The 72,089-nt window shown below is 36.9% G+C and overlaps 3 protein-coding genes and 1 long non-coding RNA gene across 4 annotated transcripts; 1 reads left to right on the top strand and 3 right to left on the bottom strand.

Moving 5' to 3' along the window:
* Positions 1 to 13,587: 13,587 nt before the first annotated feature.
* On the bottom strand, positions 13,588 to 16,292 carry LOC141638165 (protein FAR1-RELATED SEQUENCE 5-like). The gene is made up of 3 exons (XM_074447576.1): positions 16,066 to 16,292; positions 15,376 to 15,629; positions 13,588 to 14,492 (listed from the first exon to the last, which is right to left on the bottom strand). Exons 1-3 carry the CDS (start codon positions 16,290 to 16,292, stop codon positions 13,588 to 13,590), a joined length of 1,386 nt encoding a protein of 461 aa, XP_074303677.1.
* A 26,949-nt stretch (positions 16,293 to 43,241) lies between these two features.
* LOC141638172 (uncharacterized) lies at positions 43,242 to 46,511 on the top strand. The gene is made up of 5 exons (XM_074447586.1): positions 43,242 to 43,712; positions 45,269 to 45,346; positions 45,482 to 45,581; positions 45,704 to 45,834; positions 46,082 to 46,511. The coding sequence occupies exons 1-5, from the start codon at positions 43,377 to 43,379 to the stop codon at positions 46,289 to 46,291; spliced, it is 855 nt and encodes a 284-aa protein (XP_074303687.1). The 5' UTR covers positions 43,242 to 43,376; the 3' UTR covers positions 46,292 to 46,511.
* A 349-nt stretch (positions 46,512 to 46,860) lies between these two features.
* Positions 46,861 to 47,631, bottom strand: LOC141638164 (uncharacterized). The gene has a single exon (XM_074447575.1). The coding sequence runs from the start codon at positions 47,629 to 47,631 to the stop codon at positions 46,861 to 46,863; it is 771 nt and encodes a 256-aa protein (XP_074303676.1).
* Positions 47,632 to 48,297: 666 nt separating this feature from the next.
* Positions 48,298 to 52,711, bottom strand: LOC141638171 (uncharacterized). Its single transcript, XR_012542030.1, has 3 exons — positions 52,418 to 52,711; positions 51,646 to 51,761; positions 48,298 to 50,571 (listed from the first exon to the last, which is right to left on the bottom strand). It is a non-coding gene; the product is annotated as an uncharacterized LOC141638171 (long non-coding RNA).
* Between the last annotated feature and the right edge of the window lie 19,378 nt (positions 52,712 to 72,089).

Genomic DNA, 72,089 nt, shown 5'->3' with positions numbered 1-72,089 from the left:
TGTATAATTACGTACGTCTTAGTTTAACATTTTGGATAACATAAATTATCATGTAATGTTGTACTTTTGTTTTAAATATTTGCATGGATCACTTTTCTATGTATTATGCAATGTTCTTTACTTCCGACTTTCTATTTAATTTTGTATTTGTTTTCTTACATATTCTTACATGCACTTATAATGACCAACTTATTTTGTGACCTTATTTTGTGAATTGTGGATTTTCTTTTGTGAATCTTGCAACTTATTATGTGAATCCTGGAAATTATTTTGTGAATCCTGGAACTTATTTTGTGAACTTATTTTGTGAAGGCCTGAATAAGGACGTAGATTCACTGAATAAGGTCTGAGATTCACAAAACAAGGTCTGTGAATTCACCAAATAAAGTTATGAGCAAAATAGATGACTTTAACTACTAATAATGACCAAGTTTCACAAAACAAGCCCTTAGATTCACTGAACAAGGTCTGAGATTCACAAAACAAGGTATGTGAATTCACCAATTAAAGGTATGAGCAATATAGATGATTTTAACCACTTATAATGACCAAGTTTCACAAAACAAGCCCTTAGATTCACTGAACAATGTCTGAGATTCACAAAAACAAGGTCCGAGAATCTAAACCTTATCGACCAAGTTTCTTTATTTTGTGAACTTATTTCCTTTTGCTTTGTGAATAATAGGTTTTACCGAGTTGTAGGAATCAAGCCAAGCCAGGATGAAGCGACGTTACGAGGACGTCTCAAGCTACTTTGCACCACTCTATTGAAGCACCTCACAAGCTACCGAACCAGTCCCTAAGCCACCTAAAAAAAAGACAAAAATTTACAAAGAGAGACTGCCTGTGTTGAGGACTCGGATGTCTCCTTCTGGGCACTACCACTTTCTCAACAATAAGGAGAATCCACCATCAGATAAGCAGATTAAAGCTATACAAGAAATGGGATTTGGTTCTCTATTGCAGCTTAAAACAGATGTTGTTCCGGGTCAGTTGGCGTACTAGCTAGTTTCTAATTATGACCACTGTACAGGATCGTTGTGTGATGGGAAACTCCTTGTTTTAGAGGAAGATATCCATCTGTGCATGGGATTGCCAATGGGTCCAAACATTGTCGAAGAAGCAAAAATTGGAGATAAGTCCCCTTCTTATGTGTCTCTTTTGGAAGATTTCAAAAGTCAATACAATTGTAGTTCCATTGAGCTCAAACACATTATGGAAAAGCTCTCTACACAAAAAGATGGTGGAGATGATTTCAAACGCACTTTCATCATTTATATCTTCAATGCTTTTCTAGGCGGTGTTGTAGGCAATCGGGCTAGTTTGAGACTTCTTAAAAGTTTGGCAAACACTGAGTTGATCTCCAGATTCAACTGGTGCAATTTCATCAAACGCAAATTGGCTGGCCAAGTTGAGTCTTGGCAAAAGAAGGAGTGGCAGACCAAAAATCTGAAAGAAAATTGGTTTGGTGGACCTATTATGGTCTTGGTTTTCATTTATGTTGACCGATTTGTCTTCAAAGCACGCCTTGTTTCTCGGCGTTTCAACGCTCTCAACTTGGACTAAAGAAGCTATAACCAAGAGAGTTAAGCAGGAACTGAATGACAAAAATTCGGACAAGAAAATTTTTGGCAGGGGTTCTATTGAGCCTCCAATATTATTCAACCACCATATTCCACAGTTGTGTCCTCCTCCTCCAAAGATTGAGCTTGGTCAGTCTTCCAAGTCAACAATTCAAGATAAAGCATCCGAAGCGATTTGAAAAATTACCGCTACCTGGGAATGAAGGCATTGGTGAGTTTGTCCATAAACTTGCGTTTTCCGCAAAGGCAGTGGCTCAAGCTTTTTCGGATTTCAAATCACTTGTTAGTCAAGCTCCTCCAAACCGCCTTCAACAACAACGAAAGAAACTAGTTGCACGTTTAGAGACGGCATAGCGAAGGTTTTAAGTTATCTCAACAAGAGGATGATGCTGAAAATGTCAACGATGTGAAGAATGAGGAAAAGGTGTCGGACATTGTGGATGAGAACATCGTTGAGAAAGTGGTTGACGATATTCATGAGAATGTGGAGAAAGGTGGGGAGAATGTGGAGAAAGCTGGGGAGAATGTGGATAATTTGTATGGGTTGTCTGAGGCTGATTTGTTGGCGGGATTGGATGCTTTGGGTGAAGCTTTGCAACCAATTGTGCGACATCATTCACCACCACCAAATGCAGAATTCCCATCCTTTAGGCTTCTAGCAGATGATGACCATTTGTTGTCTCAACCTGAGCCTGAGCCTGACACATATGCTGCTGTGTCATCCCTCCTTGTGGATGTCATCCCTCCTTTCACTGAGCCCACTCCTTTGGTAGGGAACACATCTTCTCACGCTGCTCTGGATGATGTTCTTCCTGATAAGGACGTCACCGAGCCTACAATTATTGAGATAACAGCTACTCCTCCTACTACTGTGGTACTGAAGACAACTCGTGATGTTATTTGCCTACCAGATACTCCACTTGTTTCAACAATTGATAAAACATCTGTCAGTAAACGATCTGTCAGTAATGTCTATATTCGTCGATCGCCACGTCATTTGGCAAAGTCGATTGCCCGTGTTCCTTGCAAAACCCCAGCTACTGCTGCAATCCCATATCCCTTATCTCCCTTACCAATTGAAGAGGATGTTCCGGGTCGTGGTAAGAGGAGGGTTGTAGTTCCAGCTGAAGTTATCCGATCGCCCTATTTGCAAAGGAATCTTAATGTTTTTAAGGAATTGAATCAAGCTGAGAAACAAGTATTAGATTTTATACTTGGCGAATCATATGATGAAACGGAGCTTCTTTTCCAAAGTGAATGTCAGACTTTGACTAGGAGCCAGTTGAAGAGTGTGCCTGAAGTCGATCGGATATCATCTCATGTCATAGATGTGTATTGTGAGATCTTAAATAGTAATGAGATGTTCAAATCCCGGACTTCCCCTTCTCGTTTATTTGTGCCGTATAGAAATGAAAGTGTTAGTCTTATTACCCTGTACTTTATCCAATTCTCTGAGTGTATTTTACATGATGTTCACTTCTAATCGTTACTCATACTGATCTTATTTTTTTGTTCCCAGTGTCTCTCCAATGTTGATGTTTCTGCAGTTCAACTAGTAAGTCTTTTATTTTGGTCTGCTTATATTTCAACTTAAGTTCATTTTTGACTTTTTTATTCATTGCATTTTTGTCTTTTTTAATTCAGATTAACTTTTTGTCCCTTTTCGGTTTTTCGCTCCAATAGTCTCCGCCTCCTGCCCACCTTTCTTGATTTGTATCGACCTCAGAACTAAAAGTAGCAAAGTGCAAATCATCCATCCTATGAAAGGCAGATATGTTGATTATTCCTGTTTTATCCAAGCTTTGGTACGTCTATTGTTTCCATTTTGGTTAGGGAAATGTGTGTTATTGTGATTCTACTAGGAAATGACTTTGTGAATGTATGACTTTATTTTGTGAAGCCTACACTTATGTTTCACAAAAACAAGCCCTAAGATTCACTGAACAAGGTATGAGATTCACAAGATAAGGTGTGAGATTCACAAAATTAAGCCCAAAATAGATGTTTTTAAACTACGCCCAAGTTTCACATAACAAGCCCTAAGATTCACTGAACAAGGCCTGAGATTCACAAGATAAGGCCTGAGATTCACAAAATTATGAGCAAAGTAGATGATTTTATTTTAAACCACGACCAAATTTTCACAGAACAAGCCCTAAGATTCACTGAACAAGGCCTAAGATTCACAAGATAAGGTCTGAGATTCATAAAATTAAGAGCAAAATAGATGATTTTAAACCACGACCAAATTTTCACAGAACAAGCCCTAAGATTCACTGTACAAGGTTTGAGATTCACAAGATAAGGTGTGAGATTCATAAAATTAAGAGCAAAATAGAAGATTTTAAACCACGACCAAGTTTCACAGAACAAGCCCTAAGATTCACAGCAAGCCCTAAGATTCACCGAACAAGGTCTCGAGTAGCTAAGAAAGACCGATTTCTCTTTTGTACATACGAAAAGAAAAGCTCATCCGTCTTCTTAAACCAAAGGTGCCAAAGACGAGAAGTATTCTGTGGACGCCCAAGTGTTTATCCCAAAATCAAACTTACGTTACAAGAAATAGATAATGGCATCTATTTATTGAACATATTGGAGAATTACAAAGGAAACAAAAGTGATTGTCCAATAACCATATATACTGTAAGATTACTTTTTCAACTCTATTTGTACATTGATAAATATAAATTTTTATAAGTAGGCAACACATTATTATTCCCCTTTTTGCATTTATAGGAAGTTCAGGTGAAGCGTTTTGCACTTTGAGGGTGTGCTATCGATTATTACATGTGATAAGAACGTATTAAGAGATAGAGTGAAAAAAGATGCACTAGAATGGAGTCGTGTACCGCTGTAAGAACTTTCTTCTTTTAATATTATCATATTTTCTTGCAAAACCTTTAGTACTTTAGTTGATTAAATGATGTTTATATGCTCATATTGTGGCGGTGGCTCTCGACCACTTCCTTACAAAGACCAAAGAATTGTTGGATTATGTATGCAGATCAAAATCGGCACAAACTAAATTGTAATGATTTTGCTTTGATTTGATTTTACGATATAAAAGTTATATGATTTTTATTTGATTTTACAATATAAAAGTTATATTGTGAGAGATATTGACTAATTGCATTTCCTCATTATTTAAGTGACGCTATGGTGTCCACTCCATGGATGGAAGTCACAAGGGAGGCTTTACAGACCCTTGGACCACGTGGCTTTGTTATGGATCAGGTAAGAATCATTTTCCTTTCCTTTTTCTTTTCATGTTTCATTTTACTTTTTTTGTGAATCCTAGAACTTGTTTTGTTAATCCTAGACCTTATTTTGTGAATGATGGACCTTGTTTTGTGAATATTGGAGCTTATTTTGTGAACTTATTTTTGTGAATCCTGGAACTTGTTTTGTGAATCTTGGACCTTATTTTGTGAATCCTGGACCTTATTTTGTGAATGCTGGACGTTATTTTGTGAATCCTTTGCATATGTTTTGTTAAATTTGTTTTGTAGGTGATTGATATGTTTGGAGTGAAGTCCACACTCGGTAAATTAGATCTCCTCTACTTGCCAACCACAGTATATGTGAGCTTCAAATCCTTTAGATGTTGATATTTCAAGTATTGGCTCCTCCTTGGTTTATTAAAATGGTCCTACTTTTGTCACATGCAGACCGTTCATGAAGAACGCAACCCAGCTATTTGGGGTCAATACATGAAGTCTGATTACATTCCATTTGATGGGAGCAATATCCAAAAGGTGAAAGATCCCTCTTCTACTATTTATGTTCTTTTTTATTTATTTTCGTTCATGTGTATTGTTAATTGGTTTGTCTATTGCAGGTTTTTATCCCTATGTTTAACAAAAAGTGTCGTCATTGGTGGGCTTGCGTTTGCGATTTAAAGCAAAAAAAAATTTCATCCTCGACTCGAGCACCGATATACATGCGGATCCTGATAACGAGACAGCCCACGAGATTGTATGATTTTTTCCCAAAAAATTTTGGAGTATTTATCTTTAGTTTTTTTCCCAAAAATATATCCTGTCATATTTTTTATGTTCTATTGGCTTTTTCATGTTCCATTTGTACCAAGTTTCATCTGTTCTTTGTGGTGGTTCATCTCCATTTGAACCTTTGCGGTTGATGTACATGAACCCAATTGAAAACCTTAAAGTCCCTCAACAAAAAACATGGTATGTAACCATGTATCTTCGTTTTTTATGCTATATTATGAGATATATTGTACAAGTTTTAATGGTCCCTCTCTGACCAAAATCATGTACCCAATCCCATATTTGCTGAAATGAATGGTTGAATAGTTGATGTTCACTTGAGATGTTTTTTTTACTCATAAATGTTTATTTATTTGTAGTTTTGATTGTGGAGTGTTTGTGCTGAAATGGTTGGATGCGTTGGACAATCAAAGTTTATGGACCAACAGTGAATATTTTGAGGTATAGATTTACGGGTTTTGCCTCCTACCTTGCCATTGCTACATATTAAATATATACTATACCGTATGAAAATCTCTTTTGCAGAAATTGCCTGACTATCGAAAGAAGATAATATTGGAACTTCTTAAATGGGATAAAAATACAAAAACGGTACACTTGCTTGACTTAAAATTAATGCAAAGTCCATTTCGTCATAACTTTGGTGAACATTTGTTAATTGTTACTTGTTTTTCATGGTATAGGTGTTTCATTGATGACATGGACAGTCTTTTGCAAGCAAATGATCATTCTTCGATGGATATGTGTTCAGTGGCGGCCATCCCTTGCTTCAGCAGGCCTGCTATATCTAAAATTAATTCGGCCATATGACCTTGTTTGTTTGTAATGGTACCATGAATTGTTTAGTCTGTAATCTTGTATTTAGTAGTCGAGAATGTATTTAGTAGTCGAGAATGTAATGCTACAAGAAATTGTGAAACTTGGATTGACCATAAGATGAGACGGGTGTACTTCGTATGACAGTCTTTTATTGAGAGACAAAGATGTTTAATGCAAGCCGCCTTCTCATTTGATTCGCATCCTTTTCTGTATTATGTACAATTACATGTTTCATATCATCAACTAAATTTTGATCAAAATCACAAAAATACTTAATGCTGGATTCACAAAATAAGTTTCAGGATTCACAAAACAAGGTCAAGGATTCACAAAACAAGGTCCAGGATTCACAAAACAAGATCAAGGATTCACAAAACAAGGTCACAAACTAAGTTCAAGTAGTTAACAAAATAAGGTCCAGGATTCACAAAACAAGATTCAGGATTCACGAATTATGTTCCAGGATTCACAACATTGAGTGAAACAAACATCTTAAGTGAAGATCCACGTGGTTTCAATTTCGCAATTTCGCATTTTCACAATTTCGCAATTTTCAAATTTCAACATCCATATTCACTCTCTTCAACTTCCATATTCACCATATTCACTAACTGCTCTCTCTTCAACTTCCATATTCACTAACTGCTCGTCTTCGCCATTATCCGCCATTAGCTTTTCTTCGCTATTATCCGCAAATTAGGTATTTTTCTATCTACTTTCTCAAATTTCGATTCATCCTCCTTTTGTTTCGTATTTTTCACCGTAATTTTCAATCAACTTCTTTAATTCGTCAAATTATTGTTTAGGGTTTTTGCCTGTTTTTGTTATTGAGGGTTTAGGGTTTTTGCCAGTTTTTGTTAGTGAGGTTTTAGGTTTTTTTTAGTATATTTCGATTCTTTTGCGTATGGTTTTGTGATTAATTTATCGTTCTTTGGATGCATGTTCTTTGCCAATTTTTAAATGTTTTTGTTCTTTGTGGGTTTATGGCGCTCGTTTTTGCCAGTTTTTGTTAGCTACATCTCATTTGCATTTCATGAATCTAGGATCTAGTTTTGTGAATCTAGGACCTAATTGTGTGAATCTGACCCTGTTTTGTGAAATTGGAAGATAATATTGTTATACTTGTTAATAAGTGCATGAAATCACCTTATCTGTTTTCATTATCTTATCCTTATTTATTGCCGTTTTTCAGAGCTACATCTCATTTGCATTTCGTGAATCTAGGACCTAGTTGTGTGAATCTGGACTTAATTGTGTGAATCTTAGACCTGTTTTGTGAAACTGGAAGATAATATTGTTATACTTGTTAACAAGTGCATGAAATCACCTTCTCTGTTGTCAAACTTACTTAAAATGTTTACATTTCGGATTTTAGTTCTGATGTTATTTTGCCTTACTTGGTGCATAATAGGAAGCCATCAAAAATGAAGCGACCTGTTCAACCAGGTGATTATACTCAAGCTACCGAACCAGTCTCTGAGCCACCTAAAAAAAGACAAGAGTTTACAAAGAGAGACTGCACGTGTTAAGGACTCGGATGTCTCCTTCTGGGCTTTACCACTTTCTCAACAATAAGGAGAATCCACCATCGAGATAAGCGATTGAAGCTATAAAAGAAATGGGATTTGGTTCTCTATTGCAACTTAAAACAGGATGTTGTTCCGGGTCAGTTGGCGTACTGGCTAGTTTCTAATTATGACCACTGTACAGGATCGTTGTGTGATGGGAAACTCCTTGTTTTAGAGGAAGATATCCATCTGTGCATGGGATTGCCAATGGGTCCAAACATTGTCGAAGAAGCAAAAATTGGAGATAAGTCCCCTTCTTATGTGTCTCTTTTGGAGGATTTCAAAAGTCAATACAAAGGTAGTTCCATTGAGCTCAAACACATTATGGAAAAGCTCTTTACACAAAAAGATGGTGGAGATGATTTCAAACGCACTTTCATCATTTATATCTTCAATGCTCTTTTAGGCGGTGTTGTAGGCAATAGGGCAAGTTTGAGACTTCTTAAAAGTTTGGTAAACACTGAGTTGATCTCCAAATTCAACTTGTGCAATTTTATCAAACATAAATTGGCTGACCAAGTTGAGTCTTGGCAAAGGGAGGAGTGGAAGACCCAAAAGTCTAAGAAAATTGGTTTGGTGGACCTATTATGGTCTTGGTTTTTATTTATCTAGACCGATTTGTCTACAAAGCACGCCTTGTTACCCGGCAGTTTCCAACGCTCTCAACTTGGACTAAAGAAGCTATATCCAAGAGACTTAAGCAGGAAGTGAATGACAAAAATTCGGACAATAGAACTTTCGGCAAGGGTTCTATTGAGCCTCCACTGGTCATCACTCAAAGATAAGGCACATGCACTTTTGCCTACTATTGAGTTTTGGGAGTCTTCAAAGCCACCGAGCGCACCTTTGCCTGCTATTGAGTTTAGGCAGTCTTCAAAGCGATCAAGTGAACAACAACATTCTGAAGATGAAGAACCTTCTGATCCTCCTACTGAGTTTATTAATAAACTTGCTCTTTCCGCAAAGGTCATGGTTCAAGCTTTCATGGAGTACAAATCTCTTGCTAGCCAAGCTCTGAGCAAACTACCTTCCTCAGCAACAGTTTCTAAACTAGTTGCAGCTGTAGATGGTATTGCAGATGGTTTTAGGGCATCTCAAGAAGACAATAATGAGGAGGGTAATGTACAGGAGAGTGTGGAGGGTAATAGTGGGGATAATCTAGCTGAATTGTTGGAGGCATTGGACGTGATGGGTGAAGCTTTGCAACCAATACAGTCACGTCGTTCATCACCAAAACCAGACTGCCAAATCATACGATTTCGTGAACCTTCAACATCTTGTATTCAAGCTGATGAACAACCTGATCATCTTTTATCTTCCTGTCATACTACTGCTACTGATGATTTCCCTCCCGTTAGTGATGATTCCTCCCCCGTCAATGATGAACAACCTGACCATTCTGAGCCCACAGTGGTAGCGGATGATCATCATAATCAAGAACGGTGCGTTGAGTACAATAGGAGGAGAACAACTGAAAGAGATATGCAAACAACTCCTGCAACTTCTACTCCTCCTCCTGTGGTAGGGAACAATGATCCTCCTTCTACACCAATTGTTTCCGGCCTCGATAAACCATCTTCCAGTAAGGAGTTGAGGGCGTGCAATCAAGAGAACCTATCCAGAGAAATAGTACAAAATGATGCACTTGAATGGCCTCAATACACTGACAGTGAATTGATGCATTTTGTTCGAAAGAAAGGACAGAAAAATATACAGTAATGTCATATTTTTGCTTTCATTTTCTGATTTTTTTTTTATTGTAATAAATATACCTACTAATTGAATTTTATCAATAATGAAGTGACGTTATGGTGTCCACTCCGTGGATGGTTGTCACAAGAGAAGCTTTGCGTAGTCTTGGACCGAAAGGTCTTGTTATGGATGAGGTAAGTAACCCCTGAGTATTATTTTCCTTTTCCTTCCCATGTTTTCATTTTGTTCACGTCACTCGATGTGTATGTTTCCTAACAAATTTAATTTTGTAGGTCATTGATATATTTGGAATTAAGTGCACATTCAGTAGAAGAAATTTAATCTACTTGCCAACAACAATATTTGTCAGTCTCAAATCCTTTATATGTTGATATTCAAGTATTTTGCGTTCTTTAAGTTGCTTTGTTTCTAAAATTGCCTTCTTGTGACTTGTAGAGTCTTGATCCAGAAAATAACCCTGAAATTTGGGGTACACACATAAAGGACAGTTATACTCCACCTGCTGGTAGCCATATCGACAAGGTCAGATATTTGTGAATCCTGGACCTTATTTCGTGAATCCTGGAACTTGTTTTGTGAATCCTGGACTTTGTTTTGTGAATCCTGGACCTTGTTTTGTGAATCCTGGAGTTTATTTTGTGAATCCTTGACCTTGTTTTGTGAGTCCTGGATCTTATTTTGTGAACTCCTTGACCTTAGTTTTGTGACATTGTTTTGTGAATCCTTGACCTTATTTTGTGAATCCTGGACCTTATTTTGTGAACTTATTTTTGAATCCTGGACCTTATTTTGTGAACTTATTTGTGAATCCTGGACCTTATTTTGTGAACTTATTTGTGAATCCTGGAACATAATTCGTGAATCCTGGATCTTGTTTTGTGAATCCTGGACCTTATTTTGTTAACTACTTGAACTTAGTTTGTGACCCTGTTTTGTGAATCCTTGACCTTTGTTTTGTGAATCCTGGACCTTATTTTGTGAATCCTGGACCTTATTTTGTGAATCTTATTTGTGAATCCTGGAACATAATTCGTGAATCCTTGACCTTGTTTTGTGAATCCTCGACCTTGTTTTGTGAATCCTGGACCTTATTTTGTGAATCCTGGAGTTTATTTTGTGAACCCCTTGAACTTAGTTTGTGACTTTGTTTTGTGAATCCTCGACCTTGTTTTGTGAATCGTTGGACATTTACTATCTCAGGTTTTTATCCCTTTGCATAGTAACACGAGGAGGAGCATTGGTGGGCTTGTGTCTGTGATATAAAGCATGGAAAAAATTTCATCCTTGACTCATGCGTGGTCATTAATGTGGATCCTGACAACAAGCATGCCAAAGAGATTGTATGATTTTTTTTTTCCCAAATTATTGTTATTGCCTTTTCTTTTAAAAGTATATTCCAAAATATATTTTGATTTTGTTATTGCCTTTTCCTTTTCAGGTACATCATGTTTCAGCTATATTGCCAGGGTTATATAACTCTTTGGAGTTCATGCACACGAACGAATATGTCAATCTCAAAGTCCCTCAACAAACAACAAGGTATGTAAGCATGTATATTTTTCCTTTTGTTAACGATCAATAGTTATTATTTTGAGCCATTTACTGTTTTTTTTTTTGTCTAGTTATGATTGTGGAATTTTTCTGCTGAAGTGGTTGAGTGCCTTGGATGATGATAGTTTATGGACCAAAAGGGAATATTTTCAGGTAAGTTCATTAGTATACGTAAATAAGGCTTATCTTGTGAACGCCAGACATTGTGCAGTGAATCTCGAGCTTTTTTGGTGAAACATGGTCATTATCAGCAAGGTCTGAGATTCACTGAACAAGCTCTGAGAATCACAAAACAAGGTTTGATATTCTCCAAATAAAGATAGGTTCGTTGTCTATATACTTCATTAATATATGTTTCTCTTGGCAGAATTTGTCACAATATCGAAAATCGATCGTATTGGAACTACTTAGATGGGATAAAAATACTACAAAGGTACACTTCATCGTCTTAAAAATGATGTGAAGTTCATTTCTTCATAACTTTGGCAAATTTTTCGTAAATAAGTCGATTGTACTTGTTTTTGGTTGTATAGGTGTTTAATTAAGGAAGACAATTGTCCGTGAAGTCATAATATGCAAAAGTGGGTCGAGGCTCCTGTAAAGATTGTTGCCTACATCAACTCTTGTAAAGATATTTTGATAGTTAATTTGACATTGACATTGAGTTGAGCAAAAATGGTTCGAGGCAAGATATTTCAACTCTTGTAAAGATATTTGATAGTTGTAAAGATTGTTGCCTTCATCAACTCTTGTAAAGATATTTTGATAGTTGTAAAGTAGATGATTTTAAACCACGATTTAAGTTTGACATTGACATTGTCAATGAGTTGAGCAAAAGGTATGAGATTCACAAGATAAGGTCTGAGATTCACAAAATTAAGAGCAAAATAGATTATTTTAAACCACGAACAAGTTTCACAGAACAAGCCCTAAGATTCACTGAACTTGGTCTGAGATTCACAATATAAGGTCTGAGATTCACAATATAAGGTCTGAGATTCACGAATTTAACAAAAATAGATGATTTTAAACCACGACCAAGTTTCACGCAGAACAAGCCGTAAGATTCACCGAACAAGGTCTCGAGATTCACAATATAAGGTCTGAGATCAAGAGTCACAGAACAAGCCCTCAGATTCACTGAACAAGGTCTGAGATTCACAATATAAGCTCTGAGACCAAGTGTCACAGAACAAGCCCTAAGATTCACTGAACAAGGTCTGAGATTCACAATATAAGGTTTGAGATTCACAAAATAAGGTCCAAGATTCACAAATTTAAGAGCAAAATAGATGGTTTTAAACCACGACCAAGTTTCACAGAATAAGCCCTAAGATTCACTGAACTTGGTCTGAGATTCACTGAACTTGGTCTGAGATTCACAATATAAGGTCTGAGATTCACAAATTTAACAGCAAAATAGTTGATTTTAAACCACGACCAAGTTTCACAGAACAAGCCCTAAGATTCACTGAACAAGGTCTGAGATTCACAATATAAGGTCTGAGACCAAGTGTCACAGAACAAGGCCTCAGATTCACTGAACAAGGTCTGAGATTCACAATATAAGGTCTGAGATTCACAATATAAGGTCCAAGATTCACAATATAAGGTCCAAGATTCACAAATTTAAGAGCAAAATAGATGGTTTTAAACCACGACCAAGTTTCACAGAATAAGCCCTAAGATTAACTGAACAAGGTGAACAAGGTCTGAAATGATAAAAACGCTTGATGCTAGATTCAGAACCAAGTTTCACAATTTTACGTTCCAGTTTCATAAAATAAGGATTCACAACGTTGACAAAAATAAAACAAGCTTAAAACTTGTCTTCTTCAATCATCTTCCTCTTCTTCCTCATTACATCATTCTTCATTCTCAACCTCTTCCTCTTCTTCCTCTTCTTCCGATGTGTCTCCCTATGTGAAGAATCAAAGCTTTATTAGATACTTTTTTTTGAGAAACGTTGCGTTTTCAAGCAACACTAAAATGGAAAGACAAGAGTAGAATTATACATACTTGATTCTCAGGAGGATGCTCTGCAAACTCATTTGGACAATTTCTTTTATCATGGTGTGACATGCGTTTACACTTAGCACACAACCTTTTTGGTTTTTTTGCCTTCATAATTGCCTTATTTTTGCTGCTCACCATCCTTTTACCACTACCTTTGTTTCTAGAGACTTTAGGTGGTAAGATCTTGATTTCTTTTGGAGCCTTGCGATTGAGAAGGGCCTCCAATTCTTGTTCTTTGGTCAAAGGCTTTGGGTTTGGCTCCAACTTCTCTCGGAATTCTTTTATTAGCTTGGCAAAGTCTCTCATATCGACTCTTCTTCTTTTCTTTTAAGCATACCAACATTGCGTAAATCTCGGACCACACACGAGACATCTCAAACTTACTATTACCGTAAGATCATTGTTTTCCAAGAGATTTCCATTCAAATCATAAACCGGGTTTCTAAGTGCATTCTTACTCCACCTACGCAAAATGTATTTCTCAGGAATTTCCTTAAACTTTCCCGAGCAAATCCAAATGATGTGGTTGCATAAGATACCTTTCCTTTCAAACAATTTACATGCACAACGAACATCCATTGTTCTCCGATTGTACTCAACTGCATATCTCTTTCGCTTGTTCGCGTCCTCAACAATTGAAACTTCAAAGTTAGTTACTGGATCTGGTGGGGTGTATCCACAAACACTACACGCATTTACCGAAAATTTAACCTCCTTTTGGAAATCAAAGAACACTTCATGTGTATAGACCTTCACTGCATGGGCCTCCCAGTTTGACCCGAATAGGGTTTCAGGCATTGAGTTGTGGCTCTGTGCTTCGAGAAGCTTTAGATTGTGCCTTTGTTGGTCCATGGCACTCTCAAATCTCATCCAAAATTCTACAAGAGTCCCATATTTATTTTCAAATCTCTTGAAGAAGCTATTCGAACTCTCTGATCTTTGTGTGGTTTTTAAAATGTTGCCCATCGGGACATTCCTGAAATAAGCGGGTATCCATTGATCTCGTTCCGCGAACTTGTCAGTCAACCATTTATTCTCTTCTAACGAAAACTCGCTAATGACTTTAGCCCAATTCTCTTCAAATTCCTCAGGCTCCAAGTCCTCGCTCCAGACAACATTGTTCAGACGACTTAAGAAATCAGTCTCTTTGCAAATTGTGCTCCCAACCTTGTCTGTTACTTTCTTCATAATGTGCCACATGCAAAAGCGATGTCTTGCTTTTTTGAACACGGCTGCAAGTCACAAAATCCACATTATCTATTGTCAGAGATCTTTTGTCACAAATCAAGCTCTAACATTCACAAAACAAGGTCTCAGATTCACAAGATAAGAGAAATAACAATATAGGCAATTTCAAAACAAGGTCTCACAAAACAAGTTTAAGAATATTAGCTTTGTGTGTCATATAACAAGCCCAAAGATTCAGTGAACAAAGTCTGAGATTCACAAGATAAGGTCTGAGATTCAGAAAATTAAGAGCAAAATAGATTATTTTAAACCAAGACCCAAGTTTCACATAACAAGCACTGAGATTCACTGAACAAGGTCTGAGATTCACAACATAACGTCTGAGATTCACAAAATTAAGAGGAAAATAGATGATTTTAAACCACGACCAAGTTTCACAAAACAAGACCTAAGATTCACTGAACAAGGTCTGACATTTCACAAGATAAGGTATGAGATTCACAAAATTATGAGACTGATAGATGATTTTAAACCACGACCAAGTTTCACATAACAAGCCCAAAGATTCACTGAACAAGGTCTGAGATTCACAAAATTAAGAGTAAAATAGATGATTTAAAACCACAACCAAGTTTCACATAACAAGCCCAAAGATTCACTGAACAAGGTCGGAGATTCACAACACAAGGACTGAGATTCACAAGTTAAGGTCTGAGATTCACAAAACAAGGTCTCAGATTCACAAGATAAGAGAAATAACAAAATAGGCAATTTCAACAAGTTATGACCATGTTTAAGAATATTAGCTTTGTGTTTTACAAATCAAGATCTAACTTTCACAAAACACGCTCTATGATTCACAAATTAAACTTCAAGATTCACCAAATAAATAACCAGATTCACAAAAGTAAGATATTCCAAACACACCTGGAACTGCATTTATTATTCCGGCATCTTGGTCACTGATGATGTAATTGGGTTCTTTGCCACCCATTGCTTTCAGGAACTGCTGAAATGCCCAAATAAACGAGTCATCGTCTTCATGATCTAAAAGCACGCATCCAAATGTTATTGATTTTTTGTGATTGTCAATGCCAGTGAAAGGTGCAAATTTCATGTTATATTTGTTTGTTCCATAGGTTGGATCGAATGAAATAGCATCACCAAACAATGTGTAACATCTGATGGAATCCGCATTTGTCCAAAAAATTCTTGTCAAGGCCTTTGTCAAAGATCTGTTTCATATGAAAATACCAACCCTTTTGTTTCTCGGAGGGTTTCTAAACGAGAGATGAACATATGTCCATCCTTGCCACTAAGTAGACACTTTACTTCCCTTTGGAAATTCTTGAACTGCGTAAGGGTAGCTCCAACATTTTCGAAACCCTCTGCTTGTTCCTTGCATAATTTGTATGTTAAACTAGCCCCGACATTCAATCTCGAATTTTGTATAATCAATTGCTTATGATATTCGTTCAGTTGATTTATATTAAGAGCAAGTTTCTCAAATTCCTTATTTTTGACAAAGGCCATTGGTGATTGTGACCCTCACGGAATTGTTCAATTTTGTACATCTTTTCATGGTACATGAATTTTATCATTGCTTCACAACCCCACCTTTTAATTTTAGTTATTCTTGTACCACTTTGCTTATTGGAACTCTCAGCTTCACCTGCACTTGCAACTCCACCCTTTTTCGTACTGGTTTTAGCAGTTTTTGTTTTTCTATTTGCACTTATTGCACCAGCTTTTGTTTTGTCGCCGATTTCAACGATTGTTGTTTTTGCATCAGCTTTTGGAGGACGATTTTTCCTGTTATTAAAACCTTGACGATGACAAACCATGCATTTTGTTCGAATAGTCCCATCTTTAAACCTCTTAGTTGAAGACTTCCTTGCTTCAAACCCACAAGCAATAGCATAAATTTTATAAAACAACATTGCTGACTCTAAGTCCACAAATGTTTTGCCAAGCACGGGTGTAAACTTCTCTTCAATCCTAGTTATCCATTGCTCAGTGCCACCCGGTGTATAAGTTACCAAAGTAGTAGGTGTGGAAATAGTTGGCATTGTAGGGGTTGTTAACACAGCAAGAGAACCCTCACCATCCTGACAAGAACCAACATTAGAGCAAGGAACCTCACCACAACCGACACGAGGCGTCACACTACACTGTGAGTTGTTGTTGACATTTGAATCAATACCTAAGAAGATAAAAGGTTCACAAAGTCACATCTCACATTCACAAAACAAGGTTTAAGATTCACTAAATAAGGTCTGTGATTCACAAATAAAGTCTGAGGATATTATCTAAGCAAGGAAGAGAGCAGAATAGGTCATTCCTCTAAAGGGTTCACAAAAGGAGCTCTAGGATTCACAAATACAATGACTGAGATTCACAAGTTCACTTTTTGGTTCAGATTATTAGTTCAGTTTTTAACTTTCACAAAATAACCTTCTAGTTTCACAAACTAGGGTCTCTGATTCACACAATAAGAAATAAATAAATTGCATTAGTAACGTTTAACAACAGAGATTCACAAAGTAAGGCCCAAGATTCACTAAATAAAGGCTGAGATTCACCAAATAAAGTCCGAGATTCACTAAATAAAGTATCAGATTATTAGTTCAAATAATTTAAAATTTTCTGGTGAAGATTATGAATTCACTTTTAAGATAAGGTCAGGTTGTATGTATGAGGATATTTTGTTGATTTGTTAATAACACTTCCATTCCCAAGAAAAGGAAATTGAACAATCAAAAAATTTAATATATGGGTAATGTGAATGCACATTGTTGACATTGTGCCAAATACCAGGCCTATAAATATCTAATTTCTGAAACATAATAGTATATACCAATAACCTCTCCTCTCTTCTGTAAAAACATTTCAAAAATCCCTATTGCACACAATGTCTCATTTATTTGTATTTCCCTATACTTGTGTTTTGGCGAATGTTCCAGGTTATATGGATAAAAAAGGGAAGTATGTTTGTCCTGACCTCTCTAAATTGGCAGATTGTTTAATGAGCCAAGGTTATGAGATAGAGTCTTTGGTCCCTGTTATGTGCAGGCAGACTTGTCATTTTATGGGATTAGTACTAATTCAATTTGGCACAAATGACAATGGCTGCAAACAGGCTTTTAAGTTGCAGGAGAAGTTTGAGCAATTTGGGCGTACTAGATCTGAATGGCTGGCTACTTATTCTCGAGTTCAGGGGCCCTTTCTATGGGTAACATCAAGGCTTGATTCAAAATATTTTAACTACACTCCAGTATGTAGAAGAGTCCCATATTCATCTAAACATGCAGGAAGATCACTCGCTGATGCAGATGAATGCTGCACCTATAGCTATATCAATATTGCTCTATGTGCATTGCCTCGAACAAATAGGGGTGATTGATAAACTAAAAAAATATCATATCTTGCTTAATTTTCCAGCTTTTCATTTTATTTTATTTTTGAATGTTGTTGTTTAGTTAATTCGAAAGCCATGAGCCTGCGAATTTTTATGTGATGACAAATTACAAGATTTTTAAGTTTTCTGAATATTATGTTTTAATTAATTTTTCTAAGATTCACTGAGTAAGGTCTGAGATTCACAAAATAAGGTCTAAGATTCACTAAACTAGGTCTGAGATTCACAAAATAAGTAAAAGAGTAGAAAAGGTGATTGTAACCACTTATGATAAGTTTCACAAAACAAGCTCTAAGTTTCACTAAACTAGGTCTGAGATTCACAAAATAAGGTCTGAGATTCACCAAACAACAAAATCCACTCAATTGATAACTGTTACACTAACAATTCAACCAACTCTTAAAGTCACACAATTAGGTTCTAAGATTCACAGAGATACAATATCAATCCATATATTGCATAATAATCGAGCAGAAATTTTGACAAATGCAAATTGAATGATAGAACATGAGATTTTTACCAAATTACATAAAAATCGATATACCTGATTCAATAACACTATTATCATCAGTCATTGTGATATCTACAATCTCCATAGCAATTAGAGCTGCAAAATCGTCAAAAACAATTTAGTAAGTAATACGAAATCCAGGAACAATCTCCATAGCATAGCAATTGAGAAAAAGGAAATCGCTCAAAATATTGGTCAAATTCGAACGTTTTATTTACAAAAATCGTTCAATTTGATCAAATTCAACCCGATATCATCAATTTATGAGTGAATTGACAGAATTGTATGAATATACTCAATTTTGATGAAAATTATGAAATTACCTGTAAATTATTCGATTTTTCTTCTGAAATTAATTGAATCAACGTTGTTGAATGTTGTTTTGATGAAATTCACGAACAATCGATGAACAAATTGATGAGCTCGCTTGCTGAAGAATTTCCGTTGAAGACGAGTTTGCTTGATGAAGAAAATTTTCAGAAAAAAATTTTGTTTGTTATATTTTTAGAGAGATATTTCGTGATTGGGCTATTATATGATATAATATTTTAGTGAGAGAAAGTATTTTGGGCTAAATGAAAAGATTTGGAGTGACCCCTAAATTTTCAAAAATTTTGAATGAATAATAGGAAGTTAGTCCATATAATGAAGGATTAATGAAGGAATTTGGTGAGGCCGGCCGCCTCGCCATAATTAACGGCCTCACCGGATTCGGCCTCTATATATATATATATATATATATATATATATATATATATATATATGGCTTGTATACAATTATCATTATACCTCTTTAAAAAAAAGTGTTCAAGAAACCAGAAAACCGTTAGACAGTAGCACCCTAAACCACAAATATTGATTGTCAACTTAATCCAAGGCATACCACATTAGCTCTGTCGTTTGGTGTTAAAGTATAATAGCAAATCAGCACGACGCGTTTATAGCGTCGTATAACAAAATAATAGTGTATTCACAATCCACCAACAACATACTTTGTATACCTGTATCATAAGAGCAACATAACTAACATAGAATTATATAATTTTAACCACGTTTTCGACATTTGATTGTCACTTTATTTTAACAACTAATTTCCCTGATTGTTTGACAAACACTATCTAATCTATGCAGCTCACCATGAGACCTAGGCGAAAGCACATCAGAGAAATTTCAGGACCCACCGGTCCGTACACCATTAGAGCAAGAGTCATCGAAAAAATGGATGTCCATTCTGAACCAGATGGCCAAGGCTTGGAGCTCCAAATAATCACGTTCCAAGATGAAGAGATAACTCTAACAATTTTAGGCTTAGACTTCAATATTATACATTGTCTTAAGAACATAAAATGTCAGAATTGAAAATTTACAACATTCCTTAATGACTATGCATGCTAACCTTTAACTTATAACTATGCATAAACTATATATAGAACACTCTTGCCAGATTCTTAAATTTAAAATTCCGCACGAGTATTGTGTAGCCAATGTTCATCACCACAAAAATAACAGCTTAAACAGACTGTCGAAAAAAAAAGGCCTCATATTTCATAATTTATTTTGCTGGGCAAAATTTCTACCTGTGTTACAATTTTAATAGTACATTTGTTCCTTTTCTGCAGGGCACTAAGATGCAGACATTCCTACACAATGATGAGCTTGAAATATTTGAGGACATGATCCAAGACGACATGGAATACGACATATCCAATGAAAAAATACAGTTAGTCGTTGACACGGCTTCAGAAGGTCCTGCTGGACAGATGTACGACCTATATTTCAACATAAATACCATTGTCCAACCTGTATCTGATGCAGAAGTTCCTGCGACATCTAATTACGTATTAATTGGATCAATCCCCAGAAAGGTTACACTGGAAGATCGCCATGGTAAGGCACACTGGACTAAAGTTGACAATTTGCTTCAAATCCTATAACATACAACCTCTTCCCCCCCCGAACCCTTTAAAAAAACAAAAACAAAAAATAGTCATTTCGTAATTAACTACATCTTCAAATTTTAGATGTGTTAGGCGTTGTTATATATGTGGACCGATGCAGCCATACTACTGCCAACACAGGGCAGACATCAGATGTTTGCGAAGTAATGATTGTTGATCACAGGTCAGAACAATCCCAAATTGATGATAACCTCCAAACTTTTAGGGAAAAGACCTATATCAAAACATTCATTTTCACTTGTCGTTTGCATGTGCAAACATGAACAGTTATGATAGTAACACCTGGTCGGATATGCCTTTGAAAGAGTGTTAGGCCTTACATTCCATAGCATCAAGTTTTCCTATTGTTGCCTTTACAGCTTTAATGCCGAGCTACAAAAAAGGTAGTTTTAATATCAAATTAGATCACTTTAAGATCAGTTACAGGTGCTATACATGACCAAAATAACAATGCTATGAACTTTAGGTTTCTCCCTCTCAACAACGCATTCAACGTTCGTGGTCTTAGATCCACCAGGAAAAGAGGCCGACTCGCTCAGGAGTTGGTAAGAGCTTTTCAATAACAAGTCATTACCCTAACCCTATTGCACACACTACTAAATAAAGGAAAATTACAGGGCCACGGAAATCAAGACCCTACTTCATGCAAAAAGACAACATGTCTTCGAAGTCCGTCTTCCAGAAATCACATGTGCAATCACAACAATTGAAAGTCTCCTCGAAAAGGGGGTAAGTTTAATATACGTCTCACTTATATAGAAAAAAAAACATAAATAAGAACAAAAAAAAATTATAATATCGTTCTGCATTATCCAATCGAAATTACTAAGTACACTTTAATACCTTCAAAATACAGACAAACAACATCTTACAAGAGGAACACCACTGGCTACATGTGACACTACATCAATTTGACCCGAAAGATGTCCACTTATACCTTGGTTGTAGTAATTGCGGCACTGGAAATGCTGAAGAAATAGGTGTTCCATATATGTGTGCTGTTTGCCTACAAGAAGACGTCATCTCCACTCCAAGGTATTAATGTAACAAACCAAAGGCCAAAATCCAGCACTTAAAGCCTTCTCCCAATAATGTTTTGTGTATACAGGATGGCGGCAACGTTTGAAGTAGCAGACGAGACTGGCGTGTATACTCTATCTGCATACAATGAAAATATGGAAAGCCTTTTGGAATTGAAGGCTGCTATCTTATACTCTATGACTCCACAGGTTTTCTCCGTCTCTATAGGCCTTTGGGAATTGTCAACTCTGCTATATTCATTGAAACCCCTGTATATTTCCCACTTACAAAGACATCTGCAGAACCGTAATAGTCATTTTACAAGACCTAGAACAATTTTAAGCTCTGCCCTTGTCTTATACCACCTCAGGAATATGACTAGCAATAACACATACTTTTAAGCTTCAACTAAACATTCGTACACGTTCCTTAAATGCAGGAAAAACAGGCCTACCTCGAATACACTGCAAGCAGATTCAGGGTAAATAAATTGTACGTTCAGGTCGTACCTACTGCAGCTCTCTCTAGAATTCAAGAGTTGAAGTGGGTGCTCAAGAAGATATCTCTAATCTAGACAACAAATAGATCATAAATATTTTGAAGGATTTTGAAGCAGATTTGTTGCAAGTGCAAACTGCCACGTGTAAGCAGGAAACGTTTCAGATTAGGTAACCTTGAAACAGTTCTCCGAAAACCTGCAGTAGCGAGAATGACAAACTGATCCGAACAGATCTTAGCAACAGATTAGAAATATATAACTACTGGAAACCCCTACCTTTTGGTGTATAATTATTAAGCTTTTTAGCAAACCTACGTTGTACTAAATGTATATATTCCTACCTTTGGCAAAGTTGAATGGCACCAAAATCGTTTAATCCTACGTTTATCGTGCCTTTACAATGCTTCTACGTGGTTCCGCCTACGCTATACTAAAACATTGACCTTTCCAGGATTATATATAGAACCGCTCAAGTTCAATCTATGCACCGGTAGAGGTAAACCACGTTAACAAATTAACCTACCATTCCAAATCTACTGAAACTTGAAATACACCCAAATACCAAGAAAATGCTGTCAAATGTTCGTCAAATTGAAGCTCCGCGCCCGGGAGGGCACGGCGCAGCGACTAGTTAGTATAAAGTTACACACACTACAACAGAACACATTTATAGCGGCGTTTAATTTGTGTTCTCGTGGCATAAGTAAATGCCACAAAAAAAAAAAATAGCAGCATTTGAGTAAATGTCGCCTGATGCAATGTCGCTAAAAGTTATAGTGACATTTGTTAGATATGCTGGTAAAGGCCTATATAAACGCCATCCAATGCTTTTCTATGTATTTTGAGATCCACCCTTTTTCTTTTTTTCTTTAATAATGTATTTTTTTTAGTTCCTTGATACACGTGACATTTTTTAGGTGTTTTTGCTATTTGGTATTTTTTTAATAAAATAAAAATTAATTGCTTAAAAAATGGATAAAAAATAAAATAACATTATATATAATATTGAAATAAAAATTGTCATTACAGATAGCTTATATCTAGTAGATACTACATTCATTCTCCATTAACATCTAATCAAAATCTCCGTTAACGCCTAATCAAAAGCTCCATTAACACCTAATCAAAAGATAACCTACACATAAATTGGTATCATCCGAAAGTCAAAATTGATAGCGTCTCTAGCGATTGGAACATTCACTAGCTTCAATATCTCGGACCTGAATCTGGGGCACAGCACAGCCAGTACGTGTAAGTTTGACTATAATCAATCAGGCTTTGTCAAAAACAAAATGCCAACATCCTTCTGCAATAATGCAATAATCCGACCTAGGCAAAGAAAACGAAATATTATTTCGCACATTACTCAAAAACCTTACACGAGAATAAATACTTTGGCACACAATAGAGACTCTCTGTGTTTGCGTGAAAAAATGAAGGATAAATACTTACTATTTCTTATGGTCACTGTGACCAAGGATATCTCTACCAAATAAGCCCATCTTTAGCAAAACTAATTCGTCTTACATTTTTCTTTGCACTTCGATATTGTCCTCTTCTATCTTGACACATTTCCTAAAAGCAACCAAAAAATAGTTAACAATTCTCTGTGGAATTCACACAAATCAAACCAAAATTCGTATCTAGTCAAAGATACTCTTAATTAAATTAAGAGTTGAACATGGTTCTCATCACTGCTTGCTTTGATTTTTCATCCATAGCAGCAGCTTCAGTCTTCCGGTCCTTTTGAGTCTCTAAGAACACATAAGCTCGGGATGGTGGTACTCCATCAACAGTCTGGTTAAAAAGAAATTCATATGACACATTACATCAATTGTGAACATAAAAGGTCTAAGCTTGAAACTATGAACATAGGAAAAAATCACAAACCTGTTCTCCAATAACGCACGCATACCTTTTCGATCCAGCAGTGTGTGCCATAACCTATTATACCATACATAACGTGGCACTCAAGACTTTGCATTCCTGTCCAATATTGTAACAAAAGTTTTAAGCTGAACAAATTAGATGGCTAACTATAAGCTATTTGAACCAATTATAGAATCTATGCCCCTTTAATACTACTTGGCGTACACAATGTCAGTACCATTACATTAATGTTGCAGTACCACTATAACTCACTTCATTAAGAGATCCACCCTGAACTATGATTTTACTGTGTAATTAACAAAAATAAGTGAATCTGGTCTAGGAAAGTTTTACACAACAAAGCCTTGTTCACTTAGACATTCCTCAGTTTCTTGAGATACATTTTATGAAACACTAACTTCACGTTTAATGCTGAGAAGAAAAAGATAAGGATGTGCTCAAAGTTACACGGCACAACCTTGTTCACAGGGGAGTAAAATTAGCCTTGTTTATGGTGTAGTGACCAAATTAAGCAGCGACAACCTATGTTACTCTGACACTTCACTTAACTGTCGTGTCGCGTGTCGGACACGTGTCGGTGTCCGAAACGACACGACACTTCAACACTTCAATTTAGACCACAAAACAGGAAAATTCATCCCAAATAGCCGTGTCCGACACGCCGACACGTGTCGGACACCGACACGTGTCCGCGTGTCTGAGTAACACAGGCGACAACTGAGACGATGTAATCAAGGTATACTTCATATTAAATACCATGAGAACAAACAATGTTCTCTTTCAATATTTCACTGTTTCCTCAACCTATTTTAATGCTTAAGCTCTAATGTGACTAATGTATGCTGATCAGGACATCTAACATTCACAACATGATATGTTAATTTTTTTTTGTTACATATAATTAGATATTGTATCAAGGGGAAGACTAAGTAGCAAGTTGAATAGTGATTAAGTTCCTACATGACATTCTCCAAATGGTAATTATTAAGCAGTGTTCCTACACGTCTAAAACAATGGTCATCAAAATGAAAACAAGTTTCGGTAACATTCTTATAAAAAATAACAAAGTTAGACATTCAAATCATACCTTCCCTTTTCGTTTAAGTCATTTTTAAGTTCAAATTTTGAAATTACATCATTTTCCTCACGTTGATTGCAAAGACACCACATACTTTGCGACTTGAGTATCATTCTGTTTATCACGAGGTGGACATACATATGTACCTTATCTAAAGTAAAGCAATATAAACATCTCGGACATGGACAAGAACCTTCCCATCCTTATCTTTACTAAAGGCAAAATTCAAAAAATCAGAAACCTCACTTAAATACTCATACCGATTGTCGCTAGCAATCCATTTGCGATTTCTACCATCCATGATCTTGATAGCATAACACAAATTTGTTTATCATGTCCAGGGAATAACATTGTTTGGAATTACATTTGGGATCAAAATATTATACTATTTTATTAAATTTAGCAATTAAAATATCTTATAATTTTGTGAATGAATAAACAAAGCATACCTAAATTCATTGAGGAATTTCCACAAACATTAGAAAGGCAACTCTTTACGCATTGCAAAACTAAATTCAACGAACCCAATACAAACTCAGTTTCACTATTTGCATCAGTATGAACTCGTATGAACCTAGGGTTTATTATGATGATTTTTAGTGTGTTTTTGTTTTTCTTTAAAGGAGTGAAATAATTTATCAAAATAAGAGCGGTAAAGGATTCCGCGCTGGGCCAAAATATGTTTGAGCGGCATTTAGATTATTTGTCAAATTAAATAACAAAGGCGGCATTTTTATTTTTTGCCACTAGATAAATGCCGTTAAAAGTATATATTGTTGTAGTGACAGTTAAGGGTTAAAGTTACACTCTTAGAAGACAAAAATTTCATAAATTAGGACTAAAGTCACAAAGACTTTTAAAATTTTATAAATTTAAATTTATATATTCAAAATAATTTTTTATATAAAAAATGACTTTAAAAAAGTAAAGTTACATTTGTATAGAATTAAAGTTACACTTATAGACTAAAGTTACACTCATAAAACAGTAAAGTTACACTCACAAAATAATTGGCTGAGAATAGGACTTAGGGACTCAACCAAAATTGTGGACTTACCTGAACCTATATATATATATATATATATATATATATATATATATATATATATATATATATATATATATATATATATATATATATATATATATATATATAGTGAGCATCCCATGAGTCTAGCATCTTAGATGAGTCTAGCATATCAATAAGAACCGTTGGATCAACAAGATCCAACAGCCCTCATTCTTCCACGTCACCCTCTATCAATCTGCAAAATTATAAAACTAAACACTTCCTCTTTCACGTCTCATTATTGTCATAAATTTATCTCTCTACAAGTATTCTCTCCCCCTCTCTCTCTCTCTAAACACCATACTCATCAATTATTCAAAAAAAAAACAGACGATCTAATTCCTTCAACCGCCTCTTTTTCCAAAAAACATTAAAAATCAAACGAAATTTTTATTAAAATCAAGCGAAGATCTTCAAAAAAGTTTAGTTAAGATTATATTAGATCGGTTTATCGCATAAAGAAGAGGTATAAATCGCTCTCAATTTTCGTTATATTTTTACAAAAATTTCGTTGTGATTTATGTTATTTCAGGTTGTTGTTGTTGTTGTTGATGATGATTGTTATTATTGTTGTGGTTGTTGTTGATTTTACTGATGATATGAAGAAACTATTAATTGATTTAGGGTTAATGTTTTGCTCAAACTGATTAATTGATTTTTCGCCAAAAAATTAGGTTTAATTTGCATGTTGCTTTTGTTGATCATGAATTATATAAATAAACTGTCAATTGATTGTATATATATTCACTTTTTCGAACATAGAAATTGAGAAATTAATTCTAGTTTTTGTTTTCTTAGTTATTAAATTCTGTGATACTTCATGTTCTAATTTTCGCCTAAAAATTAGGGTTAACGATTTATAAAAACTGAGTAATTAATGTACGCTTTTGTGTTTGCGTGGGATTGATTAATTTGTAATAAGCGTTCTCGTAATATTACTACTGCATGACAGAACTGTAACGATTTCATAAAATCCTCAACTCTTCTTACTGTAATAGCGTTTCTGTAACATTACTACTACATCACAGAAACTGAACTTGAAATACTGTTACAATATTGTATATTTGATGTTATTGGTTTTTTCTCATTAAATTTGATGGTATAACAATTGTCATAAACTCACAAATAATGTTCTTTTGTAATATTATTCTTTGTGAAATTATGAATAATGATGGACCACAAGCTTCGCATAAGTTTTAGTTATTAATAGTCGAATATTTTGTTTTTAATGTCAGAATATTTGAAGAAGAAAGTTTGAGAAATCAACCAATACAAAAAAGGCGCGCAAAGAGAAGATATATACAAAATGGAGTAAGACTCTGGCTAATCGGTCATGAAGATAGGTGTGAAGAAGGCAACGTTAATGAAGTTGAAATCCTAGTTGAGGATGTTAACATTATTGTCATATTTTGATGTGTGATTATGATGTATACTTCTTGTAAACTTTTCACATTAATACGATATGATATTGCAAATCATTTTAGTGGATCAACTGGGCTAGTCTGTTTTCACTTGATTTTTTATTATTGAAGTAATTAAAGTTTGGTCTTTTAACACTGTATCCGTATTATTTTTATGAATGAATGATGTTACAGTAACACAATTACTGTATCAATGTTACAGTAACATTGTCACTTTTAAAATACGAAACATACAACTTTTTCATTACATTTTTGAACTACTTTATACACCGTTTGATATAATACACAAACTAAATAATAATTATTGTAACATTGTTGTCATGTTAGTTTAATGAATTAATGTTTTTACAGTAACATTGTTACAGTAATATTGATATACCATTGAAAAATTAAATATAACGAAGATGTTACAGTAACACTGTAACTTTGATTAATGACCGATGTTACTGTAACACTATTGTTGTGACGTGGCAGAATAAGGATTGGTTGTATTGGAATTAGGAGGAACGTACAAAGTTATCTAATAAACTAATAAAGCAATAAAGTGGTGTTGACCATACAACAAATAACACAACAATAATGGTAAAAGTGTCCACTATCATTCCAACTTCAATAACATTGCTTTCTTCATGCCTATCTCCATGATTGATTATTCAACGTCTTGCTTTTTTTTTGTATATATTGTATCCTTGTGCGCCTTTTTTTTTTGGTGTTGGTTGATTTCTCAAACCTTCTTCTTTCTTCAATTCTTCTGACAACCAAAACAAAACATTCGACAATTACTAGATAAACCATATGAGAAAGTCGGTGGTCCATTATTAATGATAATTTCACAAGAATAATATTACAAAGAACATCATTACAAGAACATCATTACGAAGAACATCATTGCGAGTTTATGACAATGTTAAACCATCATATTTAATTGAAAAAAATCACATAACATCAAATATACAATGTTGTAAGGATATTTTAAGTTCAATTACATCATGCATTTTTAATGTTCTTTAACGCTATTACGAATAAAGCCTCGTTGATTTTTTTACGAAAACTAATTGAATCCTCACATTTACCGCAATTTCACGAAAACAAATCCAGGTATGAATTTAATAATGTGAAAACCTTAATTTTTTTTACAAACATTTATAACACAAATAATAAACGGTAAATAATATAAAATGATGTTATACCACAAAATAATCCATAAAATCGCAAATTAACACATAAATCAATTACAACAAAGCATGAGAAAACGAAAGATTGTTAGTTTCACCATGACATAGCCCTAACGTTTCATAAATAGTTTGAATACAACATATAATCGACATTAATAGTATGAACAATCAACAATAACAATTTTTAAATTAACTAGAAAGCGTAGAACTAACCTGGAAATCGATTGAAGGTAATCGAACGAAAAATGCGATTTCAGCTGAAAGATCTAAATCGGGGTTTGATTAAGTTGTTTAAATCGATTGAATAGATTCAATCCCGAATTGCTAGAATCATGAATTAACTGAATTGATTGAACTAATAAAATTGCTTATTGCTTGAGTTTCTAAAATTGATGAGATTAATTAAACGTGAATTGTTGAAAATTGGAAACCTAGAATTTGGGGATCCGTAGAAGAAGAAGACGATTTAGAGAGAGATGGGAGGAAGAGAGATAAAGTGATATTGGGTTATGATGCTTTGTTAGGTTAGATTTTTAAGTTTATATAGTATGAGCTAGGATTAATCTCAGCCATTCATTTGTTTAAAATCGAATGGTTGAGATTAAAATGCTAGACTTACCTAAGATACCTAGACTCACTTGATTCAATTTCTATATATATATATATATATATATATATATATATATATATATATATATATATATATATATATATATATATATATAGGATCCTGTGCGAACCTAAAGTTCGGTGCGAACTGTACGAACTAATATAATACCACCTCATTTAACAGTAAAAAAAGAGAAATCCCTGACTTCTTTCTTCCTCATCTTCACGACACCCAACCTCCCTCACCCTTATCGACCACAACTCATCGTCACCGCCGGCCACCATTGTCGCCGGGCCTCCGCCATAAACTTCACCGGTGCACCACCATAACTCAACCGTCGCCGGCCGTTTCATTTTCATTTTCTTTCTCTTCTCCGCCTTATTCGCCTCGTTACTTTCCAAGTTCCCATCAATTCTTGTCACCTGCTGCCACCTCCGACAAACTTCTGGCGACCGACATGTCATATCATCTCCGGCGAAAAATGCGATTTCCGTTTCGAAAGTTTCTGATTATGAGACAAATGTAATTAATTTTTTGAAATTCAATCTCATTTTAAGTAGATCTTCCAATTATTTTTTTGAAAATTTTGAGTCAGCATATAAAAATGCGACTGAATTTCGGTAAGATAATTGTTTTAACAACCTAGTCGCTAGTTCTAAGTCAGGTAATGTCTTTGGTCGGCAAAGTATGAGTCCACTGGTTGTGGCGAAGGGAAATTAACGGCAGTGATATGTTGTTTGTGGGTGGTTGGGAGTGGTGACGGGAATGTGTTGAAAGGTATATGGTGGTCGAGTTTGTCGAAGGGTGGATCTGGTAGTGGGTGGGTGAGTGGTCGTGGTCGTGTAATGAAGGGCAGGTGGTTTGATGTGTAATACTCCGTATTTATGGTCTTGGGGGTACTCTATCGAGTAGCCCTTACTCTGTCGAGTAAGGGTATGTTGCAGAATAAAATAGTTTCTGACCTGTTGGGCACTCGATCGAGTAGCCGGGGCACTCGATCGAGTAGAAGGTACTCGATCGAGTACCTTGGGTACTCGATCGAGTGTCCGGTTTATCGGGGGGTTTTTCTCGGGTTTTGTTAATTACGCGATTAAGGTATTTAAATCAATTCGTCTTTATTCTAAATCACTTTTTACAAAACCTAAAACCTGTTTAAGAGAGAAAGCAACTTATCTTCTTCCTAATCGCGTTCTTGACAATTCCCGGAGTTCAGACGGTCGGATTGCATCATAGTTTGTGTCGTTGGATTCCTTGCGTCGAGGGTAAGCTTTTAATATAATTTATATACCGTTTTGTTAAGATTGATGAAACCCTAATTTGGGATTCGGGGATTGTTATGAGTAGTATTTGAATAGTGGTCTTTATGTGTTATATGTTAGGAGGAGAATTCGTAGAAGAGGCGTTTTGAGACAGTGTGTAGATACCGTCTGCGTGTTGTGCTTTCCGGTAGGATTTCTACTCGGTATTAGTCCCATAATGGGATATTGGTGATGTGCTTAGTTAGTTGATTGATATGATGATTGTATTTGTGATTGTGATTGTGGTTGTGTTCGTTGATGGCTCTCGAGATGCGTTCTCGGCTGAGTGGGGTCACTTGCGGGAGTGATCTCACGCCCTAGTTTCGCCTTCTGTGGAACCCGCCACAGAAGGGATGTGCACATTAATGGGACAGGGTTATCGCTCGTACGATGAGCGGGGCTTAGGTGGGAACGGCTGCGGTCCCCCACTGGCAGGGCTGGTCCAAAGGGACGATCGGTGATTGAGACGGTTGGTTGGATGTGGTTGTGTGTGTGTGACAGTTCAGCTGTCTGTTTGTCTTGTTGTTGTTATCTATTTTGGATTGTGTGATTAGTACTGACCCCGGTGTTGTTTTGTAAAACCTGCGGTGATCCATTCGGGATGGTGAGCGGATATTGAGCGGTATAGAGATGATACGGGGATAGCTGGGATGGCCACGACATGACGATAGAGTCTTCCGCTGTAGTTTAGCTTTTATTTCTATTTCAGTTGAGAACAGTTAGTTTGAATAATGTATCGTACCTATCAGTTTGGTTTCGAGGATTGTATTCATTCATTAAAGTATTTATAATAAATGTTGTTTCTGTTTTGTCTATTTGATTATCATGCCTCGGGCAACCGAGATGGTGATGTCTTCATACCTGAGTGGTCCTGGTAAGGCACTCGGAGTATGGGGGTGTTACAAATGGTATCAGAGCGACGATCCTGAAACCTGTAACCAATGAACTTAATGAACATAGGGAGTCAATTAAAATGAACCCGGGGTAAATGTTGTAGGAGCTAGTGCAAAGGCTTGGGAGACGTCCTAAAGTCGCAAGGGGTCGCCCTACAACTTTGAACCGGTCACATGGGAACGTGTTTGTTGAGTCGTCTATGTGATTGTTTAACTTATGCAACAATGTGATGAAGTGTGAGGGTTGTTTGGTGTTGAAATAAGAAGTTGAGCATGTGAAAGAAAATGATATGTGGAACATGTTAATTAGATGATAGCATGTTGAGGTGTTTACGATGTGGCTTTTATAGCATGATGATTTGATTTTATTGATAAGTAGAATGGATGCGTAGCATATTGATTATGGTATCATGCGATTTATATAAAATTTAACATGTTAGTATGTGACGTAATATGCGGGTAGCTTTTACGTAATAATGATACTTGATCGAGTGAGACTAACTCGATCGGATAGGTTTTTGACGATTTTGGACAAGAATCGAGTTTTGGGGCACTCGATCGAGTAACTAGGGGTACTCGATCGAGTAGAAAATCACTCGATCGAGTAGCCTAGATACTCGATCGAGTGGGTTAGAGATCAGAAGGTCTGTTTGGTTCTGGAGTTTGGGTACTCGATCGAGTACATGGGGGCACTCGATCGAGTAGCCCGTTACTCGATCGAGTGGGTTTGGATACTCGATCGAGTGGGTTCTGGGCAACGCGTGTTCGTGTTTTGAGGATTAGTACGCGTGTTTATGTTTATCCCTTTCTTCTATAGCTTCAAGATGCCGCCCAAAAGAAACGCTTTGTACGCGAGAGCTGAGGTTATGACTACGGATGACATCGTTAAAATGTTGGAACACCAAGACGCTCTTACAGAGACCCTGAAGAGAGTGAATGAGGACAAGGACAAGAGTAAGAAGAAGGAGGTTGACCATGCTAAAGTCAGGCTCTATATCGCGAGGTTTAACCCGAAGGAGTACAAGGGAGTTGAGGAGCCTAACCACCTTGATAGTTGGCTGAGGGAGATGGAGAACATACTGGATTTAGTTCGCTGTCCGGATGAGATGAGAGTGGATCAGGCTGCATTCTATCTGAGGGAGGCAGCTGGCAAGTGGTGGGATTCCGTGAAAGTGAGTGCCAAGGAGATGTATACCAACCAGGGGTTACCTGCTATACCTTGGGAGGAGTTTCGTAGGGCTGTGAGGAAGGAGTTCGTACCAGAACATGTGAGGAGTAAGTTGAGGGAGGAGTTTGATAAGTTTAAGATGATCGCGAGATGTCCGTGGTGAGTACTACAGACAGTTCAATGAGAAATCCAGATATGCTGAGGACATGGGTTTGAGTGATGAGAATTTGGCTTTGAGGTTTGAGAGTGGACTAACCACGAAGATTATGGATAAGTTACCCGTGGGATGTCCTCTGATTTTATGCCACGTGAGAGATGACCGGATAGAGAGCCCGGCAGTTGAGGAGATACCAGTGGTGGGAGAGTATGCAGATGTCTTTCCAGAAGAGATTCCGGGGTTGCCACCGAAGAGGGAGATAGATTTCACCGTTGAGTTGAAGCCAGGGACGGGGCCAATCTCTAAGGCACCGTACCGCATGGGTCCTAAGGAGATGGAGGAACTTAGGAAGCAGTTGGATGATTTGATAGAGAAGGGATACATTAGGCCAAGTGTATCGCCTTGGGAGCACCCGTTACTGTTCGTGAAGAAGAAAGATGGGAGTTTGAGGCTGTGCATAGATTACCGGGAGCTGAACCGTGTGACGATAAAGAACAAGTATCCTTTGCCAAGGATAGATGACCTGTTTGATCAGTTGAGTGGTGCAACGGTCTTTTCTAAGATCGATTTGAGATCGGGATACCATCAGGTGAAGATTAGAGATGTGGACATACCGAAGACAGCTTTCACGTCGAGGTATGGCCATTATGAGTATGTGGTGATGCCATTTGGGTTGTCCAATGCGCCGGCGGTGTTTATGGATTTGATGAATAGGATCTTGACGTTCTTGGATCGATTCGTAGTAGTGTTTATCGATGACATCCTAGTCTACTCTAAGACTAAGGAGGAGCATGAGGAGCATCTGAGGATCGTGTTGCAGACTTTGCGAGATCATGAGCTGTATGCTAAGTTGTCTAAGTGTGAGTTTTGGTTGGAGAAAGTTGCTTTTCTGGGGCATGTAATCTCTAAAGATGGGGTAGTCAGGATCCGGCGAAGATTGAGGCAGTGACAAAGTGGGAAGCACCGAAGAATGTCGCTGAGGTAAGGAGTTTCTTGGGTTTAGCTGGGTACTACAGGCGGTTTGTGAAGGATTTCTCCAAGATAGCTAGACCGATGACAGCGTTGATGAGGAAAGAGAACAGGTTTCGTTGGGATGAGAGTTGTGAGAAGGCGTTCCAAACCTTAAAGGAGCGTTTGACCACGCTCCGTCTTGGCATTGCTGAAGGGAGCGAGAATTTTGAGGTTTATACCGATGCTTCGAAGAATGGGTTGGGATGTGTGTTGATGCAGAATGGTAAGGTGATTGCCTATGCTTCTAGGCAGTTGAAGCCTTATGAGGAGAACTACCCTACTCATGACCTGGAGTTGGGTGCAGTGGTGTTTGCTCTCAAGATTTGGAGGCACTACCTTTATGGGGCAATCTTTAAGGTATTTTCGGATCACAAGAGTCTCAAGTACATCTACACGCAGAAGGAGTTGAACATGAGACAGAGGAGGTGGATGGAGCTGATTGGCGACTACGACATGGAAATCATCTACCATGAAGGAAAGGCCAATGTTGTTGCTGATGCTTTGAGTAGGAAGAGTGTACATTCCTTGTGTACAGCTCTATCTTTGATGAGGTTGAGAGATGAAGTAGCGAGCTTTGGGATTCATATGATGCGAAAAGGAGATACCATGAGTGATATGACAAAGATGCACTTGAGTTTTATGATGATATTCGGGATAAGCGGGCTTTGGATCCTAAGATAGTGGAGTGGAGAGTCGGAGTAGAGAAAGGGACGGTGTCCCGGTTTTCCATTCATACAGATGGTAGCTTGAGGTTTGATGGTAGGTGGTGTGTTCCTAATGATGAGGAGTTGAAAAAGACAATCATGACAAAGCGCATTGCACACCATATTCAGTTCATCCAGTGGAGACAAGCTTTACAAAGATCCAAAGAAAACGTTTTGGTGGCCTGGAATGAAGAAAGAGACAACTGAGTTTGTGTCCCGTTGTTTGACATGCCAGAGAGTTAAAGGGGAACAGAGAAGACCACAAGGTAAGGTTCAGTCCTTGGAGGTGCCTGAATGGAAGTGGGAATCCATTTCCATGGATTTTATTGTGGGTTTACCTAAGAGTCAACAAGGTAACAATATGATTTGGGTGATAGTGGATCGCTTGACCAAGTCGGCTCACTTTGTTCCAATGAAAGATACATGGACTAAGGCACAACTGGCTATGGCCTATCGAAAGAACGTGCTTAAGTTACATGGAGTCCCTAAGGACATAGTGTCCGACAGAGATGCGAGGTTTATCTCAAGGTTTTGGAAGGAGTTGCGGGAATCGTTGGGAACGACTTTGAAGATGAGTACGATTTCATCCTGCGACGGATGGGCAGACTGAGAGAACAATCAAGACTCTTGAGGATATGTTGCGAGCTTGTGTGATGGATTTTGGTGGTAGGCTGGGAGCGAGGTTGGATTTAATAGAGTTTTCTTACAACAACAGCTATCACACTAGTATTGGTATGGCACCGTTTGAGGCTTTGTATGGGAGGAGATGTAGGAGTCCAATCTGTTGGGACGATAGTCTTTGGGCAAAGGGGTTTTAGGACCAGAGATGGTGCATGAGATGGTGGAACAGATTAAGATGATCGGGGAACGGATGAGAGCGGCTCGGGATCGACGAGAAGAGTTATGCGAGATCTACATCGTCGGGACATAGAGTTTCAGGTTGGGGACAAGGTTCTTCTGAAAGTGTCTCCTATGCGTGGAGTTATGAGATTTGGGAAGAAAGGCAAGCTAAGTCAGAAGTTTATAGGGCCTTATGAGATCTTAGAGCGAGTTGGGGAAGTGGCTTATCGTTTGGCTTTACCGGCTGCTTTGGAGAGAGTGCATAATGTGTTTCATGTATCGCAGCTGCGGAAGTATGTGAGTGACCCGTCGCATGTGTTGGAGGCAGAGAGCTTAGAGCTGGATGAGTCTTTATCGTACCTTGAGGTGCCTAAGCAGATCCTAGACCGAAAAGTTAGAAAGACCAGGAGTGGTGAGACAGTGTTGCTTAAGATCCTTTGGTCTAACCATGAGACTGAGGAAGCTACATGGGAGGCGGAGGATATCATGAAAGAGCGTTACCCTTTCCTTTTTGATCAGGTATGTATGGTTACGAGGACGTAACCTTGTTTCTTTTAGGGGGGTAGGAGGTGATCGCGAGAGTTTTTAAGAGTTTTTACACCCTCTTGTTTATGTTGTGTCGGTATGTTTGTCGGGATAAGTGGGTTAGTAGCATGTTTTACGTTGTGTTTATTTTTGGACCTTCGAGTCGGGAAGCTTATGGGGGTACCTTTGTTTGGTAGTGGTTTGAACTTCGGGGACGAAGTTCCTTTTAAGGAGGGAAGACTGTAATACTCCGTATTTATGGTCTTGGGGGTACTCTATCGAGTAGCCCTTACTCTGTCGAGTAAGGGTATGTTGCAGAATAAAATAGTTTCTGACCTGTTGGGCACTCGATCGAGTAGTGGGGCACTCGATCGAGTAGGGGTACTCGATCGAGTACCTTGGGTACTCGATCGAGTGTCCCAGGTTTATCGGGGTTTTTCTCGGGTTTTGTTAATTACGCGATTAAGGTATTTAAATCAATTCGTCTTTATTCTAAATCACTTTTTACAAAACCTAAAACCTGTTTAAGAGAGAAAGCAACTTGTCTTCTTCCTAATCGCGTTCTTGACAATTCCCGGAGTTCAGACGGTCGGATTGCATCATAGTTTGTGTCGTTGGATTCCTTGCGTCGAGGGTAAGCTTTTAATATAATTTATATACCGTTTTGTTAAGATTGATGAAACCCTAATTTGGGATTCGGGGATTGTTATGAGTAGTATTTGAATAGTGGTCTTTATGTGTTATATGTTAGGAGGAGAATTCGTAGAGAGAGGCGTTTTGAGACAAGTAGATACCGTCTGCGTGTGTTGCTTTCCGGGTAGGATTTCCTACTCGCATTAGTCCCATAATGGGATATTGGTGATGTGCTTAGTTAGTTGATTGATATGATGATTGTATTTGTGATTGTGATTGTGGTTGTGTTCGTTGATGGCTCTCGAGATGCGTTCTCGGCTGAGTGGGGTCACTTGCGGGAGTGATCTCACGCCCTAGTTTCGCCTTCTGTGGAACCCGCCACAGAAGGGATGTGCACATTAATGAGCGGGGTTATCGCTCGTACGATGAGCGGGGCTTAGGTGGGAACGGGCTGCGGTCCCCAGCTGGCGGGGCTGGTCCAAAGGACGATCGGTGATTGAGACGGTTGGTTGGATGTGGTTGTGTGTGTGTGATTGTTCAAATTTTGTCTGTTTGTCTTGTTGTTGTTATCTATTTTGGATTGTGTGATTAGTCTGACCCGGTGTTGTTTTGTAAAACTGCGGTGATCCATTCGGGGATGGTGAGCGGATATTGAGCGGTATAGAGATGATACGGGATAGTGGGATGGCCACGACATGACGATAGAGTCTTCATTTGTAGTTTAGCTTTTATTTCTATTTCGATTGAGAACAGATTAGTTTGAATAATGTATCGTACCTATCGATTTGGTTTCGAGGATTGTATTCATTCATTAAAGTATTTATAATAAATGTTGTTTCTGTTTTGTCTATTTGATTATCATGCCTCGGGCAACCGAGATGGTGATGTCTTCATACCTGAGTGGTCCTGGTAAGGCACTCGGAGTATGGGGGTGTTACATGATGAGTTGTGGCTTGGTGGATCATGATGGAGAGGTGGATACACAAATTACCAGTCCGGATACACATGGTATTGCTAACGGATACACAAATCGATTTGTGTATCCGTTAGCAATACCATGTGTATCCGGGCTGATATTACCATATTTTTGGATGCTTAAAGGCCTTAAATGTGTGAGCGCTTTGTTTTAAGAAGGATATTACATTAATGTGTGGCTCTGATTTCTGAATCTCATGTATGGGATGCTAAGAGCTGCCGGCTGCGTATGTTGGAAAACGAACAGTTAGGGAGTTATTTAGGTTGATGTGTATGTGTTTACTTAATTTAATGGGGAGGTATGAATCCATTTGTTGATCCCTAGTAAAGAAAGACTAAGGAGGTGTGATTGTGTGAATGTATTTCCAAGTAGAATGGTGGGATATACTCAGCAATTATGGTTGAAATTGGTTCAAGAGTGGTGTGCTTAGCTGTCAATGAATCTGCAGTTGTATTTGTTTGTCTCACAGTACTACAGCATTCAAGATAAACTTGAATGTATTAAGAGCGAAAAATGTAAACACATACAAATTCTCATATATATGGTATGAAATTACTTAGTTACATTTCTATAATATTATCAGTGGTGTGCTTAGCCGTTAATGAATCTGCATCATTCAAGATAAACTTGCTTCACAAATAAGCATTACAGTACAGAGAGATATTCAATTAATAATTGAGAATTGATCAACTGCTGCTACAAAATGTATGAAATATGAATGAACATTACAACTTACAGGCTACAAATAATCAGTGCTTCTATATAACAGAACAGATTTAAAGTGTCAAAATTAGAATAGATGAAGATAATAATTAACAAAACTAGTGCTTGAATACACATCTCTTCTTCAGCTTTCCTTTACTGTCCCTCCAAGGGCAACTTCGAGGCGCCATCAATGCTGAAACAACTATCTGTCTTTCTTCACCTTCAACATTCACTTCACACCTTTCTTCAACTCCCTTCACAGTTGCTGCAGCATTCCTTTTCCGCTTTGACACCAATTTCTGTTTTGATGTACATCCAGACTGAAAACCGACACATTCTTCTGCAACTATCTCTGCACTGACATTATGATGATGATTTTCCTGAAATTGTTCATCTGTTACTCTCAGTCTCTAATTTCCAGAGCTTGGCCTGTTTGTATTTAGTGGCGAACAGGTCCACTTCCTTTAGTGCCTTAGGTCGTGCCCAAAGATGATTGTCTTCGACACGTTTTTGAGCTGCTTATGAACATAATGCCATATGAGATAATTGATGACAACTGAATTTGGGATAGGAAGTCACCAACCTGGACTATGAACAAGTTAAAGAAGATGTTATCGAAGAAATAATTCGTTTTATTGAGCAGTTTGAGTTTAGCTAGTATGATGTACGAGTAATAATTAGAATTATACCCTTGATATTGCTGATGAAGATGGTTCCATTTCCCAGACTATGCCGGATGCCCTTAAAAATTAATTACAGAATACATGGTAGGGAACAAAAAGGTACACCACCATTACCTCCTCACATTTTTTCAGGAGCGTCAATCTACGAGTAAACAATCAATCAACAAGCAAACATTAGAAATCCAAGGTCGTAAACAATCAATCATGTGTAAATAGCTAATCATTTTATAGCATCTATTTTGCCAACAAAAACAAGTAAATTTAACGGTCCAAAAGTGTGGCGTGATTTTAAAGAATCGTAAACTAATGAAAAAGCTTGGGTTATCAGTGTTATTACTCATTCGAAAGCAAAAAAAACCAACATTAAACAATGCGTATGTCTATTTATGTAGATGATAAACAGTTTAACACTAATTTGTTTTAAGATCATTTTACCGGAAAACTAGGGTTACTCCTAGTACACCGTATATCATAAGCGCTAGTTTAATGCCATAGGTAACCATGTTATCTAGTGATATTTTCTTATAATTAATCTTCCGAACATCACATTCGTCCTTGAAAGGGTTCACCCTTCATGTTTGTATGGTTTAGTTTTGTTTTCACACATTTAGCTTGCTAGATACACTAATTTACCTTGTTAGATACACATCTCTGTCAAGTTAGATACACTCATTTAAATTGCTAGATACACTCTTTTACCTTGTTAGGTACACTCATTTACCATGCTGGATACACTCATTTACATTGCTAGTTACACATCTCTTGCAAGGTAGGTACACTCCTTTAAATTGCTAGATACATGTCTTTACCTTGCTAGATACACTTACTTACCTTACTAGATACACATCTAATGGTTTACCTTGTGTAACCTTGTCCTTAACACCTAATGGTTGATTATTAGAGAAAAATTATTTTCTGTTGATTTGATTTTTTGAAGACTAAATTGGTGTGAGTGTGACTTTCTTGTTGGTGTTGATAGGGAGAACATATGAGATTGAGGGAATAATTGTCATTCAAAATCTACACTTGTTATAAACTAATGATGGTTGATACCTGTTAGAATAAGTCTGCCCAGATTTGAAATAGTTTATATTAATTCCAAATGCTGCCTGCATCAACTAGGGAAATGGCCAACTCTTTAAGACACTTCAAAGCCTGCAAAACAAATTCAATATTAAAAAATACTCCGTAAATCCGTAATACACTGCGTTATAAATATCAAATGAATATATAAGAACGGAGGATTTACTCTCTGCGCATCAATCATCATGAGGTGATTCACTTTTAACAAACAATAAGATATATTCCCTTAGACTTGATCGACCAAAAACATAAATAATTACTGCAAGACAAGGTAAACCAGAATTATTTCTGTGACAGCACTCGAAGAATAGACTGAAATTCCATAGTTTGGCAATACACCTATGTTACTCAAACTCGGATAATGGTGTCCAATACCAGTACATATGCAAGTGTTAGACTCTCCAGATACACATATGAGTACCCTAGATACACAACTCGATTTGTGTATCTGACAATATTCATATCTCTTCAGATACACATATGAGTACCCTAGATACACAACTCGATTTGAAAAAAACACGACTTTCGAATAAAATCCAATTGCAAACAGCCAATGCAAAGAAAAATGAGTTCCACAAACGACACAATACAACTACTCAAAAGCTGGTTAAAAAAAACTTCACATTAAAGACAAGTCTGTTACCTGAATAAAGAGCTTCTTGTCATGGCCATTCTGAAAAGAATCGAAGAAACAGACTCGCGACTCAATCGTGTTTGCCAAGCACGCAAAAAAATTGTTTGCTGCATCATGTGAAATCTGCCACTCCAATGGATCCACTGGCACCCTGCATACACATATTAAACAAAAAATTAATCAAAATTCCACCACTTAAAAATCAGGATACACATCATTCAAGTACAACAGATTAATCGAAATTTCCAAAGTTTCCACTCCTTTAAGTTACTAAATACATTCATTTAAGTAGCTAGATACACTTCTCCAAATTACTAGATACATTCTTTTAAGTTTCTAGATACACTTCTTTAAATTACTCGATACATACCTTTATCTAGTTAGATACACTCATTTAAGTTAGTTAGATACACTCCTTTAAGTTACAAGATACATACCTTTAAGTTGCTAGATATACTCTTTTAAATTACTAGATACATACCTTTAGCTAGTTAGATACTTTTCTTTAAATTACTAGTTACATACCTTTAACTTGCTAGTTACACATATTTAGCACCTTAGATATAAACCTGTAGCTTGCTAGATACACATGATATTGAAGCGCCATAAATCCATGTCAATAACTCTTCAGTTTTCAAAGAACAAGGGGGTTGTTTCAGAACATCGGGTAGAAAATATTTTTGAAATCCTCACAGTACAACAAAAAATCATGAAAATAAGTTACAGGAAAGCAGAAAACCATTGATCAAAACACCTATTAACAAAATTTAACAAACAAAGAAAACCCCCAATTCTTATCAATTTAACAAAATAATGCAAGAAATTAAAATTAATCCCAAATTAGAAGACCTTACTTGAACGGAAATGCAGCAATGTTTTTCACCAGTTTCCTTTTTGTACCAATCGATCCAATGGCTAATTTAGAGACGAAAACTGCAATTAATAGAAGTCGTAAAATCCATAACTTGGTTACTTGAAATCGAAGCGACAAAAGAAGAGCAGCGGCTTGACGACTTGGTCTCAAGTGGCCGACGAAGGATAACACCGTCTACGGATGTCGATTGAAGGCTACGACGGGCGGTGGTGGTGGATGGGGGAGATGAAAAGTTAGAGGGAGAGGAAAAGTTAGCTGGGGTATGAATAAAACATAAAGAATAAGGGAGAGGGAATATGCGAGGAGTTTGGTTTTGGCTTTTTAAATTAGTTCGTACGTTTCGCACCGTACTTTAGTTCGCACTGACCCGACCTATATATATATATATATATATATATATATATATATATATATATATATATATATATATATATATATTTATATATATATATATATATACCTTCCACTTTTGAACTATTATTATTTATAGGTGCACTCTTTATCTCCGTGAATGTTCTAATGAAAATGTTTACAACATAAATTTAAGTAAAGACCGTTTGTGATAGATTTTGGTAGGACTTTTTTCGTATCGCATTATTCCACATTCCTTCACTTTTTATTTTCCTCGCTTGCATCTAGTTTTTGCAGTATGCAATCACATATTCAACACACTCAGATTATAAAAATCTTTGTATCTCTCAATTTATTATGCGATGGATATCTATCTTGTGTGAGACCGTTGTATGCATATAACTAAGTCATTAACTCATTTATTAAATGAGATATTGAAGATGAATAATTTTGTCATTTGCTTGTAATGGTCTCTTATGGTCTTTTGCGGTTCTTGTAATCTTGTATATGCAATTCTTCAAGATTTTATGATACATAAAATTATGAACGAATATATTATATGCATGACTACACGTCTCCACCTCTTAACTAAAATCTACAAGATGGTTTGATGAATTGAATTATCTTTGTATTCTAGTACGATTGCTCCACTTTATAGGAAGGGACGATAATAATTTCGGTTAGTTGGGGCTTTTTTTAACAACTCGCCTAAAACGATATTTTTGAAATACTCTAAATATGTTTTTGAGTTATCAAAGGTGAATATATCACTACACAAAAAGTTTGAGAGAACTCAGAGACGGTTTGTCATAATTTACCCTCTTATAATTATTGATCTACGGAGTATGTTTTTAACTTCACAAAATCTCATTGAAGACGGCACGTATCCGTCACTTTGGAGTGACGGATACAATTTTCTTTCACAAATAACCCAAATAGAGGAGAGAGGGAAGCACATGGGATGCCCCCACCTTGTCCTCCCTATCCGTTTTGTGAGTGACATTACCCGTCACTTGCTCCGACCCGTCTTCAGCAAGACTAACTGTTTTAACTTTCCGACTCAAAATTCCATCCTAAATTGTCGGTGATAGAATGTAACTTTGGACAAGTGCGTCCTACGAATGAGAAGACGTGTGGTAGATGTACGTAGGAAATGTAATGCAAACAAACAGCTTAATAAGAAAACAAACGTGAAAGTATAACCAAGCTCTAAAATATACACCGTAGTTTGCAAAAGGAAAATATGGACCGCATTCTAATGTTGAAACTGAAAGTTCCAAGCTTGTAAACTTGCGTGGTCAAGAAAACACGAGTTGTAATTCAAATGATTAATGTTACTCTTTTACAAAGACACTTACGGTTCTTAGTTAACCACGTGTCAGAACATGATTGGATATCAATAATACGTGACACAACACACAAATTAATCAAAGACAAAGTCAATATTTCACATTCTACCAAAAAAAAAAAAAGTCAATATTTCCAAGTAAATGTTGGAGAAAAAGCGCCTGCGACATATGCTCAGAATCTTCAATATTCTCTCCATACCAAACCATGCATCTTTCTCTCTCTCTATATATATATAATAGCTTACCAAACTCACCTACTTAATCATTTGGAGAATTAAAAAATTATCTCTAAGTGCAAACTTGAAACTACCATTCTTGCTTTACTAGTTTGGAAGCAATTTTGTAGAAGCAGGTTATAAATAGCAGATTTATCGATAAATTTGGTTAGCAATCAAATGTCAGTAAGCAGAATCATATTAGGGTCGGTCGTAATTCGTAGTTCCGCTCAGTCAAATAGGCCAATGTCATGGATGGGAAAACAGAATGATGATAAGAGCATTGTGGGTAAAGAGGTGAAAGAAAAGAAGTCAAGGGCATCAATGGTTGTGGTGGAGAGAGCAAAAGGGAATAATAATGCTCCAAAAGTAGCCCTACGAACTCAAGTTATACCAGCTGTAAGAGTTGATGAGAATGTTTTATGGGCTAATATACTTGACCTTGTAGCCACGTTGCACAAGTTTACACATTCCTTCCAGTTCAACCACACCATAGTCCAAATGCATTTCGAGAAGGTATATTATATACTGCTTTATTTATTTCGACTTTGATTTTTATCTTTTGTATTAACTACTCACTCTTTCTCTTAGTAATATGTTTACCTTTTTATAAATACTTCTATTCATTATGAAGGGGTATTTTAACAAAAGTTAACGGAAATTTTCTCAAAATAAGGCTCTAGGTCAAACTAATTCTCGTTTTAGGGTCCATTTCAAACTATTTCCTCCCAATGGGTCCACGTCATCGTTTTTTGTTTTTTCTTTCAAAACTTATATAAATCGCTACTCCAATTAGCGACTTGACATTCATATAAGAAAATTGCAGTGGTGACATGAATATTTAGCCAAATCGCTATCTGAAGTAGCGATTTCGCCCTTCACTATTAATTTGTCTTTCGACCACTCATTGTCGATTCAACCGTTCTCCTTCGTTTCTCCACCGTTTCACGTGATTTTTGTGTTGTTGGATTCCTCTCACAGTAAACTACACATTAGCATAAGTTTAAAGCTCCCTTACACGTTTGGATCATGTAAGATGATACTAGATACTAGATATTAGTAATACTTCATGTACTTGCATTTGAAAACAAAATGAATTGCCACCTGCAATAACCGAGGCCAAGCAATACTTCATGCACTCGCTTTGGAAATGGTTGTACAAATCCTGAAATCCACTCCCATAACCAACAAAAACAACAAATGACTGAATGGATAAACAGCAAAGGGTATGGTACTAATTAGCAGTGTGAAGGGCTGAAGGCTGCCTGTTTATAAAAAATAAAACTGTAGCCTACATACGGATTAACAGACCATCGCATAGTCTGCCAAAAAGAAGTTTCCTTGTGTTACTCAAAGCCATAAACTATATACTGAATGCAAATAGCAGCATAAATGACAAAAAAATGGCAAACTATTACAATTCTAATTTACTTAGATAAAGAAACAACAAATTAAGTCAGAAGGTAAGTAGCCCAAAAAAAAAAGAGACACAGATGGTTTTACTTTCGCACTAATACACGACGTGTATTCGTATAAGACGGTTTTACTTTCGATTTCGCACTAGTATCAAGTATCATTTTACGTGGTCAAAATGCGTAGTACGGCTTTAAACTTATACTAGTGTCTAGCTTACTGCAAGAGGAATCCAACAAAGCAAAAATCACGCGAAACAGTGGAGAAACAAAGGAGAAAGATTGAATCGAAAATGAGAGGACCAAAACCAAGAAATATTGAAGGGGTGAAATCGTTATTTCAGCTAGCGATTTGGCTTAAACTTCCTCTCATCAGTCATCAGTACTATTTTTTTTATATGAATGTCAAGTCGCTAATTGGAGTAGCGATTTATATAATTTTTGCCAAAAAAAAAAGAATAATGATGACGTGGGCCCTATTGGGAGGAAATAGTTTGAAATGGACCCTAAAGCTAGAATTAGTTTGGTCTAGAGCCTTATTTTGATAAAAAATTCGTTATTAACACTATTACGATCAACGTTTACATGCATGGCCTCAACTGTAAGTTTTGACAAAGCTGTAGTAATGACATTATGATTGATCTTTGTTTTTGAATGCAGGCGATTGTTGATTGTCGATTCTTCACACTACTAGCCGTTGCAGGCTCATTGCTTGGCTCAATTTTGTGCTTTGTCGAGGTACGTATAAACAATTTTGTTTAGTAATTGAAATGGATGACAAGTATCATAACTATCAATTATCACAGTTTATTACGAGTAATAATTATAATAGATCAGAGTAATTATAAACACTACTAACGTGTGCATTGACAGGGGTGCTTCATGATACTGAAGTCGTGCTTATATTACGTCCATGCATCTTCCCATCGACTGGATTCAAGTGGCGTAGTACAACTTGTGATTGAAGCCATAGGTTAATTTAATTCACTACCTATATCTTTACGTTTTTTTCAAATAATTATACAAACCTATAATCCGTATATGTTTTAGCTAAACTAATCATGTTTCTAATATTAGAATGAAAATAAAATGCAGATATGTTCTTAGTAGGAACTGCAATGCTTATATTTGGGATGGGATTATATGTCATGTTTGTAAGAACCCAAAACGTAGACACTAATGCGCAACTAGCTCATCTTAACTCTACTGCCTCCTCTCAACTCCAGGTTCCTTATTTTCCCTTTCTAATTCCTTTTTTTGGTAGAAAAACAACATCAGCATGCATGCTTGTTAAATTTTATAATGAATTAGTTACATTTTGAGAATTATTCATTAATGTAATATCGACAAAATAAACAAAATAAACTTTTAGAGCGCCTAAGTAAAAAAACCCCCTGAAGTTGAAAAAAATGTTAACCTAATCTATACTTTCCGTTCCAATCAATCATTTATTTACCTTTGATAATAATGCAGATGGTACCATCGTGGCTTAAGATGCATTCGTTAACACAAGCAAAGACAAGAGTTGGGCACGCAATAATGATGATTCTTCAAGTTGGAATTTTGGACAAATTTAAAACAATACCTTTAGTTACTCCTCTTGATTTGGCATGTTTTGCTGCAGCTCTTCTTGTTTCTTCAATTTCTATCTTTCTTCTCTCAAAGCTTTCCACTCGTAATTAACTCATACATTTAGATATACAGAGTAGTATTTTTTATTTTTTACAAAAAAAAGGATATCCTTTAAATTAGGTAGAGTGTAGGAGTATTATCGAGGGAGTAGTTATAGGTATTTTTTCATACGTTGAGCTTAATAGCTTTCAGATACATAGCTTTAATAACTCAATAGTTAATGTAAAGTATTACAATACTAATCGTATATGATACTCCTCCTTATTTATTACTAGTTGTTGTATCGCGCGCTTCGCGCGCGATACCCCAAGATATTATAACTCGTTTAGTTGGATTAGTTTGATTCATGCACGGATTGCGATTGTTTGTTGGATCATAAAAGTTGATTATTAGTTTTGTTGCTTTAGATTCGCATAAACTAAAATGAACTATAATAGCAGCTACGACATCCCATTTATTCTATGGGGGGAATGTAAAACTTGAGCCTCACAAATCCAGCTCTTTTTTTTTTATTATTAATAAGTAGGGATAAACCCAGAGACCTAGAGCGAGTAGAGCCCCACACAGAAATACACAGACACAACAAAGACACTACAAAGACGGAGAACAACAACACGTACTCAAACACCAAGACGAAAGGTCGTTCTTTGTGCTATCCTTTTCTCTTTCCATGATCTCATTGCTTTCCAATTATTTAACCAATCTTCTAGGGTGTAGGGTAGATTTTCCTTCCATGATTTGCACCACAACCCAACTCTTAGAAACACTTTATCTAATATACATGGCCAGTTAGGTGTCTTGTTCTCGAAAATAGCCACATTTCGCAATTCCCAAATAAGAGTAACTATAGCAATGAAGAATGCTTCCCAAAGGCGTCTTTCAAACCCAACAAAAAGAGAGTCATACCATACCAGAAATGCATCGTCAACTTCCAAGGGGCATATCCATGTCGTATCCCACGCATCACAAATACCTGTCCACAGCTGCCAGGAAAATTTGCAATGCAAAAATAAGTGGCTGGGAGTCTCCAACTTGTCACCACAGAAAGTACATCGCATCTCCTCCCAAGTCATCGCCTTCCACTTCAATATTCTATCCTTGGTATTTACCCTTTTCCACAATATTGCCCAAAGAAGTATTTCATACCTTGGTGGTGCTAATCCTTTCCAAATTTTGCTGAACCAATGCTTCCGATCTAGGCCATTGTACTTCAGTTTATAGAAGGCATCAACAAAAGTTTTAGCTGTGTAGCATCCTGTATTATCAAACAACCAAATGTGGCAATCATCTTTGTCTCTTAAGGGTTTGAAATCCTCGATCAGCAAGTTTAATTGGTCGACCAGTGATAGCTCCGATTGAAACAACGTTCTCCTCCACTGAAGTTGCCACATTCGCCTTGCCAATCACCCATTTCAGCCACACGTATTTTTCTGAATTGATACACTAAAGAGTCTGGAAAAGCCTTCTTTGAGAGTTATATTTCCAATCCAATTATCCTCCCAAAATCTGATTTTAAGAGAATATATTGCTCTCCTTGATTACGATTGTAAAATCTCGTCTCGTAGTCTTTCTAACTAAATCAAGCCATAGACATTTGAAATGCGGAGAAAATACTCACATGTAAAAATCTGATGTAATTGCCTACAAGTTGCTACAATATACTTCATCCATTCCAATAAGTTCTATACATTTGTTAAATATACGTTATTTATATTTTAATCAAAGGCATAAAATCGATTGAAATAGAGGAAGTAGAAAATATAAATTCTGTCTTTATGGCTTACGGGGAACCCATATATAGGGTTTTGAATACTCCCCATCTAATAACCCAATGGCTCAATACAATATGATAGTTCAAGCTTAATTTACATTACAGTTGCTATCAACTTTTTAGCAATATACAAGCTTATTTTCCCTCAAACAAAGGTGGTCGGTCAAATGTGCACATTTTATATTCAAACAAATATCTTCTTATTATGTTCCAAAAAGGCCTAAGAGTGTTTTTAACCCAACTACCCTAAAAATGAAAATTCCTAATAATAAATAAGCGAAAAATATCAAATTAGCTATTTACTATTATAACCGCAGAAAATAGCGGTCAAAGTTGATTATACACATAGCTAGCTAGCTAGCTACCTTCTAAACCTAATCCAAACGAAATATGGGGCGTAATGCCTCGTGAAATTCAAAAGCCAGGGAACTTGCAAATTAAGCCGTGCCCACGAAGAGTGTTGGGGTAGCGCCTAGGATCACCACCTGAGCTCTCATCATCTTCTGTGTCGGCTTTTAGTTACCTTACCTAAAGTTTATCAAGCCCGATGTCATAACTCTGACCGTCATTAGAGCCCCTGAAAGTCCAACGCCAGTCATGTTACTGACAAGCGTAAATACAAAAATGCAATTCAAGACGTTAGAATAAATTTTCTCATTGCTCCAATCAAATGAAGACCAGGGCCCTATAGGGCTATAGAGAACTCTATATTGAGCAACTTTGTAAGGGGTAATTTAATCAAACAAAATTATTAGAATGGAGAGATATGAGATAACAAAAGTCTAAAGATGCAAAATGTGAAATATATGAAAATAATGATAGGCAAGAGCTAAGAGGCGGGGTGAATCTTAACATACGTACTTTGCAAACTCCAACTCCCTAAAAAGCTGGTGTTAAATTTGATTGGGTTAAATATTGACCCATTCTAAATATTCAAGTAGATGGATTAACTTAAATACCATATAATTTAATCAAACAAAATGGATTAAATATCATCTTAAACCTATCCATCTGCAAATTATAAGATAAAGTTTTGTCGGAACCACATAGCATGAATTCAAGCGATGAGTCCTTATTGGATTTGTCCCTATTTTAAAGCCGGAATTTGGCTGTCATACTTGGTTAATAATTCAAGTGGTTTACAAAACTCGGAAGCCCTCAAACGCTCTCTCTCCTTCGTTGTTGTTCACGTATTCAACCTATCGGAGATTTATGCATACCCTACAATGATTCATATAAGCAGCTCAACCTCTCCTTCCTTTCCTTTTCTCCTTCTCCCTCGCATTCTATTCCCTTTCGTATCGAGCTCACTCCCCTACACAGATTCATTTGAGCAGCCCTTAAACAAACGCCAACACTGCAAATTACACCTCTTCCTACAAACAAACACTTACACCGCAAACAGTCGCACTATGCAGTACCCTTGCCAATTGCCAAATTCTCAAACATAAATGAACACTTTAATTGGAACGAGTCCCCTGGAGACTACTCATTACAAGGTATTTTTTTTAGCTTTTCTCTACGAACCAAATGGCAAATGTCCCAAAGGTATCGCTCACAAACTCACACATCATCAAATTAACCCTTGTTCTACCTAGAACTACACTGCACAAAGTTCCTGCCTCAGAACATCAAAATGAATGACAAGTTTGTCATCACTCTCATGTACTAAAATAAACCATCAATACTTCGATTTTCTGGATTCGTTTACCACCATCCACGCGAACGACTATAAGCACACAATCAATCAAATTTATGTTTCCTGCGTACATGCAACCTATTTTAATGTCCAAGTCTAATGACCCCTTTCCCCCCCTTTACAAATCAATATCCATCCTCATAGTAAGCCCTTTCCTTTTTCGTTCAGAATCACTAAAAGGCGGAAACATACATCACCGAAACAGAAACACATTGCAACATACCACTTCACCTTACCAACTCATTCAAAAACAGTCTTTCCTTTTCATTAGAAGGTAGGCATCCCATAAATTATAAACTACACTCCCAAAACGGCAAATACAAATTCTTAGCACTGCCTTTAAACACAGCCCACTCCATACAAATAACTATTTTTTAGAATTACTGTGCCTAAATCCTAGAAGCCAGCAACGTCTACCAACAATGATTCATAAATAGCAAAAATTTCATAGTTTTCCAACATCTAAGCCAAAAGTGTACAGGCCTAAAAATAATCCACAAAATTAACAGTTAAATTACAAGCAGCCATACAGGTAAGACCCTCGAAAGAAATAGATCCACGGAACCGCTTTCCAATCCAAGCCACCTGCCAACAAATATGGGTTGTGCAAAACTATTTGGCCCAGTTCTCTTAAGGTGCTACCTTCTACCGAGCAGAATTTCTAAACAGAAACAATTTAAGTGCTTCTCATAAAGTGCAAACACCTTTAAATACGTCAACATTCACATGAGCAACACGATCACTGTCAACCACACAACATTATTAACAGTGGCAAAGGCAGTAAAACAAAATACAGAGAACACTCAAAACAGGGTACCTTGCAAACTTGGTGCAATCCTGAAGTTGTGGATTCTTGGTTCCCTGCAAAAGGCAAACCCATAACCAGCCCTTAGGATTCACTAAGTTAATGAGATGAGCTAGAAGAAGGAATTGATAAACATTAATGGAAATGAGGAATGCATAGGAGGGACTTTATATGTTTTTCAAAATCCATTAATATTTACTGATAGTATTTCAATACGTTCGCGATAACTACAATGGAAAAAAAACGCTAAAACTCAAAAGGGGAAAAAGCTTAGAGTTCCATCGTATCTATGATCTTGTCGTTGTTCACTCTTGTTCCATGTTAAAAGGATTTTCATATCACTTAAGGATTCAATTTGTTTATCCATGAAATATCAAAGGAACTTTTAAAATAAAACAAACAAATGAGCTCGATTTCATATCCCATTTACAATTTCATACATCCTTATTCCCTAAACATTTACATGAAATTCAATTTCAAAATTAACACAACTGCACCTAAAAAGAAGATCAATGAAATTACTTATTCCAACTTTGACGCAGCTACGTCTAATTAATCGTGGGCACAGGCACAACACCCTTCCATCTAATGACCAACTATTCTAATTTTCTATTCTAAGAACTTCTTGAAGCACGAAAATGCAACACTACACTACCAGACATGGAAGGAAAAGGCAAACAAATGAGCGAAGTCTCTCTTTTCATGTAAAAGATTTTTCCTAAAAGGAAAGACTACCTTTTACTTCTCAATATCTTTCTTCAAACACCTTCGATTCAAAAAAGCACACAAACACAATGACGAAATAAAAGGAAAAGAAAGGCATAAAATGAGCAAATGCTAGTTGATTAAGCAAATAATTTTTAACTCAAGCCCCATTAAAGCTGATGCTTCAACAATGTCTAAATTTATAAACAACCATGCCAGTATGCCACTTACAAGTATGGTGAAATTCTAATATCAAAAGAACTTCAAACACTGTCCAATTTTAGGGACTATAACTCCAAAGACTGAAAGTTCAAAAGTTAAATGCTTAAACAACAAAACCCAAATAAGATCCCACGAAACACAATGAACCAAAAGCATTATCTAGACCACAAAGTTATGATAAAGAGATAAAAGGGTTAACTTACTTATTCATAGCTCAGCCCAAATCACATGTCCCTCATGGTACGGGCAATGAATGTCTTATGACTTTCGCTTTCATTCCAATTTCACTTTGCAAAGTGATGAATTCACGGATGCGAACCTGAAATAAACCAAAGGTAATGACAATAGTTCATCTATAACTAACTGTGATGAAATTACAAACCATGGGTCAAGACTCAAGACAAAAGTTGATGTATAATTGTGACGATATTATAAACCATAGCATCAAAAAAACTCTAAGGACTTACTTTCTATAGAATACTCATGGCATGAAAAATGCGTACGAGAATAGGTCTTGTAATCCGAACAATTGCAAGAACCCGGTTTGGGAGAAGCCAGATAACAAAGTAGTCCAAGAGAAAATATTTTGTTCAGGCATTTGATCAAACACTTTGCGGGCACTACCCATATGACCAATTTTCACACAGAATATGATTATTTGGTATTCTAGAGTCAGATTTGAGCATATAACCTATAAATGAAGTTGCACACGTAGATCTTGATAACCACCATTTTTGTTAACTTATTACAAAGAATACTACTTTAAAATTTCAAGTGCCCAGATGTTTGATCAGATTGTTAATTGTAATTAGAAAGGTGCGGTTCTAGTAGGCGATGATTATATGAAGTAATTAAGGGATTAAAAGATGATCATGAATTGATGACGATGATGATAATGGTAGTATTTCTCAAGAGAAGAAATAAAAATGAAACGACGACACTAAGAAAGGCTCTACTATGAAAAAAATAACATACCAAATTAAGAGGACGACAACCTTATCTTAAATTGGGGTTGGCGTGTGTCACGGCGAAGACCAGCTATGGATCCCATAAATTTGCTGAAGCTCTGCGGAGGAAAGGGAACAGAGAAGAAGGTAGGGTATAATGCAAAGCAAAGAGAGAGTCAAGGGAGTAGATTGTGGCGAATGAAGAGGTAAAAAAGTGAAAAAAAAGGAAAAAGAAAAGGGAGAACAGCAAAACGACGCCGTCTTATTACTGTTCATTTGAACAGTAAGTTTCCTTGCGCACATTTAGAGTAAGGTGAGTAGATATATGTGTACAACTTTTATTATTTCAGATAAATAGCCTCTTGCTCATAAAGTCATAACTTAAAAAAATTTAGTTAAATAAAAATTAAGAGCAACAACAAGAACATCACAGCCTTAAACTCAAACTGATTTGGAGTTGGCTGACATGAATCATCCTCTAGAACCATACTCGCATGGTCATATATAGAGTTGGCAAGTCTGACTCGATCCGAGTGACCCGGCCTAAACTCGACCTGATAGAACCCGAGAATATTGCAAATCGAACCAGACTCGACCCGATGACGACCAACAACTCGACAAGACCCAATGATTGCTACCTCGAACCCGAACTTGAACTCGACTCAACATAACGCCGACCCGATATTGACCCAATTAAATTGATGACCCGACAATTAATAAACTTAAAATTGATCAAAATGAAAGTGAATTAGACCCTGTTCTAGAGAGAGGCTAATCCTCTAACTAGGGAGACAAAATCTAATCTAAGAGGACTTAACTATAACAATCCGACCCGCCACCGTCGTAACACAACCCCAATAAGATGGGTGTGCACCTTTGGGCCCATATTTGTCCTCACTTAAACCCAAAAGCACAAGGCCTTGTTACTAAGTGGTGGGTGGAATCTTTTATAAACATACTAGTTTAAAACCCGTGCAAAGTTGCACGGGTACATATATAGGCATTGTAAAAAAAAAAAAAAAAACAACTGGTATAACATTATCTTAGTTGAAATATATAACATTGGTTATATAATCTGTTTTACCAAGTTTAAGATCTCATTGTTAATTTTATCGAGTTGATAATAGATTCAATGAGTATACAGGTGATGTTACTACAAAAAAAAAAAGACTAATTTACTATATAACGCGCAAGTGTTACGTTTGCTCAGAACATAAAAAATTACTCCTTCCAATTCGTTATAATGTTCCCCTTTGTCTTTGGCACGATACTTAAGGAATACTATTAAAAATGAATAAAGGACATTGATGGGGTTGGTGTTAGGAGAGATAGATGAATTATTAGGAGTTAAATAAGGAGTTGTGGGGCCAAAATATTAAGAAAATTAATTAAATAGAAGTAAAAGAGTTGTGTGGGGTTTGGTGATAGAAGAGAGGGATGAATAAAATAAGAATAAAAGTTACCAAAAAAGGAAATGAGAACATTACTTGAATAATCCGTTTCGGGAAAGAGGGAACATTATAGCGAATAAGAGGGAGTTTTATGGAGTATGCGTACAAACACTTACTCTCATGTTCTCTTGACATCATAAGATAAGATAACAACAAAAATCATGGGTATAGGACTTAAACTATGGACAAAGAGAACACACCCTTGCGCATTTATAATTCAATAATTTTTCCATAACCCACACTACATTCACTCACGTAATCCACATAAAATTAACATGTTGCTTCAACAATTTTCATTGAAAAATTATTTTGGCAAGTAAGCTAAACAATCATTCAAAACTCAATCACAAATTTATTACTGCGTATAAATATACTAATATATTGACATCCATCCATATAATTAAAGAGACTAATTAGCCTTCTTCAGTTTTCTTAATTACACTATATCAATGGCAAAATTATAGTGCTCGAGGTGCTCTCCGATCAGGTAGTCAATATAGGTTGATACGGACCTAAGTTGACCATGTTAGCTTTTAATACCTTCTTCCTTAGATGTATTGCATTATAATACCTGCCAAAAACCCAAAATTTATAAAAAGGAAACTCTTTAAAAAATAGGCCTAATGAACATATATCATAAAATAACTACTCGTATGTAATTGAAACATAATATAGAAAATTTACTTCAAATAATTCTACAATACTATGTACTCCGTACAAGGGTAAAAGGTCAAAGTAGTAAAATATGCCATTGAGTAAAATAAGAATATGTCAACTTGACTACTTAATCGAAAATCAGTTTCATTCAAAGTTCCTTACCTAGGCGAAATGAGGGAGTTAAAAAAAAGTCATTTGAAGCAGCAAGTATAGCTAAATCATAGTGGCTCAAAAAACAATTAAGCAAGAAGTACTCTATCTCATTTCGATGTGCCTCTTTTCTACTATTTGGTTTGTCTAAAATTCAACCCTCTTTGATTGAAAGAGATCAAAGATTATTAAAGCGATGTAAGATAATATTTCTTCAACAACAACAACATTACCCCAGTGCCTCAATGGCTCCCGCAAATTGCGGGGTAAGGGGGGGCCGGATGTACGCAGCCTTACCCTTGTGTTAGAAACACAAAGAGGCTGTTTCCGAATGACCCAAGATGAAAATTGCGTCGAGAACTGCATCGAAGGACTGCTACTTCACAAGAGAAAGAAGCGCAGCTACTTTAGTAAGCCATTTTGCTTTACTCCATCATAATCCAGAACCAAAGAGTAATGAGTCTTTGGCTCCATAAGATAATATTTCTTCAAGAAGGAAAAAACATATAGAAAATCCGTCTCTCTTAAGATGGGTATATCGGTCTTAAGAAATAAAACAGGTCAAGTACTACCCCACTTGGCTAGATAAGACAATGATTTTGCTAGTCTGTAGAAACTTTCTTTTAGTCTTAATGATGCAGGAGCCAACACTATTTGATCCGTCTTATATATCCGTCTTAGATGGGAATTTGGGTTAACAACAAATATTACCGCCACCATGATTGTTACTCCACAAAAAAGTGAAAAAATGGAGACGACTTACAGCATGATGTTGAGATGGGTTAAATGAGAAGAACAAATGTACAGTGATGAAATCGAATGTCTAAGCATAATACGAAAAAATGAATCCATACCTGTTTTAATTATGAAAATCATGTACAGAGAAGAATAAAGACAATGTTTTTTTGTAAAATGGTGGTAAAAAAATTGAAAGAAGGAGAACAACAAATGGTTTGCAATTGTTTGGGTAGAAAAATCTTCCCTAATCTTATTAAGAGATCTGATAGTGTGTTGGTAGAGAATGACGGCAAAGTAAAATGGGTGGTAGAGCAATTTAGGGTTAATGATGATTGATGACAGAGTAAACACGGGTAGAGAAATGCAAAGAAGAGAATTATATGATAGAAGTATGTAGGGTTTAGGCGTAGGCGGGAAAACAACTCACCAAATGAAGACACCTGTAAAAATTTATGTTTAGTGGTTATTGTTTTATAGTTTTATATAGATCACATCATGTAACTGACTACACACTAAAGTGTGTAGCCCTGCCAGTGGGTGACCGGATTGCCCACCAAATCCCCGCTCATCAACGAGCGATAACCCTGTTCATTAATGTGCAAATCCCCTCCTGTGGTGGGTTCAACAGAGGGTGAAACTAGGGCGTGAAGCCACTCCCGCAAGTGACTCCAATCAGCCGAGGACGCGCCTCGCGAACATCACCAACACCAAACTCCAATCCAACAACAGTAGATAATCACATTATCAATCGTACAAACAATTACAACACAATCTTGAATCAATTAAATAGTAAACCGAGTAGGGAAACCCTACCTTTTCGCAATCCAAGCACACACAAGCAATCAATAGCAATTCTCCATGACACCGTTACCTAAACACGAATAATCACATACCATCACTATAAACCATTCCTCCAAATTAACCCAAATCAATAATTTGTTGGGGTTGGTGTCCTTAACAGTTAGTGCAAGGACTTATAAACCTCTAAAAGGATCAAAGGGCATACTTTTGGTATCATTATCAGTTGATCCACGTTTATCAATAACGGTTGGCTTGCTAGATAAGTTTGACGTTATTGTCATACAGATGGCGGTGATCAACTGGTCCCTAAAAGTCACACCTATAGGATACGTTTGAGTGATGTGACGGTATGAAAATACAGTCATGTAGATGCCAATTTTGACTAACCAGTTAGTCTGAGTTATTTGACTAATAATTAGTTAAAATGTGATGTTGAGATATAATATTTAATACGGATTAAATATCATGGGCTAAGGCGAATTAACCAGTTAATTCGTAAAATTAAATATAAGCGACTTATATTTGATTAATGTATATTGGATAAATATAATTATACGATATTGTCTTTGTCGGACACGTATTAAATAATTCAACTAATCCGTGTAATTGGTTGATGCTTTAATATCCGATAACCGATGACAGTTTATGATTAGACCGTGTTATATACACTTAGCGAATTATGAACCGGACCACAAGTTTAAATTAAGAGGAAGTGGAAGCCCACTTCCCCTTGATCCATTCGGTTTGGCCGAATTAGAGAGGCCATAAGGAGAGCTTTCTCCTTTCACTTCTAACCTAATTCATTTGCTAAAAAATATTAGGGTTTTGGGGAGTTGTGCCTCCTGAATCCCGGATCTCTCATCCAACACAAACTCACAAAACAATCCCCTCGATATTGCAAGGCAATTAGGGGATTCTCTCTAGCACAAGGGCATTACTCGGATATCTTGGGTGCAATGATTAGGAGGAGATCTAACTTGATCTCTCATTGCCTTTTGCACTAGGACCGAAGGTTATTTCTATAATTTTTATCGTTTTCATTGTTATTTTCGTTTCATGACTATAAACTACATATAATTTTTGCGTTATAATCCTATAAAGAAAGGGTTTTATACGGATCTAACCCTACAAGTGGTATCAGAGCGAGGCCACGTAATTTTTTATATGTGTTTTTCATCAAACGATTTTTGAATCGATAATTTTTGTCAAAAAAATTTGGTGCGGCTGGATTTTTTTTTAATTCGGCACAAATTTCTTTTGGTCTCGGCAATTTTTATGTTGCTGCGTTTTTTTTTTGTGTTGGGATCCGTGTCTAGTTTACACGGTGATGATTGTTTTGTTTTAATTTTGATTGCATATTGTTTTGAAATCGATATTCATTTCAATATGTTAAAGATGCATCAAAATGATTGCATAAAATTTCGTGTGGCACAAATTTTTGTCTCGAAAATTTCTGAAAACCGTGTGGCCTCATGTCTCGGCCTGTTTTTTCTGTTTTTACATTGATTTGCGTGCTACACATTTTGTTTAGATCGTTCGATCTCAAGTTTTCAATCGTTCTTCACATGTTGCAATTCTAACCGATAATTATTGCAAAATGTTGAAGATTAACAATTGTAGTGTGATTTCTATACGGATTAGATTAAAACTACAATTGTGTTTTTTTATCAAACCGTTTTGTTTTGATCCTTTTTGCTCACGTTTTGAGCCGCGTAAATTTTTTTTTTTGCCTCTTGAAGCTCTCGGCATTTCTGCCGGTTTATAAAAAAAAAATTTTTTTTTTGGCCCCTGGTACTGTTCACGTACAGTACAGAGAAGAAAAAAAAATAAAAAAATTTTTGTTTTTTTTTCGGCCTTTTTAATGCATAAAACGTTTTTATGCTCTCGCTTGTTAGTGAAACGGTTCACCCACGTAAAATAAAGTTACTTTAACATGATTTATTGTAACGGATTATCTCGGATTAGAATTAACTTGACTAAAGCGGTTTTGTCATGTAATTTTAATTATCTTTGGTGGTTTGGATAAAAAATTTAACATAATTACGGAATTATGTCACGAATAAATTTAATTTTTAGTTGATGCATTATAATTTATCGTTCTAATTTATATTTTGAATGTTTTGAATGCCTTTTAATTACGTATTTAATTATTTTGCAAACAGTTGTAACTTAGTGTGGCCTTAGTAGAACGTGTTACCGTAATGATGGAACACGGTCTTGGTTGTATTTTTGAGATCTCGTATCTCCATTTTATTTCTTTTAATTACAGTTTTTATTTAGAATGTAAATAGGTTTATATTTGTAAATTTTAAATTGTAATTTTTGAGAAGACTTAAGATGGAGACCGGATGCTCACTCCCGCTACATGGACAAAGATGGAACATCAAGACAAGCTTTTCGGGTCCAACGGTGGATTCCAAAGTTGTATTTTGTTCTTTTTACTAGGATAGGCCACACTAGGAAAATTTTATTTACGTCTTGCATTCATTTATTTATTTTATTGCAACGATAGTATGCATCATATTCCGCCTAAAAACCAAACCACCTAATAATTGCATGAAAACTGACACATATAGAGGTCACGAGTTAGTTTTCTTTGACATTCGCATGTCACACGATTTTAAGCCATCACCTAAATTAATTCATTCACGCAAACGCTAGTTATTCGTTCACTTAAAATGAATTATAATTAAGTCGATGGGATCTTCCTCGTATAAACCAAAATTGAGAACGGTCTTTATAGGTCAAACTCCAATGACTCCCTTCTTCGTCGGTAGGCATACTATGACCCCTTCTACGTCGGGTAAATTGGAACCGATTGACCTATTTTATCTCAACACTATGGTCACTCGTACGATCCTGTGATCGTGGTGAACTATAGATAGGATTTACTGAGAAATCTATCGACCAAGAGTTCTTCCTAAGAATTAGCTAAACAGTTGGCTTATCGGTTTACGAAAATTGAGTCTTGGGATCACTTGTATCATTCTTGAGGGAGATCAATTATGCAAGTGCGAGAGTCTACATGTTTAAAAATGAATTTTAAAATAGACTTAAATCACCTCGATGAGTTGCTTATTTCGTTTTGTTTTTCTTTCTTTTTCAGTGTAGATCACGTTCTTTTAACTGCAAAATAACAAATGGCTGGTTCAAGTGATAACCCAATGCCAAGTGCCACATTGGACCGTGAGTCCTGGCTTCGGATCTTCATGAATCAGATGAATCAGTCTACTCGACTGAAGAATGATGGATCCAACTTCGCGGACTGGGAGGCGGCATTACGGAATGCTGCCGCTGGCGACGGAAGCTCAAATATCTCTTAGAGCCCATCCCGGCAAACCCAGGTCCCACGGCTAGAGCTGCTGAAGTCACCAAGTTTAATGATTTCTGTATGGAAGCGGGTGCGATTAAAAACGTACTCATTTTTGCAATGGAACCCAATTTGCAGAAACGCTTCATAGCCCATGGTGCAAACAAGATTTTCACCACGCTCACTAAGGAATTCTCGAAAGCACCGAGAATCGTGACCTATGAGCATACCACTCGCTTCTTTGATGCGAGACTCCAAAAGGGCCAACCGGTTAGCCCACAAATTCTCAGCATGATTGAGAATGTCGAGAAACTGGAGACCTTTAACTGTAACATCAGCGAGAATATTGTTATCGACCGTATTCTTCATTCACTCCACGATGGTTATTCGCAATTTAGAGCGAATTACTATATGAATGATTTGAAGAAAACTCCGCATGAACTGCACTCCCTCCTCGTACAGACCGAGAAGGACATGAAGTTCAGTGGGAGCATGAAACAAGATGTTCTCGTTGTGTCGAATAAAGGGAAAGGTAAGGGCAAAGCTCAGGCAAACCTAGCAGTAGGTAAGGCGAAGTTCAAGAAGTCGGGTTCAGGTAAGAGTGGGCCTGGTGAGTCGAGCAACTCATCAGGCGCGACAAAGAGCAAAACCGAAAACATGGAATGCCATCACTGCCACAAGACTGGGCATTGGAGGCGGACATGTCCTGTTTATCATGAGGATATAAAAGCGGGTCGCGTTAAACCTGTTGGTATGTCTTCTTCTTCTACTTTTATTCATATGATTGAGATTAACCATGCAAGTTACGGAACTTGGGTACTAGATAATGGTTGTGGTTCTCATCTGTGTAATCATGTGCAGGGCCTCCGAAATCTCGAGCCTCTCGTAAAGGGTGAGGTTGACCTGTGTGTTGGGAATGGAGCAAGAGTGGCTGCCATCTCAAAGGGGACATATGTGATCCAGCTTCCTAGCGGATTTGAGTTATCATTATATGATTGCTATTATGTTCCTAGTCTTTCGAAAAACATTATTTCAGTTTACGCACTTGACAAACTTGGTTTTTCATTTGTAATAGAAAATAATGCTTGCATTTTCTCTTTACACGATATGATTTATGGCAAGGCAGTCTCCATGAACGGAATTTATGTTTTAGATCAGACGACCGAAATATTACACGTAATGAATAAAAAGTTAAAGGTTGGTGATAAAGATCAAACGTATCTATGGCACTGCCGTATGGGACACATAAATGAGAAACGCGTAAAACAACTCATTAAAAATGGAGCTATCTCGGCCTTTGATTTTCAATCATTTGGCACGTGTGAATCATGTCTCATCGGTAAGATGACTCGTATTTCCTTCAAAGGTGTTGGAATGCGCGGCTGGCGACCTATTAGGGCTAATACACACGGATGTATGTGGTCCTATGTCAATCACCGCACGAGAAGGCTATAGGTATTTCATCACTTTCACGGATGATTTAAGTAGATATGGCTATGTCTACTTAATGAAGCACAAAAGTGAATCCTTTGAGAAATTCAAAGAATACCAAAATAGGGTACAGAACCTACTTGGTAGAAAGATAAAAACACTACGTTCAGATCGTGGTGGCGAGTATCTTTCTCACGAGTTTGATCAACACCTTAAAGACTGTGGGATCGCCCTACGATTAACTCCACCGGAACACCTCAAATTGAATGGTGTGTCCGAACGGAGAAATCGAACACTACTTGATATGGTTCGATCCATGATGAGTCACACGGTTTTACGATTCATTATGGGGTTATGCTCTTTTATCACCCGCTCTAATACTTAACCAAGTCCGTCTAAAGTCATTGACAAAACTCCATATGAACTATGGAAGGGAACGGTCCCTAACTTGTCCTTTATACGGGTTTGGGGCTGCGAGGCTTATGTCAAGTGGAGACACGAAGATAAGCTCGGCCCGCGATCGGTCAAGACATACTTTATAGGTTATCCTAAAGGATCACGTGGTCATTACTTCTATTCGCCAACCGAACAACGTGTTTTTGTTGCGGCTAGTGCGACATTCTTAGAGAAGGAATTTCTCGAGAATGCAAAGAGTGATAGAACCTTCGACCGTCGGATATTCCAAACCAAATACCGAGCAACTATTGGAGGAACCTATTCCTTCAATCCCGGCTGCGTTAACATTCCCTGAGGAACCTAGGAGGTCGGGAAGAGTCTCTATTCCTCCGGACAGATACATTGGTATGGTCGAGGAACATGACATAGATGACGTTCTACTCTTAACGAGTAGTGAACCCGCAACCTATAAAGGTGCCATGACTAGTTCCGACTCAAAGCTATGGCTTGAGGCCATGCAATCCGAGATGGACTCTATGTATGAGAACAACGTATGGGATCTTGTTGACTTACCTGCTAAGGTTCGTCCCCTTCAATGCAAATGGCTTTACAAGATAAAGTATTCTGTGGAAGGTCAACAAGATATCTACAAAGCACGACTAGTTGCTAAAGGTTTCACCCAAGTGCCAGGTTTGCACTACGATGAGATTTTTGCACCCGTAGTCATGCTGCGTTCCATTCGGATTATCTTAGCGATTGCCGCTTTTCATGACTATGAAATTTGGCAAATGGACGTGAAAACCGCCTTCTTAAACGGTTTTTGGAGGAAGAGTTGTACATGGTACAACCCGAAGGTTTCATCGATCCAGAACATCCTAAGAAAGTGTGCAAGCTAAAGCGTTCCATTTATGGACTTAAGCAAGCATCAAGGAGTTGGAATCATCGCTTCGACCAAGTGATAAAAGAAAATGGATTCACTCGATCAGTCGAGGAACCATGTTTATATATCAAGTCGAGTGGGAGCAAGATTGTCTTCCTAATATTATATGTTGACGACATACTCCTGATTGGGAATGACATACCTCTCTTAACTTCGGTGAAAGTATGGTTGAAAAACCATTTCCAGATGAAAGATCCGGGAGAGGCACAAAGAATTCTAGGCATCCGTATCTATCGAGATAGATCACGACGGATGCTATCTCTCGATCAGAGTCTTACATAGACAAAGTCCTAGAGAGATTCAAAGATGACTAACTCCAAGAAGGGGTTCCTTCCTATGGCTCCAGGGGTGCATTTGAGCAAGTCTCGGGCACCAGAGACACCGGAAGAGAAAGAGCGCATGGCACGGATACCTTATGCCTCGGCAATAGGATCTATCATGTATGCCATGATATGCACACGTCCCGACGTGGCATATGCATTGAGTATGACAAGTCGATTCCAACAAAGATCCAGGTGAATCACATTGGTTGGTTGTCAAGAACATTCTTAAGTACCTACGGAGGACTAAAGATTGGGCTTTGACTTATGGAGGCGAACAAAAGCTATGCGCAAACGGTTTCTGCAGATGCTAGCTTCCAAACGGATCGTGATGACTCGAAATCTCGGTCGGATTCGTTTTTACTCTTAATGGCGCTAACGATCAGTGGAAGAGTTCGAAACAAACTGTTACTGAAGAGATTCTACGACCGAGTCCGAGTACTATGCCGCGTCTGAAGCTACAAAGGAAGCGATATGGATGCGTCAATTCTTACATGGGCTATCGTAGTGCCTAGTTCGAATGACCCGATCACCATCTATTGCGACAATAGTGGTGCCATCTTCCAAGCTAAGGAGCCAAAGTCTAGCAACAAGTCTAGACATGTACAACGGAAAGCTCATCTAATCCGGGATTACGTGGAGCAAAAGACATGAGTGATAGAAAAGATTGCTACGAGATGATAACATAGCGATCCTCCTCCGACTAAAGCATTACGACAAGATAAGCATGAAGGGCACGTTAATTCCATGGGAATTAAACGTGTTCCTAAGTTGTAGTACTCTTTTATGGATTAGATTCATTCGCTTTTGTACTCTATTCAACATCATCGTTTTGATATTTTATATATATATTTTGTTTTTCATGTGGATTTGTACGACAAATTTTGAACACCACAAAGTGAACTGCAAGAACATTATATTTTTTTAGTCCTTAATTGCCCACATGAGCTGATAACTCTGGCAATTATTTTGTGACGTTGGTTGATGGTGGGTTCAACTAGCCATAAGTCAACGGGTTGACCGACCAATCACGAGGCGATTTATACGGATATTTCGTAGGACACAATTGTGACATCGACGTGGAGTCCTAAATGTTTTACAACATTCGGTGCCGGCCGTGGATAGGACCTCCATGGTGATCCCAAGAGTCGATTCTTTTGACTATCGATTGTCTCTAGAGACTAAGGCAGATTTTGGGTGACTTTGGTTTCTTTCTCACGGTCATCCGTAACAGGGGCCAAGTAGATTGTTTCTGGGTCATTTCATGTTGTGCTTAGATCGGAAGGAGTTCGAGTTGAAGGAAATATTCACCTTTATCGGGTACTCGATATTTCTCGGGGCCACTCGAGGAGTCAGAATCGAAATGCATGGCCATGCTCGGATACGGATTCGTTTTATCGGTTAAGTTACTCTCTAGTCGGGGAAACCACTCTAGATACGGATCGATTGTAAAATACGACCTTTGTGGATCCAGATCTGCAAATTGTTTTACATTGAGTGGGAGAAATTTTAAATGAATATGAGAATCGGTTATCGCACATACACTTGTACGGACAAGTGGGAGTTTGTTGGAGCTGTGTCCTCCAGTTAGTGCGGATAACGTCATTGCACATACACTTGTACGGACAAGTGGGAGCTTGTTGGGGTTGGTGTCCTTAACATTTAGTGCAAGGACTTATAAACCTCTAAAAGGATCAAAGGGCATACTTTTGGTATTATTATCGGTTGATCCACGTTTATCAATAACGGTTGGCTTGCTAGATAAGTTTGACGTTATTGTCATACAGATGGCGGTGATCAACTGGTCCCTAAAAGTCACACCTATAGGATACGTTTGAGTGATGTGACGGTATAAAAATACAGTCATGTAGATGCCAATTTTGACTAACCAGTTAGTCTGAGTTATTTGACTAATAATTAGTTAAAATGTGATGTTGAGATATAATATTTAATACGGATTAAATATCATGGGCTAAGGCGAATTAACCAGTTAATTCGTAAAATTAAATATAAGCGACTTATATTTGATTAATGTATATTGGATAAATATAATTATACGATATTGTCTTTGTCGGACACGTATTAAATAATTCAACTAATCCGTGTAATTGGTTGATGCTTTAATATCCGATAACCGATGACAGTTTATGATTAGACCGTGTTATATACACTTAGCGAATTATGAACCGGACCACAAGTTTAAATTAAGAGGAAGTGGAAGCCCACTTCCCCTTGATCCATTCGGTTTGGCCGAATTAGAGAGGCCATAAGGAGAGCTTTCTCCTTTCACTTCTAACCTAATTCATTTGCTAAAAAATATTAGGGTTTTGGGGAGTTGTGCCTCCTGAATCCCGGATCTCTCATCCAACACAAACTCACAAAAAAATCCCCTCGATATTGCAAGGCAATTAGGGGATTCTCTCTAGCACAAGGGCATTACTCGGATATCTTGGGTGCAACGATTAGGAGGAGATCTAACTTGATCTCTCATTGCCTTTTGCACTAGGACCGAAGGTTATTTCTATAATTTTTATCGTTTTCATTGTTATTTTCGTTTCATGACTATAAACTACATATAATTTTTGCGTTATAATCCTATAAAGAAAGGGTTTTATACGGATCTAACCCTACATAATTAGGACAAAACCCTAAAAGACAACCCATTAATTGATTACAAGGCGCCAGAGACTTACCAAAGAAATAGACGCAAGAGAGAAATGAATAGGGACTCACGAACAATCAACGATCTTGGGAGAGATTAGAGAGGATTAGAGGTACGTAGAATGTTTTAGGTTTTGTAAAACGTAAAAAGTGAAACAGTAATCTTAATTTATAACTCTAATCGTCTCTAATCAAACCGCGGAAAATAATTTTCGTCAGACGGGATACTCGGTCGAGTATTACCATACTCGGCCGAGTATTCCTGGACAGTAGCCTGACCAGAAACACACGACGCATTACTCGGCCGAGTAACAGACTTAGAAAACCATAGTATTACACTACAAGATTAAAGTTAGTTATAAGCTTTAGGCCCTGTTTGGTAATCAGCAGATTGATGTTAATAGAAGCAGATTGGTCAAGCAGATTATAATTTATAAATGACAGATTGGATTAACAGGTTTGACTACTATATTTCAATTAGCAGATTTAGTAGAAGTGTTTGGTAATTAGCATATTTTGGTTAATAGATTGTTGTATATATGTGTAGATTGTTGACGGATTCATATTTCACAATCTACTAATGTGAATATGCTGGGTAGAGCAGCATATTGGAAAACAGTAGATTGAGTTCTAATCTACTCTTTCAATATGTCATTTACCAAACACTCAAAATAGTAGATTGGTGAGTCAAACATGCTAAAAGCCTTGAATATGCTGAAAATTTCACAATCCGCCGTTTACCAAACACCCCCTTAATGAAGTGTTGGCCCAAATAAGAGAAATTGTCGCTGATACGAATTGCGGAAGTTTAACGAACTTTTATCGACCTTTAATATGTCACGTGTTTGGCGTGACAAACAAACACAAAATAACGAACACACACAAAAAAGGGGATATTTGCTCGGATTAGACCTATAATTCGAACAATGGTGATTGATATCCAAGACCTATTGAATAACAATCGAGTTAATGTCTGAAAACGCGTCAAATAATAACCAAGTTTAAAACGAAACTCGTCGATCCGAATTCAACAATTGCAACGCAAAAGTTTCTGTTTTTCTTATTAAATTTGACTGAATAAAAATAAATACAAACCTCCCTATAAATAAATTAGTCTTTTTAACCAACAAGACTTCTTTATCAACTAAAAGATAACAAAAGATAAAAGATAACTTGTAACGACCTGTATTATAAGATAAAGGAAAAATGTAAAATAAACGATTTATCCGAGTATAACAATGATAAAAGGGTCAAGGTGGTGGAAACACCCGTCCAATCCGGATCACTACTAAATCCAAAACCAAACTAATAGATTATTCAAGGGTTCTCAACACATAAAACCATGACTGCATACCTTTTGATTTATAGCAGTCTGTGATTCTGTGAATGACATTTTTCAAGTGCAAATTCTTCAACAACCAGACTACAATTTAGAATCTTACTAGTATTAGTGCCCGGCTTCGCCCGGGCTACCTCTATTTACCATTATTTTTTTTTTTCATCAAATAAAATAACTTAAAGTTGCATAACCCATTAATTTATCATTAATATATTTTTTATAACATATCCTAAAATTACGATGAAATAAATTTTGAGACAAATTCTCTCCTCCCGCTATTAATATTTTACTCTTATTAATGAAACAATAGTAATAACATTTCAATACTTGACCATAATCATTGTTACTTTCACTACTTCCGCCGTAATTATTGTTACTGTCACTACTGCCGCATTAATATTGATAATTTCACTACTCCCGCCGTAATTATTGTTACTTTCACTATTGTCGTATTAATATTGATTATTTCACTACTCCCGTTGTTTCTACCACTCTCACTAATCTCGTTGATAATATTGTTACTTTTACTATTCAAATGAGTGATTACTATCATATAACTTTATCCAATGTTACTACAATTCTTTTTTTTACTGACGAAATTACTTTTACTACTTAGGCATGCAATTTTAAGAGAATTATATATTTATATAAATATATTACATATATGCATTAAATCAAATCGAAAGAATTATATGCAATATTATATATTATGGAATCTAACTTGAATTATTTATAACCTACTTATTATATTTTTGTATGTTAAATAATTAACATTTATATACATCTAATAAACTATAAAGTTTAATAAAATTGCATAGATTTTAAATTTAATATATAATTTTATGATGATAATAATTAATACCATAAGTGTGCATGTTTATACTAATTAATTATTTTATTTTAAGGAAATTGATCATCTTCTAGTCTTCTATAAATATTTAGGAAAATTATCAGGCATCTTCTTTCTTTTAGTTTCCTTGAAATTGACCATCTTAATTAATTATTTTATTTTAAGGAAATTGTCAAGGAAATTGACCATGTTTTAAAAAATTACCAAGCTTCTATATAATTTAATTTTAATCCAAAGTATATAATATTTGAATTGAGATCCCTTAATCGGGTCTATCACACGGTGCTATTGATTTAAAACTATATAGTATAATTAATTTGTATAACTTTCTTTAATTACATTGAAGTCCCTTGGTTTCTGGATTTAATATATAGTATTGATTACTTTCTAATGTGGAAAGGTTGTGCCTTACTGCCTCTCAGCTGCTATAACTTGAAAGAACGTATCACGCTATATTTGGGTTAAATCATCCCATTTAACTCATACTCGACTACTTGGCCCATCTATGATTTAACCACTAATCCTTAACAACTCGTAAAATAGTAGTACTCTTATCCCATTTGTATTATCCTCATCTTATTTTTTCCATCCCGAATTTATTACCCTGGATCCTATTTCTGTATCTGTTTTCATAATTCCTATGAAGGCAAAGACTCGTTACTTTTTTATTTTGGATTATGATGGAATAAATCAAAATGGCTCACTTAAGTGGTTCACTCCTTTTTCTTGTGAAAACCAAACCAAAATTTGTAAGATTAAGGAAATAAGAGTGGAAATCAACTTACAAAAGTGGTGGATGAACTAGAGTAAAAGATTAGAAAGCAAGAAATTCTTCAAGTATGAAGGCTAGATCTAGAGGATAAGGTTTGTGGTTGTTTGTGAGTGTTTAGAGAGTGGTAGAAACTAAGTTGGGAGTGATTTGAGGTGGAAAATTTGAAAAGGATAAGGTTTGAGAGTGATACACTACCTACCATTCTCGACTAAAATGCTGGATAGTGATAGGGCACTCGATCGAGTGAACAGCTACTCGGTCGATTGACTCTGTTTCAGGAACTTCCAGCCACTTCCCAGGTTCCACTCGGTCGAGTGGACTGCCTACTCGGTCGCGTACGGCCTTATAAATTGCGAGGTATTACAATCTTTCCCCCCTTAAAAAGAACTTCGTCTCCGAAGTTCACACCCGACACTATACTCTACCAAAAATTCTATGTCCCCTAGTTGTGGACATGGCCCACCTGCGACGCCCAACCGATCTGTGGGCATTGCAGCGGTATTTTTAAAAGCCACGCTCGGCGGCGTAAAAAAAGCTTTCGACCGGATCGTTTTAGATCGGTCGGTTTCGTCTCGGCAAGGGTCTCGAAACGATGCAAGAGATGTTCGGAGTCGTCACCAAGCATTTGTGGGATGCTTGAAACCCGTTCGAATCCACTTATACCTAGGTCAACCAAGGCAAAAAGCGGTGTTTGACATAGGTACTAAAGATAAGGAATCGTCCCTCTTTAGCATCCTATCTCTAGAATGACTCTAGTACGCCCTGGATAAGGTCGTCCACTATCCAAAGTTTATGAGTAAGAGGTGAAGGTTCGTATTGGGAAGCCCTTTAATCGGACACCCAATCCCGCCCGCGGCAGCGGCCTCTACTGATCGATCTTGGTTGGTTAAATGTAAAAGTTGATAAAACGGGTAAATGCATGAATGCGCATCCACAAGTTTGAACCTAACATGTGAGCTTTTTATGTTGGTTGTTTAATCCAAGTATCAAGTATTTGATGTCGAGTTGGATTTAATGTTTATTTGCATGCAAGACGGAAATTAAACATCCATTTACCGAGTTAGGTTTATGTGCATAACATGATCCATTTGTCTTAGTAAGGCGTTTTGCAAATACAATGTGAAATGGACAGATTTGTCATCTGATCCGTCCTGTATTCGGGTTAAACGAAGTCGGGATCGTCCTAGACAAGTGCTGGAAGGAAACAGACCCTGCATGAGCCAGCCAATATAGGCGCGAGCCATCTGGCGATGCAAACAGGCCTGTCCTGGTTTGAAAATTGAAAAATGAGTGGCCTGTTTAGGCGCAAGTCAACAGACGATTGAATGACGTCTTCTAACCATTGAAAAGGTTTGTAAAATGGATTGAAAAGAGGGTGTTTGTAACACCCCCATACTCCAAGTGCCTTACCAGGACCCCTTAAGGCATGGAAATGCTACCATCTCGGTTACCCGAGGCAATGATTATCATAAGACAATAAAGAAACATATTTAAATAATAATTAACGTTTAAAGTGATTACATGCCAAAAACCCAAAACTGATAAAGAGATACAAGTTCTCCAAAACTATCTACTATCAAAGACTATAAAACTATCAAGCACAAATGAAGACTTCTAAACCGCATCGTGGTGACTCCTCCCGATTATCCCATACGCATCACTCATACACGCTCAATAATCGCTCACCACCCCGAATGGATCACCACGCTTTTAAAACATTTAACGGGTCGATTAATCACACAATTCAATATATCAACAATAAGATAAACAGACACAATTTAATCGTCACACACACACACAACCACACCAATCCCAACAATCTCAATCACCGATCGTCCACCGGACCCGCCAGCTGGGGGACCGCACCGTTCCCACCTAAGCCCCGCTCATCATACCGAGCGATAAACCTGTCCATTAATGTGCACATCCCCTCCCGTGGCGGGTTCCACGAAGGGCGAAACTAGGGCGTGAAGTCACTCCCGCAAGTGACCCCACTCACTCGGTAGAAACGCATCTCGAGAGCCATAGACAACCAATCACAATCACAATCACAATCACAATCATCATATCAAACAACTAACTACAGCACATCACCAATAACCCATTATGGGACTAATACTGAGTAGGAAATCCTACCTGGAAAGCACAACACGCAGACGGTATCTACAGCTGTATCAAAACGGCTCCTCTACGAATTCTCCTCCTATCATACATAACACATAAAGACTACCAATTACTTACTACTCATAAAACCCCCAAACCCTAAATTAGGGTTTGACCAAACCTAGCAAAACATTATAAAAATTATGCTAGAAGCTTACCCTCGACGCAAGGAACCCAACGACACGAAAAACAGCAAGAACCGACCGTCTGAACTCCGGGAATTGTTAAGGATGCGATTAGGAAGATGAACCGACTGCTTTCTCTCTTAAACAGGTTTTAGGTTTTGATAAAAGTGTTTTAAAACAACGACGACTATGTTTAAATACCCTAATCGCATAATTAACAAAACCCGAGAAAAACTCCCTCAGAAACCGGACACTCGATCGAGTACCCAAGGTACTCGATCGAGTACCCCTTACTCGATCGAGTACCCCACTACTCGATCGAGTACCCAACAGTCGAAACTATTTGATTTCGCAACTTGCCCATACTCGACAGAGTAAGGGCTACTCGATAGAGTACCCCAAGACATATAAATACGGAGTATTACAGTCTTCCCTCCTTAAAAAGAACTTCGTCCCCGAAGTTCAACCCATACATAAAAACAACCATACTAACTCGACCAAGACACAACAACATAACTAAGAACTCAAGAACTCGACCAAACATAAAACATGAACTTTTAACACCCACTCCACCAACTATGTTTACTTCCCTAACATGACTCACGATATCGTATCCACCACAGATATATCTCTCACGACACCAACTCCATACATAACCAACTACCATCCTCTAATGCTGCTAGCTCCATAATATCATCCACTAGCAAATCCAAAATCAAGACACTCATAGACATCAAACGGAATGTTACATTCTACCACCCTTAAAAGGAACTTCGTCCTCGAAGTTTACTCACACTCATAATCTCATCATCCAACTGTCAACACTATCGAAGTATTCTCGCATTCCTAACATCAAACTACTACAAGCACGTTAGTGACCTTTTAACACTATCAACCACAACATATACAAATCCATATCTTATGCTACACCAACACTCTACTTCCAAATATACTACCATATGAACAATCATCAAAATCTCTTTTATCGCATCCTACTCCTCTTAAGATAAATGTTACGTCCTCGTAACCTACTAATACTATATCCTTAGTTATATCTTCTCATTATTCTCATTATCATCACATGTCATAGATAACCACCTATACTCTAAACACTCGTCATGCATATATCCAAGGCTCTCTTACTTAAACAATTCTCGTACTTCAATTCACTCGTCACACCACCTAACCTATACCTCAAAATCTTTATCTTAACCCAAAATTTCAACTTTTCCACATTACCGCAACATGACATACCTCTCTATATAAACTATATGAAACTCCCATCATCAAAAGCATAACTCACGATCCACACTTGTTACGTGCACTCATTCCAGATCCTCAAGTTCTTTCCTTCATTACCGCAAAACTCATACATAACTTAATATGACACTAATTCCCTCAACACCCTACACTCACTGTCCCAACAAAAGATTATGAACTACCTGCCGCTTTCAGATCATTACAACACATGTTCCACGAATCATTTTCCATTACCATGTCTACTAAAGCCTTATCAAGAACAAGGTCAAAATTACTGTAACAACCTCTCACAACCGTGTCCCATCAATAGAACATCACTATACCATGACAACAACG

The sequence above is a fragment of the Silene latifolia genome, unplaced genomic scaffold (assembly GCF_048544455.1).
Source record: "Silene latifolia isolate original U9 population unplaced genomic scaffold, ASM4854445v1 scaffold_190, whole genome shotgun sequence".
Classification (NCBI taxonomy): domain Eukaryota; kingdom Viridiplantae; phylum Streptophyta; class Magnoliopsida; order Caryophyllales; family Caryophyllaceae; genus Silene; species Silene latifolia.
The sequence above is the reverse complement of the archived record's forward strand: the minus strand, read 5'-3'. Positions and strand labels throughout refer to the sequence as shown.

Excerpts from the sequence above, each read along its gene's own strand:
- LOC141638165 (XM_074447576.1), bottom strand. The coding sequence starts at position 16,292 with ATGGTTTGTCATCGTCAAGGTTTTAATAACAGGAAAAATCGTCCTCCA. Across the intron at positions 15,630-16,065 it reads AGAATAACTAAAATTAAAAG|ATGTTACACATTGTTTGGTG; the intron begins GTGGGGTTGTGA and ends GGATTCCATCAG. Across the intron at positions 14,493-15,375 it reads AATAATAAATGCAGTTCCAG|CCGTGTTCAAAAAAGCAAGA; the intron begins GTGTGTTTGGAA and ends TGTGACTTGCAG.
- LOC141638164 (XM_074447575.1), bottom strand. The coding sequence starts at position 47,631 with ATGTGGCAACTTCAGTGGAGGAGAACGTTGTTTCAATCGGAGCTATCA.
- LOC141638172 (XM_074447586.1), top strand. The coding sequence starts at position 43,377 with ATGTCAGTAAGCAGAATCATATTAGGGTCGGTCGTAATTCGTAGTTCC. Across the intron at positions 43,713-45,268 it reads TCCAAATGCATTTCGAGAAG|GCGATTGTTGATTGTCGATT; the intron begins GTATATTATATA and ends TTTTGAATGCAG. Across the intron at positions 45,582-45,703 it reads ACTTGTGATTGAAGCCATAG|ATATGTTCTTAGTAGGAACT; the intron begins GTTAATTTAATT and ends AATAAAATGCAG.